Below are 72,089 nucleotides of genomic sequence, written 5' to 3'. Positions count from 1 at the left end.
AAAAGAAAATGTTGGCATTTTCCTTTTTTTATAATTATGGGAAAAGTCTGGTTAAAGCTATAGTGCATAGTTTCTGTCTCCCCCATGAGGAATTCTAAGTAATGACAAGCGCACTTGTCATTACTGTCAGCGCATCCACATGATACAAGACTTCCGTGATCACAAGCAGCTAAAATGTGACATACACCTCAGACCCACAAACATGTGCAAAGTAGCACTATGTTAACGAGACAATGTCTGTCTGTCTGTCTCTCTCTCTCTCTCTCTCTCTCTCTTTCTCGCTCTCTCTCCACACACACACACACACAGAGTCTGGTTCTGGTGGTTGATGAACACAGATGTGTGCTGATGAGCTCTCATAACGGGCCAGGTGGGTAGCACCCTGCCATGAGTCCATGACGCTAATGTCTGATTACTCCACATTGTCATTGTGATATTTGGTGATTACATTCTGATTCTGTCAGGTAAATATAGTAGTACAATGTCTTCCTTTGATGTAGAAGTAGCCTACACTGTAAGTCAGTAGTAGGGTATACATATGAAGTGGTTTGGGGTCCTTCTTTAAGTAATTTTGGGGTACAATTTGGTTTTGAAGAATTCTACAAGCAGCAACACCACAGGCCAAGCAAACGCCCGTTCCAAACAGGCACATTTTCCATGGGCACTGCACTACTACTGAGAAATCCAGAGAGAGTTGTGTGGAGCTGATAGTCTTAATTAGCTTTGTAGCAACTCACTTAGCAATGGCTTGAATATAATGGACGTTAATTATTATAAAAAAGTTACGCACTAAAGCTTTAATGAGCTGCCAGAGTCGTTATTACGGATTTATTTCTTAGGGTGTGGCATTTATTGTGGAAGTTATGAGATTACAGTACATTTAAAAAAAAAAACTAAAAAAACAGGTGTGATAGCCTGATATTGGCCAGCATCTAGTTTAAACTGTGTGTTTACATTATACATTGGTTGTACTAAAGATGCATTGCCTCACTGACATTTAGGAAATGCTCTGTGAGGTGGAGGCTTGCATCAGCATGTTTTATCTTCACCCACTAAAGCATCCTCCTTGAAGCCAGAGAGCTGGATCTCTCCACTGCTCTCATACACTCCTCCACACTACCAACTGCACTATGGAACACTGTTCGCTGTATCACTATTAAATGCACTTGCTTCAGATGGTGTCTGGGTAAAGTTAGGCAGCTGTTACAATGCTGCAGCCCCGGGACAGTTTAATCTTTGGATTTTTTCTTTTTGGAAGTTAAGATACAAGAGGACTTTGTGAATAATATCATATTAAAAATGACTTAAATACAGGGGAAATATTAGGGGAAAACTGAAATTTTAATTTGGAAATTTGACACACAGCAAAAGAGAGAGAGCGAGAGCTGGAGTCCCAAAGCTTTTGCTGCTTCTGTTGTTCCATATCCATGTCCTTTGCCCTCTCCTGCAGCGTGCTTGTGCAAAACCACCGTGTCTCGACTTGACTTGACTCACCCTCTGAATGAATCGTGGCCCAGCTGTTGACTAATAGTCCACATTCACCACTAAAAAAACACCATGTCACCACTCCCTGTGTCCAAAGTGTGGGTGGTGGGAGCAGGGGAGGGGCTGGCTGAGTAAATAGGATGGGGGTTGGGGGCAAAGCAGGAGTTGTAGCATTGTATTGTTTGACTGACAGTGGGACAGCGAGGGGGAACGGGTGGTCCTGGCCCAGAGACAATGCCTGAGATCGCGCTGCCTCTCTGCTAAGCCCCCTTTGTGCGGCAGGGTGGGAAACCCGTTACAAATAGCCTTCACCATCATGATGCATGCCTTTATCAGGACTTGGGAATCTGTTCGGTGAAAACATAGCATGGTCTGAGATGTCACATTGCCAGAAGTACTAACAGGATGTTTTATGAGATTATCTCAGGATGGTGTTGAAGTGTCCAGCAGTGTCTCAGGGCAAACTGGGGTTTGTGCTGCAGATGTGAAATACACAATCCCTTTCTACAAAACAAGAACATTCTATAATCTACTGTACAGACATTTGCAAGTATCAAACAATAAATCTGCCAATGGGGTCAGCTGCTACAAAAAAACTATTTGACACTAGTGGGAAAAATACTTGATATAAGCAAAGAAACTTCAGTAAGTCAAGAGTAAAGTGCTTGACATAAGATTCTACTCCAAATATTTGCAGTGGTGTATTTGTTTTTAATTTTAGATTGTGTCATAGGTGTAATTTACAGGGGTGATGAGGAGGAATACAACCCCCCCCCCCCCAATAATCAAAACTGGCCAGTGCAACCCACTCCAAAAAACCTACTATGTTTTCCTTACATAAATAAAGACATTTGCACCATAATTTGATGCAGAAAAGGCACAAATTTTTGCAGAAAAATTGCCTGAGGGCTACACCATGCCATAGAGGGTTAGAACATTTTTGTCAAATTTACAGTTTATAATGAAATGTGTATGTATGATCTGCGAACTGTTCATATTATTACACAAGAGAACAAATACAACATACCAAAAGACCAAATTATTAACCACACAGTGTAGAAAATCAAACATATTCGGCCTATCCTATTCAACTGGTCAGTTTAAGAATTATAGCGGTATTATGCAGGCTACAATAAGCATATGTTTGTTCCAGATTTACAGATTGAAATGAAATGTGCAACTGTGCAATGCTAAATGTTGAAATTTTTACATATTATACCATGGTCTGGGTGAATACTCAATTCTGATTGGCTGCAGGGTGTCCATAAAGTGGACACCTACTAAAGGAGTTCTGGTGAAACTGACTGTTTACCGTTCAAAATTAATAAATAAATGTGCTGGCTACATCAGCTGTGAGTAACCATAGCAACAGGCAGTCAAAGTAGCCGTTTACAATTTATTGTAACAAAATTACATCTAGTTAGGGTAACGTCATACTACTACAACAATAAGCAACTTCATTATTTATTTTAACCTTTTGGAGAATTTGACAACTTTGATGACTGGGATGCTGCTGAAGAAAGAGGAATTGTAAAGAAAACGGAGAATCGGCACAAGGAGATAACACCAGGAGAACTGAATCAAATAGAAGACAAAAAAGATGAGATCAATAAAAAAAATAAAAAAAATACAAAATGGGCAGTAACTACACTCAGAGACTTTATTGTTAAAAAAGAAATGGACTCCAGCTTTGAGAAATACAGTGCCGATGCTGAATGAGACCCTGCGGGAGTTTTATGCCGCTGTCCAGTCAACCAAGGCAGGGGGAGAGTACAGCGTTTCAAGCCTAAGGAGTCTGAGAGCCGGTATCAACCGTCATTTAACGGAATTCAATATAATAACTCAATGCGGTTTTTCAAAGCAATAATTAAACTTTACCGAAAAAGGGGGAAAGATACAGCATCCACCATTCCTGTATTTCTGAGTCTGATCTTGAAATGATGAGAAATTTAGCTGAACTGTCTCCCGATACGCCCCTCGGCCTGGTCAGAAAAGTCTGGTTTGACATCCAGCTGTGTTTGGCTCGGCGTGGCAGGCAGGGCAACCGGGAGCTCTGCATGCAATCTTTCATCCTCCGGAGAGATGAGGAGTTGGAGGTGTTGAGTCTGTCAGCCTGGCTTATAATCCGCACACCAAAAACCACAAAGACCTGATTGATGCAGACAAGGAAAACCTTAGAGGTTTTATGTTTGCCAGGCCCGAGGATCCGCTGTGTCCGGTCAAAAGTTTCCGACGTGTGGTACAGCCGGGAGCAGATGGTGACATGCTGAAAAAGATCAGTGAAGAGGTAATTACACTGTATTATTAGGCCTACTGTTATTATAATTATAATTATTATCATCATCAGTTTACCTTTCAGGTGGGTCTTTTGAAGGTCTACACTAACCACAGCCTCCGAAGCACCGCTGTAGGTCGACTCTCCTAAGCCGGCCTGGAGAGCGGTCAAATAATGTCGGTGACAGGCCATCGATGCGAGAGCAGTCTGCAGGCTTACTGGGCTCTGTCAGTCCAGGAGAGACGAGACTGGCCAACGTACTGTCTGCATCAAGTGCCCATCACGGCCGGTCCCCAGCTATCGTGATCCTTCTTCAAAGGTCCCTATGTCGGACTTGCCAACTATGTCAAATGTCACTATAAATGGAAACGTTGAATTGAATTTTAAATAATAAAGCTAGTATGTAGGCTGTGGCTCAGGCTAAATAAATGCCCCTCTGTTCGACAGCCATGTTCCTTGTTGTGCAATGTATGCAATGTACCCCTGCTGGCGAAGTAAGCTCGCGTCCTTTCTTGGTCGGAAGGGACATCTGACCCTCCCCCTAAGCCCTAACACTCGATCAAGACGAGGATTCGGACAGCACTAGCTCTCACGTGAACGCGCACAACGAGGGATAAGACAAAGGGTAAGGGATAAAGGGAGGATTCGGATTCAGCCTTAATGTTGCTGGCATTGGCAAAAGCTTTATGGCAATCTAACACAATAATTAATAAGGGTTTACTTACTTTGGATCAGCGATCATGTCTCCTCCAGTTTGCAGTTTAGCTAGCTTGCTACTTAGCTAAGGCTTCGACCAACAGTAGCCTAATATTGGTCGTGAAAATCTTTATGTTGTTTTGGGGACAATGACAGTGCTGGATAGCTAGCTTGTGTTGTTGTTAAACATACTGTCAAATTATGTTGACTAATTGCCAACTGTACACAATGTTGACTTTAGATCTTGCTAGCATAGCGATAGCTTTCTGGCTCATGGCTGAGCTGAAGGGTTCTACGATTTGAGTGGACTATTATAATAATAGTCCACTCAAATCGTAGAACCCTTCAGCTCAGCCAATCGAAGCCTTAGCTAAGTAGCAAGCTAGCTAAACTGCAAACTGGAGGAGACATGATTAATAAATTAATAATAATATTATATGAATATCACCGGTTGCTAAGGGTGGCAAGTCGTATCTAAGGTCCTTCCTATTTCCTGGAGCAGGGAATAATGTTTGCTTTGCATAAGAATCTTATGGGATGGGAATGATTGTTCCCAGGTATTAGTCAAACCCTCAGGCATTGCCAGGGAAACAGAGTTATTGTTTGGAAAAACTTTAGAGTTTGATTGTAAAACGAATTAAAATATAAACTTTTATAAAATATGTTTAAAAATGTGTTATTTGGCAAGTGCCCTTCGAGGTGTCCATTGTCAGGTATTAATGAACTTCTGCGGTTCACGCCTCGCCGTCGTCCATTAATACCTGACAATGGACACCTCGTCGGGCATTAACCCTTACAGAGCACAGACGAGAGACGACACAGAAATATCATTCCCATTTTTTGAAACAGATTAATATCGTTAAATGTTTTACAACATGCCTCCACTCTCATTTACTTAACATCCTTTGACTTTTGTATAGTGAGTCTGTTTCTATTCAAACGGTCAGTGTAGAGTCGTTTGTCGTAAAGACTCCAATAAACAAACTGTTCATCAATTGTTTTTTGCGTTAACTTCGCCTAACCGGACTACAATGTGAAACTCAATCTGGGCTTTGGGAGGGACACACCTCCTGAAGTTGAGGTTGTTTATTCAGAAGATTAGGATTGTATTCAGTGAGGAGCTGCGAGGAGGGGGGAAACACGTTAGAGTATCTGCTTACATTGGGCCCAATTAACAATACAATGGTGCAGGGATTTGCAAAGAATCAAGTCGGCCTATTTGTCAGCATACATTTGTTAATTATTTGTGTAAATTAGGTCCCAAACAATAATTATCACCTGCAATTAGGTCAGGGGGAAGAAGAGAAGGAACTCATTAATTGTGTTTAAAATGCTGACAACACCAATTAGCCGCTAGATTTGTCCCTGCAGCCACCCAAGGAGCGCTCTCCCTGGAGATGAAACTCACCACGCTCTTCCCCCCGATATGCATAGTGCCCAGTCATACTGGTTCAGCTAGTCAGCCATTCAGCTCCAGCACACAGAAACACACAGAGCTGTAATGTAATCTGGCATGAGGTCATGAAATTAGTGGGCAAATCGTTCTTGGCGTGGAAAACGATACAGAGGGACTAGCACTGATAGGGAGCCTGTGAGAAAACAGAATATGCAGATGATGTGAGAGTGCACATGAAGTAGCATTTGGAAGGTCAGTGTGTGTTCTTGAGTAGCCAAATGTCCTGCTGCTGTGTCCTTGGCAGCAAACCTTTTAGCTGCTTAGTCAGTGAATGTCCTCAGATAAGACCGAAAACACACATACAAGGATTCCAACAGCAGGTGCAGATTAAAATCCAAACATGAGGAATGAAGAGCAGTCCGCTCAAAGCAGCACCTGTGTTAGGTGTTGAAACACTTGCACACCTTGGCAGCAGATAAGATTCAATGTACACATGTAATTTAATTTAATTTAATTTAATTTATAGTGTCTAATCTCAGGACACTTTACAGATAGACTAGGTCTAGAACACACTCTATAATTTACAGAGACCCAACAATTCCTCCCAACAGCGAGCATTTTGGTGCGACTGTGGCGAGGAAAAATTTCCCTTTAACAGGCGGGAACCTCAGACAGACGCTGGCTCTTGGTGGACGACCTTTTGCCTCGACCTGTTGAGGGAGAGAGGAGTGTGTAGAGTCTCCCTGATTTATCATGCTCCCAATGGGAGTGGCAGTAACATGCTCACAGTGTAACAGAATGTAAAGCAGGGTGGCTCGAGAGATTTCAGCCCAAGTTGCCTTTAAAGTGAGACAACATTACTTTTGAAAGAATAAATACCGCTCTTTCTTTTCACAAATTGAAAGTTGAATTTATGAGCAATAAAATCCACGATGCTCAATTCAATACACTCCGGAGTATTACCACCCTAACTTTTGGTGGAGAATCTTAGCAAACTTTATTTATATATCTGTGTAACTGACATTTAAAAAAACAATTTGCTAGCATCCAGTTGCATATTTATACAGTTAGCATACACACCTAGCAACATTAGCATTAAATTAAATAAGTAAGTTAGGCTACTAAATTAATAAATTACTGAATCATTCAGACCGGACTTTGACCAGACTTTATCCTGCCAGCTGCCAGGTACAAAGTCTGGGTAATGTTGGACTGTGCCTATTAGTGAATAGAGCTTCTCATTGTCCAGACAATTCAAAGCAAGCATGTGGGCGTGTTGATGACGTTTCCTACATGTGGCTGGCGCAAAACCGGAAGAATGAAAACATCCCAAGAGTCCCATCCCAAAAAGAAGTAGAGAGATTTACACAAAGATGCCAAGGAAAATGTCTAACCAGAAAGACACAGAGATTCTGCAACTTCTGTCGTAAGGGCCGTCATCGAATATGTCAGACAAATTCAAGGACTCAGTTGTTTATGACCAAATTACGAATGCCTCCTGCATGCTCTACACAGGCACCAGCCTTCAAATTAACCAAATGTATTAAACGTTAAAGTATTTCCAGTAGGTGAAAACACGTCTGGCACGGACAATCTCCTGTTATGAGCTACATGTGTGAAAGGGAAACTTTGGCAATATTCGCCCATGAATCGTCAGACATTGTCTGCAGTTCACATGAGAAGCTTGTGTCATATACTCACTCTCTTTTAGCTCTGTTTTTGTCTCCACCAACTCCTGAGGGAAAGATCTGCCCCACTATGTTCCCCAGCTTGTCTCTGACGGTGTCTGTCTGCCGTTGGGTGCATGGCAGGTACTGTACAGTGGATTCATCCAAGCAATTTCACAGGATACAGCTGCCTGCTGCTACAGTTACTTCTCGCTGCCATCATGTGAAGTTATGCAGCTTTCACCTTTTTCTTTTTTGCTTGGCTGCCATTGGAATGCCTTGCTAAAGGACACTATAACAGTCACTTCTGAAGGAGGAGACGGTGTTTCCTGTTGACTTTCCACACCTAGATTTGCCAAGCCAGTCTGCAAGTTCGAACTTGTGACTTTAACCTGTAACCTTTATCTTGATGGATGTCAGAGTTGTTATTAATTGCTTTGCTTCCAGAGCACGGATGGCTTGATGTTCAGAATTCAATAGCCTCTCCAGTATGTCAGCAGACTGTATGTTCACATTATTCCATCTCATACTGCTCTTCACTTCTGGAGAAACTCACTGGTGGTTTACTGAAACACACTGATGGGTGGAAGCAAAGGACCTCAGATGAATCATAACTTTAATAACAGTAGGTAATTTTCTTAAATTACATCATTATGTATGAGTCAGTTTTCTTATTGTTTTTGAATGACACACCTTTTTGATGAGGTTTTGGCCACTATATATTTCATATAACACTGGCCGTCATTTAAAGTGCTCATATTATGCTTTTTGGCTTTTTCCCTTTCCTTTATTGTGTTATATATCTTTTTTGTGCACGTTATAAGTTTCCAAAGTGAAAAAGCCCAAAGTCCCCCCCTAAGTGCCTTACCATCTCCAACTGAAAACACTGTTCACCAACTGCTCCAAACAGCTCTATTGTAGTCCAGCCTTTACTTCAGAGACAAACGTGGTCACTTTGTAACACACGTTATAATGCTTGCCTAGCTGCTAGCGTGGCACGCCCTCAAACCAAGCTAGTTGAAAACCTGAAAATGAGCACAATATGAGCTCTTTAAATGTTGTCGTATGTTAACTAAATTATGCATTTTCCCAGTTTTACCAGAGACATCATCTGCGAACCACTAAATAAAGGCTTACTGTGGTGGTGATAATTCCAGGTAGTCCATAAAGAAGATGAGTTGCAAAATTTAGTTTGCATATGCTGAATGTAAAACAGATTAGTTTTTGTATGTATGACCTTCATTTTTTTTTTTTGCAGTCAAGGAAGCAGCGAGCACCAGCTTCCTCTCCTGCTGAGCGCTAAGTGGATCCATAGCTCCTCACAGCCAAAACTCAGATGTTTGAAGGGTTTTTTTCCCAGCTTGACAGATAAAAATGTTCCCTTACAAAGCACTAACAAAACGAGAGGCAAAAAAGGCATGAATTTGTGGCCATGTACTGTATATACTTTGATCATAGCGGTTAGCTGAATGTTAAAAACAATGAACTGGAGATTATTCCACACTTGGATCAATATCCAACAAGCTCCAACAATGCAACGGAGAGTCCAGTCTCTCTGTCACAAAAGAGTAAAAAGAGAGAGAGAGTGTGTGTGTGTGTGTGTGTGTGTGTGTGTGTGTGTGTGTGTGTGTGTGTGTGTGTGTGTGTGTGTGTGTGTGTGTGTGTGTGTGTGCGTGCGTGCGTGTGTGTGTGTGTGTGTGTGTGTGTATTTGTGTCCACACAATTATACATGTATAATACCAACAGGCATATCAGTTATTGAGCTACACTAAAACACCCCAAAAATAATTAATACAATGGGCTAAATTGGATATCACTCTATTTTACAGATGCAGCTAATTCAACAAATTAACAAATGAGCCAAAACACGGCACAATCCTGTGAACCGAGTTCATTTTCATTAAATGATAACACATTCCAGCCAATTCAGGTTGTTTTTTATTATTTGCGTATTCATAAATTCCGGGCACGGGCACATGAACCTCAACCTTTGTTAATATGAATATATTGTGAGGCATTTGCATAATCCACTTCATAATCCACTGCAGCACTCGGCGGTAACAAAGATAAGGAGGGGTAGCCACTGTTTCTCCTGGGAACGCTACACAGATAAACGGAGAAAAAGAGACCCACTTTCTGCTCCTATTATGAGATAATAAAAAGAGGAAGGCTTTGCAAAGTTTTCACTTTTCAATGCATTTCCCTTCTAGAGACAGATGGTGGTGGAATATCATTATTAGTATGTTTTTTTTTTCTTCATTTCACAGACACTGAAATCTACTGAATTTCCTCCGAGACGAGGTGCATGGGTTATTTATGTATCCACCACAGTCGCAGCATGCTGATTTTATTAGCCCGCTGCTGCTTCACAGAGACACTGAAATATGTTTTCTTGCAGAAAATGTTTTTTCACACAAAAACTGAAAAAAAAAACTCCAGTGTGCAGCGGGAGGAATCACAGGGCGACAAATGAGCAAACGGAACGCAAACTCCCAGCTAGTCCTGAACGTCACTAATGAGAACCCTTCTAGCTTCAATATGGATGGAAATGTGTGTGTGTGCCTGCACCTGTGTGTGTGTGTGTGTGTGTGTGTGTGTGTGTGTGTGTGTGTGTGTGTGTGTGTGTGTGTGTGTGTGTGTGTGTGTGTGTGTGTGTGGGTGTGTGTGTGTGTGTGTGTGTGTGTGTGTCGTTGACTGAGACAGTGAAAAGCTCTCTTATGTACCCCAATCTTTCCAAATTGGCCTCTGGGATGACGCCACCACACAAGTACATCCATCCCTGCTGTGCTGCATGCATTCCTGGTGTGTGTGTGTGTGTGTGTGTGTGTGTGTGTATATGTGTGTGTGTGTGTGTGTGTGTGTGTGTGTGTGTGTGTGTGTGTGTGTGTGTGTGTGTGTGTGTGTGTGTGTGTGTGTGTGTGTGTGTGTGTGTGTGTGTGTGTGTGTGTGTGCGTGCGTTTGCGTGTGTGTGTGTGTGTTGACACAATGGCAATACTTCCTTTTTGGCCTAATAGGCAGGGAGCCCCAGCCATTGTAGCCTGATTAGGGCTCCCATTCAAGCTCTCTGGGATTTCTAATTGCAAGGCCTTGTGCAGCGAACTCCCCCTCACTTCCCACCCCGCTACACTCCCCTCACGACTACTGTAAGACTTAATGAGACACAATTACTGCCCCCTAGGAGTCCTACAGCGAGCCAATCACAAAGAGAGACAAAGACCCCCAGTGAATGGCCACTCAGCGGAAAAAGAGACAGAAAGAGGGAGGGGAGAATCACAAACCCTCATTGTCCAGTAAAAGCACAGAGAGAAGCCTTTTTTTGGAGGGGTGGGGGGGAATATAAATGTTTTTATTTAATGCCGACTCATAATTAGGCCCCTGAGAGGGAAAGGGAGAGCCAAAGGAGTGGAGAGGGCGGGGAGTTCAATAGGGAAAAATGCCTAGAAAAGACAAACACACAAAAAGACGAAGAAGGACATGCTGGACGTGCAGTGAAGGAGGACAGGGGAGGAGGTGCAAGGAGGGAGGGAAAAGGAGAAAAATAGATACAGAGGTGAAAAAACACAGAAGCAGAAAAAGAGAACAAAACCAAGTGGAAAAACTTGACACGACTTTCTTCTTTTTTAATTCTTTTTTTTTTTAGGTTTCTAAGCCTATTTGGTGTGGGAAATGGCCTGACATTGAATGATGTATGCCAGGCAGAGTGAAAATCTGAGGCATTCGCTGTGTTTCACAGGTTTGGCACTTCACGTTTGGCTCAAGGGGTGAAATATTCCTCGATTTGAGGAGCCTTTCTGCCAAAACTGTGTGGGAAGCCATATAACAGGGACTAAAAGAGTTTGGATTTAGAAAGAGCGGCAATAAAAGACTAGAAAAGATGTGATTTGCAGACAGCTCTTGACTGCATGGGAACATTTAACGTGTTATTGCTGTAGAATAATACAGATATTGTTTCGAGCAGTCATGTCTGGGGATTTTGAAGCGTTCTCATGGAAAGGGGGGTTCATGGCGAAAGCTGAGCCTCTGTATGATGTTCACAGACAACAGATATCACTGGCCGGATAAAAGACGACACGTCAATCAGTTCTCTTGAGAACTGTTGCGTTCTGGGAGGAATTCAGCGTGGCTTACAATACTCACCCAGCAGGAGAGACGGCAGGTGTGACCCGACAAAAAAATAAAGCTAATAGGCTTTTAAGTTTCTAAATTTATTTTCTCAAGATGCACGAGTGGACAGAAAGCACTGCATAACATTCTCAAAGTGTCTGGAGAAAGATAACTGGACAATCGTTGTCTTTTAGCAAGAATTTAATCTATGAAGATCTCAGTCACATTTCTTGCTCTTGGCTAAACAACTAGACAACAATGTCAGCGTGTGTTTGACCTGCACACACACACACACACACACACACACACACACACACACACACACACACACACACACACACACACACACACATACACACACACACACACACACTAAATTCCGACCTTTAGTGGTGGCCTAAAGGTTAGAGACGCGAGCTTGTGACTGGGAGGTTGTTGGTTCAATCCCCAGACCAACAGGGAAAGTGAAAGAACAGTGCTTGTCCCTCCCTCATTACCACCACTGAGGTGCTCTTGAGCAAGGCCCTTAACCCCAACCACTCCAGTGGAGCTGCTCAGTGGCCAGCAGATCAGACTGTGGTTGTACCGGGCAGCTTCCAGGTATGAATGTAGAACTGAATGAATGTGATCACTGCCTCTCAGTCAACCTTCCCTGAATAAATAAGAGAATTAAGAAAAAGACTTTTAGTAAGTGAGGAGCAGAAATGATTTCACTGGTAATGATTATTAGTGGATGTTTTAGGGGCAGTGAAATTCAGTGTAAAAAAAGCAGCAATTTCATTACATTAACTCCCTGCAGCAAGCAGCACATTCCAGTTATCATACTTACCTCTTTCAGACATGCCCCCCTTTATGGCATTTTGGGCGGCTGTGGCTCAGGTGGTGGAGCGGTCGTCTACCAATCGGTTAGGTTGTTGGTTCCATCCCTGGCCCTGCAGTCTACATGCATGTCTTGGGTAACCCATTCTCACTTCCAACTCGTAAAATACAGACGCTTGGTCAGTGTCTCTCAGCGTCAGATACGACCCATAAATCACCTTCAGCGTCTGTATGGAACACACCGGGCAGAGCAGCAGCTCGACCACGGCGCTGTAAGATGACGTGTTATTAAGAGAGACAACGGTAGAGTGTATGGAAGAACGAAAATCTGCAGTCTGCTGTAAGGAGGTTGGTTGGGGGGGGGGGTGGATGGGTCAAACAACACAGGGCTTTCACCCAGGAGACCGGGGTTCATGTCCTGTTCTTGTCCCGCGTGTCACTGAAACGTATATTTTGTAACCCCACCCACCATCTTTTTCCTAAAAATAACTGTCCTGTTCTTGCCACATGTCAGTTAAACGTACGTCCTGCCCAGAGCATCAAAAAGTGACGCCAAGAGTCCCGACCAAGAGCGTCTCAATATGACGCTAAAGGAGAATATTTGTGTTGACAACAAACGTCAAAGGCACCTGACCAAGCGTCGCTTTTTGATGCGATGCGAGTGAGAACGTGTCGTCTTGGGCAAGACACTGAACTCCAAATTGCTTAAATCGCTTTTAGGTTAAAGTTACAACGGCAGTCTCACACCTGGTAATATTTCCGCATCACTTTCAACACACCAAAGGTCTGGATTAAATGCTGTCAGACTGAAATCATTGTAATAAACTAATAAAAGTTTTAAGGATTCTCATATCAGATCAGTCCATAAAAAATATTTGATATATAACTGTCTTTCCTTTTGTTGTAATAAATGGTTCAATCTATGATGAGATTCTTCCTGACTGAACTGATATGCTGATGTTACCCCTATGTTACAGTATTGGTCTGAAAAAGGAACTTTTAGATTTGTCATGTTTTCATGTGCAAAGGCATCAATACCAAAGTAGCAACCTGAGTCATACCTGATCCCCCTTATTGTTATTTGGGCAGTATATCACATCCTCAGTCCGAGCCAGCTAAAGACACTACAGAGCAGCCAATCTCAGCCGTGCAGCCACCTTCGGAAGTTCACGCCGCCTCTGATGGAGCTTTAGAGGGAAGGACGGCTCATTTCATACATATTTCCAGGATTCCTCTTTCCTAATTTATTAGACTGGAGGAGCTTGCATGTGAGGAAAATAATTAAGTAAAGGGAAGCGAAAGATTTAAGACAAATTAGACACAGTTCTCTCCAGAAAGGTTTGTTGAATTAAAACTCCAACCTGCAACATGCTCGCTCTCGCTTTCACATACACACACACACACACACACACACACACACACACACACACACACACACACACACACACACACACACACACACACACAGCCTTGGCCCTATGTTCCTTTCAGTGTGTGCAGCCTCTCAGCTCCTGACTGAACCCCCTTTGTTCAGCAGTGACCCTCTTAAGCGCAGGTTGAAGCCTGCAGCCATTCCACTTTGGATTTGGACCCTATCGCGTGTCACACGGCTAAGTCGACCAGGACTGGGCCTCTTCACTCAGACACACGGCAACAAGTATCCATTCACATTACAATGAAGGCTGCAGCAGGGTTTAAGATAAAATGACTAGAACACCAAAATTATAAGCAACCACAGAGGCGTCCTGCATCTCTTCAGTTAAAGATCCACTAAAAATCATCTGTTTGCTTGTTTCTTGTTACATTTTAACCAGTGTTTCTGTACTGTTACAATGACTTTACAGTCCTCTGTTCCTCAGTAATGCTAGAATAATAGTGTGACTTATGAATGCATTCTTGCAAATGAAGAAACTGGAAGTAAAGTAATCGATTCTCAGACATAAATGCATCATGAAACATTAGCACAGCTGCTAGTTCTTTGCTCACTAGTTGTTATCCGATAACAGAATAACCAATTGGCTACTAAAGCTAGTTAAGTGACTACCTGCAAGTACAAGTAATTGACCATAGTTTTATTATATACAATGTGGTGCTAAATAGTTCAGAAGTGTTCCGTAAAGAACCAAAGAGGGATTCTCGGAACAGACAAGTCTATTATTTATTAAATGTTATTGTTGCTGTAATATGCTATAACTGTAACATAGCTCAGTGCTAAATAACTATTTATTCACTTTACTGATTATGGCTTTCTTAGTAACTGTTTGAAAAGCATCACTGCTGAATTTAAAGGGACTTTATAGGGTGAGTTACTGTTTTTTATTAAACTGCCTACATTTTTTTTTTTTTATTTAACCTTTATTTAACCAGGAAGAAACTCGTTGAGATTAAAAAGCTCTTTTTCAAGAGTGTCCTGGCCAAGGCATACTATACATATGATCAAAGGTAATACCGCAAGGTAGGGGGCAGAGCATATTGCAGGACAGAGGCAAAGCTCAGCACACATATACATCACCATAGCTACTGGCTTTGGTTGAGCCTTCAAAAGTCAGCGGCAACGAGTTCAAAGGTGAAAATATTTAAACTTTGAGTGGGGCGCTCTGCGGCAATTCCGAACAGTGCGCCACGTCAAGGGTAGCGCTTCCTCCGAGTTGTCTCCACCGCTCTCCCCATAGGAAAACCATGGCACTGCCAGCGCGGATCACGTGTAGGCGGCTTTAAGCAGTTTTTCGGTACAGGTACAGACAGGCTCGAGAATTAACTTTTTACTATGCAGGGGTGTACGTGGTGAATCTAATCAGTTTCACCACATAAGATAAGATAATCATTTTCTAAATAGCCTCTTCTCCCTGATAGCCAGTCCTGTGTCTCGCTCCAGGGACAGGGTCAGCGAAGATTATAATGTACCTCCAGTATTCTATTCCCAGTGTTCTATTTATTATTCCCATTTAATTGCCCTCTATTCTTTTTCTGTTTTGAGTGATATACATTATGTAAGTACTAAAAGCTGCAGAAAACCGGAGTCAAATCTTAAATGCAAAAGCACACTTGGCCAATAAAACGGATTCTGATTCTGAAGATAAGATTAGCTTTTATTGTCTACCATAGAAGAAATTTGTCTTGGGCATTCCAGAAAAAAACAGGTGGCGTAGCAGCATACAGCCTCTCCATATACACACAATATATCCCTGTTCATGTACAATCAAACTCTCTTGCTGTTTAGTGGTTTGATTGATAGAGAGTTTCAAATGTTCAACTTAGAGTTTGGTAACCTGTGCGTTCTTCCCCGAAGGCATCGGCTCATATTCTTTGTGAAGGATGTGGTTTGGGTCACAGGTGATTTTAAGGCCCTTCTTCCTCACTTGCTCCTCAAATATCTCCTGGAGCGAAGATGGGGGCAGCATGCCAAGTATTTCTCCAGCCCTTTGGATCATGTTTTGGAGTTGTGATTTAAGTTTAACAGACAGACTACCAAACCATGTTGTGATGCAATAACACACAATAGATCTAATGGCTGCCCTGTAATAACATAATGCTTTTATTCATTCCATGGACCCTCCAAACCCTCCAAATCAACACAGTACTTTCAAAATAATCAAATAAATCATGTTATCTCAACAACAACAAAAAAGTTTTCTCCACGACTAATGTGTCAGAAATATGCAGAGCAGGCGCTCAGGTGTCAAGATGACGCCACATGATGCAACACCATTCTTGATTTAAGTTCATTTGCACTGAAAACAAGTGAACTCAGCTCACTTGATTGGCAGATTTTTTTAAAGACTGAGTATCAAAGACCTGTTGAGATTAGTTCATTTTTGGAGCTGCCTTTAACGTCTGCCGTCTTATAACTGTCAGCCTGTTGCTGCCGGAACAACGCCGTCTGACACGTACAAAGTGGAATGCGTCTTTGTCAGTTTCAAGTGGCTCTCTGTTGGTTTCATCAGCTTAATCAGGTCCAACTGTGACTTAGATTGACAGGCCACATGTCAAACGTGGATGTTTCACAAAGCCGCGCATATTTCCTGGAGTTGCCTTTCAACCTCCCCTTATTTATCCAGGAAAAGTTTACTAATCCCTTATGCTTTTTTTCATTGCCCTGATTTGATTCATTGAGCTCCTTATATTCATATCTGGGAATAGTTCAGTACCACTACAAAGGTACCAAAAGCAAGTCTAGAAGTAACAAAGCATTTTTACCTAGATTATTGTAATGGTAGTTTTACCTTGCATTTTTAACACTTCTTAATTGCATCCATACATGTATTGCAGGCTCTGCATTACCATTGCAGTTATTGCATTACTTGACTTTTTCTAAGTGCTTCATTGTGTTTACGTTATTTATCTATTAAATTTAAAGGGCACTAATCTAATTTTACAAATCAGGATTCTCAGTCTTAAACATACTGCAGAATCCAGACAAGTGTAAATGTACATCAGGTAACTCCAATCAAATTGTGAACCACTTTCTGCAAGAAACATATAATTCAAACATTAAAACAAAACTTTCAGAAAGATAGGGTAATGATAATAATTTACAACAAAGTAAAAATGTGGAAAGTAGTGTGAAAATAGTAAACCTGAGCAGAGTGAAAATGCTAGAGGTTGCTGCTTCTCCATTCAAGTATTCTGATTCAAACCATGGAGCTTCCAACACCAGCCGACATGTTAAACCCTCCAACTTGAGTTCATACAGCTGCAGACCGTCCTCACCAACAAAACGACCGTATAGGTTGTGCAAGCAGCTCATAGCGACTCATATTTACATTAGTTGTTAGGTGGCGAACTCTCACAGCTGTCGTAATTATCACGAGAGCAAACGAGGAAGTGAGGTGACAAAGTCTAATGGTGTGTGTCCATCGTCAGCGTCATTTCCATGTTTCCCATTCATTTCTATGGATGCAGCCGTGCAATGGGACTTTGGAGAAGCGGGGGCGTCAAGTCGCCCACCCCTCATTTGCATAAAGTTAATCTAGGCAACTTGAGCGGCCAGCTCGACGCCTCTCAAAAGCTGACGAACATCTTTTGAACTGACCGTTGTCAATCTGAAATGAAGACAGATTCAGCAACTGCACAGCCTATTTCTCTATTAAAATGTTTTCAGAAACACGTTTCGGTAAAATAAGAGATTGTATTCTAAACGAGCCGCCATTACGGTTGGTTTAGAAATCCAGGAACAGACAAACCTACGTGACGCGTTCGTCCAATCAGATGCAGTCATGGCGGTTGTAGGAGGGTGGAGCCTGTTTTCTCTGCTTGTCAGTGGTCAGTGAAAAGAATCTGACAACTGCGGGTGGCAAACCCACTAGCGTGCAATGCTGGGAAGTGGGGCAATAATTTCTGTAAAAACAATGCGTATATGGACATGTACCATAAGAGCACCATATTCCAGAAGCGGCAGGTTGTGGATGGGTTGAACAAACACAGGACTTTCACTCAGGAGACCGGGGATCGTATCCCATCTAAAAACCAAAAGTCAGCTGTCTGTTTTGGGAGTCATTGGAAATCACCCTATTCTGTCATTTAGGTATGAGGGCTTGTTGGCAGCTGGAAAAATACAGTCTGTACAGTAAATAGTTCAAAATAGTTCAAAATAAAAGCCCAATTCAAGTTTTATATTTGTGAAGTTACGCCTCTAACGCTGATCGTCATCTGATTAATACAAACGTACTTTGGAGGTATATTTCCTGCTGTTTCCATGCAGTGTGGGATTGTTAAAGTATTAAACATTCATGTAACTCCTATAAATTATATCTCCATCTTTGTTGCTGAGTGAGCACTCACTTTCTGCACCGCACTTCCCACAGATTACCTGTCAATCAAACCCTGTTGGTGTTGATGTGTCTTTTTTTCATTTTTTCTTCTGGTTATTGAAGTTTGAGTTGTGCACTTTCTCTGTTCTCCTCCTAACCACTCTTTTCTCATAGTGAACAGCATAGGTGTAACTATTAACCAAATGGATTACTCTTTCCTAGTCAAGTGTCCCAGGAAGTCAGGTCATTGAACCATCATGCACTGTCAGAAAAACACAGAATACTACTGGTATCACCTTCTTGTCTACTACAGTTAGCCCAGTGCAGTGTAGTAAACACCATAAGAAAACATTAACAAAGATAATAATAACTGATAAAAGGTGGCTAATCATTATCCAGAAGAACACTACTGTCAAGTAGGTTTGGCAGGGTTAGCCTAGACCGAAGTTTTTTGTCACATTTTCTGACGTTTTTAGCCCTATTCGCACGGGATTAGTTTCATCTGGGGACCTCGTGTAATTTAAAAATTACCCCCCCACATCTGAGATTCGTGTGGCGCATTCGCACATGATAAGCGAAGCCCGCTTTACTCGAATGTACTGACTTATCTTTATCACGAGAGTTGGGTACCCAGAGGTGCGAGAAGGGCAGCTGCGGAGGATGGCCAGGGCGAGGCCGCTGAACCACACTTGGGAAGGGGTTCCGTATCTTTTTGGGCCAGGCCCAATAGAGGTTACCAGAAGCGCATACATTATCCCCGTCGCCGCGGCACCCACACAGCATCACAGTCTGCCCTCGGACGAAGCCACAGGGAGCGCGTCTGCTCGGGGGTGGGGATCTCCAGTCGGACTGTGACCCAGACTAGGTTGAAAGGCGGCGCCTGCAGCCCCCTGCGATCCTATATTCGTCTTCACGAGAGGGATAAAAAGGTGCACAGGAAACTTAAACCTTGAAAAGATGATATACGACCCCACCAAATCACAGACATGTTGATTCGCACAGGACTAATATCACAGGACCTTGGTGTTCGGCGAAATACTGTAGGTCACTTGCGGCGGAATTTTTACTTTACAAATTACAGACAAGGCCGATTCACACAGACAACCTCCGTAATTATTACAAATGACTAGTGGTCACCAGGTAATACTAATTCCATGTGAATAGGGCTTGTGTCACTTTTTCCAGCATTTTTGTTGCTTTTTTATTTTCTTTTTTTTTTTGCTGTTTTCAACGATGGCTAAGGAACCTTTTGCTAACCTTTTTAGGGCTTTATGTTGACCAAACTGTAAATGAGAAGGCTTTATGAGTCATGCAATAATACAAAAATATTTGACTTTTTCTATTAAATAAAAGCATGTCAATAAACAATACATGTCTGGCCCTTGACGGGATTCTCATTTTCCAGTGTGGTCCTTAGTGAAATTGAGTTTGACACTCCTGGCCTAGACAAATGATTATATTTCATAAGATAAGATATACTTTATTGTGTCTGAAAGGAAATTTGTTTTGGACTCTGTCCTTTCCGCAGCTTTACAAAGACAACACGAAATACAGAAAAAATAAGCATCTCTCAACACACACTCATGCCATGCCTGGATTATCCATAAGGGCACTTGGGCCAGTGCCCAGGGGCACCAACCATTCACAACCAGTGGGGGGGCACCACATGGCGCAAGCTTTAACAATATTTTCTGTAAATTGTTATATTATTCACTTGAAATTGTTGAAAGACCATTCATTACTCATTTATGAACACTAATTTCACAATAGAAATAATAATAAATTATAAATAAATCAATATTACATGAACACTATCACTCCCCTCCCCAATCTGTCAGAGTTGAGTTGGTTCACAAGTATGCGCAACTGTATCATTTGGGGTATGGGGGGGGTGTGGGGGTTAACAATAATCTAAAGTGGCCAGTTTAACCCCCTACCCAAAATTTTATCATAATGATGAATGTAAAATATTGACTGTTATAAAAAATGATAAGTGGTTGGCTTTCTTGATTCAATGTAATTGGCAAGCAAAGAATTTTTTTTTCACACAAATCCCCCCACCTCTGGGTGAGATTTGGTTGCGCCCCAACCCTTCTCCATGTTTTTCAAGCACACAGCCAAGGGGGTAAGCCTCTCTCCACAACGCGTAGCTCCTATGGCGCCATTTTGATGCTAACAAGCCATCACCTCCCGTTAGCATCCCATTGACTGCCATTCATTTTGACGTCACTTTGACAGCGAATAACTTTACATCTGAAGAGTTTAAAGACTCTATTTGTCCGTTGTTTATTTCTAAAGAAACACGACAATGTATAAAAGGCTCCATTACCTTGTACCTCACGTTATGGCTCCGTAGCAGATGTTTTTATAAAAATAGGCTAACGATTGGGTCATAACCACGAGACTTACTGTCTCACAGTAGAGGAATTACCGTATAGTACAGGAGAAGCTCACAGGCAGTTTGGACTTTTAGTTTAGGTTTAATGACTAATGTTAACTAGCATGTTAGTGATCAGTAATTAGCCTGTGCCTATGTTATCTCCTTACATATACCTACACTCTCCGTCTCTGTAAGATTGGGAATGATTGAGATTTCTCTCGGCACAGCTACCAGAAGACTTCACACTTTCAGACAGGTTGCTCACGTCACATCTACGTCTTCAAGCTCAGTTGGAGGCTGCTCAGTAACGCTCAGCCAGCACCGGGAAAGAGACTTCTGATATCTTATTCATTTTCGGTCCTTAAATTGTCGTTAGCTGTGATGCTAAAGCAGTTTTAGCTTCCCCATGATGCTTTTGAAAGTTTTTGACCAATCAGAGGAGTTGCTTTCAGGGCCCGTGAGATAAAGTCAGAAAAATACATATTTGACCGATCCACAATGCTGCAATATATAGTATTGATTTTGGCTTTTTCAATTGATAGACATTTTGAATTGAGACATTTCAATATAGTGTTCACTGCTCATAAATTACATTTGAGAAATCCCCTTGATTATGTCTGATATTTTGCCAGGAGGAAAGCACGGGTAAAGGGGGTGGTGGACAGGATGGTGGGGGGCCTTTGAGGTATAGTGCCCACTAGAGTCCGGATCGGGCCGAATTTTTCTGTCCGAGCCTGGCCCGCGTCCAACAGAGCCGTGTCCGAACCCGGCCCGAGCCCGACAGGCATTAAGAAATTTATGTCCGAGCCTGACCCGAGCCCGACACAGTTAAATCTCATCTTTTTTCCTCTCATACTAATGACACATGTAGGCTCACTTATTTGTGTGAGAAGCCCGCTTTTATTAAGCAACTGTAGGAAGGCATTCGGAAATGTCAACAGATGAGCGCATCAGCGCACACGGGGCAACAAGCGCACGTTAATCAGCTGTTAACATGTTCAGTGTGTTAACCTCTCCTGATCGCTTCGTTTCCGACCGTGATCAGAAAACCAGGAGAGACTCGTTACCTCCAGGGCCCACGCTAGAACATGAATAACCACTAACTCTGCTCCGGTTGCATCTACAACACGTCTGCTTCCTCTTTCTCTATCTCTCTTCTGCCCACTTACCACACACGCTCACACACACACAAACCCACACGCACTGAGCTCTCTTAAAAGGAGCCGCAGCACCATTTTACAACAAATGCCTTATCGCGCTGATGTGACCGAGCCCGACCCGACCCGACCATAATTTCTAAATATCTGTCCGAACCCGGCCCGGCCCGTCAGGTACCGTCGGGACCCATCGGCCTTGGGTCGGGTATCCATGCCTTAGTGCCCACCACATTGTCTTAATACGGGCCTGTCTCATGCAACACAAAACATCATATACATTAGACAGGTACCTATATAGTAAGCACATTAACTCCTCCTTTCATTGGCAGTTTCTAATTGAACAACCCCGTACGTATTGCACAAAATGACACTGACATAATGCACAACCTTAATAGTCTAGTACTGCAGAACTATAATATTGCACAACCCCAATAGCCTACGTATTGCACAAATGACATAATGCACAACCTAAATAGTCTAGTACTGCAGAACTATAATATTGCACAACCCCAATAGCCTACTTATTGCACAAATGACATAATGCACAACCCAAATAGCCTACATATAGCACAACTAACATAATGCACAACCCAAATAGCCAACATATTGCACAAAATGACACACTTCCACATAACCTATGCAGTACATAATGACATATTGAACAATCCAACAGCCCATGTATTGCACCACTAGCATATTGCATAACCCCAATAACTTATTGCACAATGACAGTGCACAACCCAGCCAGCCTACATGTTGGTGTTGATGAGCTTAATGGACATAGGCACAAATGAGTGTTTATATCGCTTTAGGCTGCATTTAGGAACCCTGAATCTTCTACCAGAGGGTAAAAGCTGAAATTCTGGGTAAAGCACGTGGGTCGGATTGGAAACTATTTTTTGTGCCTGCCTGATAACTGACTGCTCATAAATTGTCTGGCGGGACAGATGGTTTTTGACCCCCATAATCTTCACAGCTGTCTGTACCTGACGGGCGATCTGTGATTTGGACTGTACTGTCAGGTTACCATACCAGGCTGTGATATTGTATTTTAGAATATTCTCTAGTATTGCATGATAGAACAACATACATTTTTGTTTGGCTCCATACACTCTAAGTCTTTGCAGAAAATGCATCCTCTGTTGAAGTCTGGAACAGAGAGTGTTCACGTGGTCCTTCCAGCTAAGTGCATTATCGATATGTACACCAAGGTACTTGTAAGATGGGATGAGTTTTGATTTAAATTGTAGTTGCAGTGGTGTCTCAAGTTTTAACTTATTGTAAACTGATTGGTCTTACGCAGGGGAACCATGAACCCCATGCAAACTCTCTGATACACACATTTTCAAAAAAAAAACTCTGACGTTATCAATTTCAAAATAAGAGTGTGTTTCATGATTTCTCCTTGTTCAGCTTCACAAGGATACAAATGTTTTGATCTGACAGCAGCGAAAAAAGGTCTGAGGATCAATCTTCACTTCGACTCAGAATGATGTCCTTTAAACAGACAGACGCAGTAGGCCTACACATGACAAAACGTTACTGTCACACGTCACTCACTGTCACTTTGGCTCCAGCAGCCTCCTCACAAAACAGTAAACGGTAAACACTTTAAAAATGTAGTGTTCGCCATCTCAAAAGTGTGACTGACACTTGATCTCACAAAGAACAAAACTAATCTTTTAAAGGACAGCCAAGTGTTTTCCTGACAAATTGCAGACACTTCAGATTGGATGTAAGAAACAATCTCCTGATTTATAGCGACGGTGTGAAATAGTTTAGGACCGATTGCACTTTGTTAATCATTATCCAGCATTTTAAATCTTTAAATCCAAGTGTGCAGATCAGCCGTTAGCTTCACCAAGAGTGTCTCTGTAGAAACGAGTGTAAACCATTTACCAGTCTGCCCAGTGTTTCCTGCAACCCAAGCAATCCAGATCATTTATTATTCCACACTGTCACCTGTTCGCCCTCGCAGCTCAATCAGAGAGATAAGACAGGCAATATTTGAATCCTGTGGAAATTGTATTAAGCTGTGTTCTTTTATGAGGTGTTGTTTTACTATCTTTATATCCTCAATGCAAAATCTTTCTGGGTCGAGTTCATATAAGAGGTTAGAATAAACAGAAGTTCATTTTAAAACTAAAAAAGACATTTATTATAAGGATTATTGGTTGTAATAATAAACCTGAGTTGTTGGCAGACAAGACATGTTAGCACTTTCTATGACTGTCAAAGTACAAATACACCCTCATAAATGTGGGTTTTATCGCAGTTGACACCCCCAGACACAAGACCTCAGTGCAGCTTCAGTCAGATGTTTTACACTTCGTCGCTTACCCTTCAAACTACATTGCAAAAATGTGTTAATGTGTTACAGTATGTTAACACCACAGCACAAACCTGCAGCTTTAGTTTCAGTAGCTAAAACTGGATTAGAATAAAGCAAGTAAAAAAACACACAGATGCTGCGAGGTATTTTATGGACGCTTGGTCATGTGCCTTTGGTTAAAAGTCTCCTTTAGCGTCCGGACTCTTGGCGTCCTTTGGGCTTTGTTGTTCATGCTAAAAATCTCCTTTAGCGTCACTTTTGATGCTCTGGGTTGGGACGTATTGACTGACGTGGCACAAGAAGTTAGGTTTAGGGAAAGATGGTGGGTGGGGTTACAAGATGAACGTTTCAGTGACATGCGGGAAAAGAAAGGGACATGTTTCACACTAGAGCTGTAATTGGGCCTTAAAAGTTCGGCCTGACAAGGCCCAAGCCCGACAAGTACATTTTAATTGACGGGTTTTTAAAAGCCCAAACCGTTTACAGCCCGACATTATTCAAATGTGAGCACACACACACACACAGCTCTTCTGCCTTTTGTCAATAATGAGTCATTTATTCATGACTAACGGAGGCTATCGGCCACTTGGAAGTTGGAACAAAGAAATAAAAGAAGTCCTCCAGAGGCCAGCCTCCGTTTCTCCTCCTCAGCATCCATTTTCACGCTAATCGAAACGCATCACCTGGCCGCTCATTTACAGCGCAACCCGGAGTGCAAGACCGAGCCCGCCCCGAGCCCAGCCCGAGCCCGAGCCCGTGTAAAATGATAGAAATTATAATCAAATCCGACCCGTCGGGTCGGGTTAGGGCAAAGATCTTCAGCTCTATTTCACACTACCTGCTCCCGTTGTCGCTCTTAATACTACGTCATCTTACATGCGCTCCATACAGACTGTATGAACTGTGTAAACAATTTACAGCTAAAATCTCACAGTATTTGACTGTTTTAATGTTATTCAGGATCATACTGTAAATGGCAATGCATTCTGAGTGAAATTAATAATATTACAGCACTATCTGCAAATGTTACAGATTACAGGTTTTTACTGTTAATACTGTATGTCTATTTACAGTAAAATAACATAAACTTTAAAAATGGTACACTTACTGTAAATAAACAGTAGTTTATTGGCGGGTTTATATTTACGGTCAATTTACGGTGAAAAGTTTTACAGTGCAATGGTAAGATAAATAGTGAGTCATTTTTGGAATCTTTATTTATCATTTAGATATGATAACTTGTTGCAGTTATCTTGCGCAGTGTTATCTTTATATCATTATAAAGGATGACAAAATGCTTCTTAATTAATGAGGGAACACAATTAATAATTTAAGGGTATGAATGAATCATTTGCAGTGATGCCACGTAACGTGTTACTTGTAACGCGTTACAAGTCTAATCTACTCTAATCTAATCTACTCACTTGGCTCTACTCTAATCTGAGCACTTTTTTCAGTAACGAGTAATCTAACGCGTTACTATTTCCAAACCAGTAATCAGATTAAAGTTACTTATCCAAGTCACTGTGCATTACTATTTTTGTCATTTTCCTTAGTAAAAATATATATTTTTGCTTTCTTCTTGCGTCTCGGGGAGTGAAGTCACGTATGCGACAAGTCACGTTTTCAGCATGAGGACAGGTCACGTGTACCACGCAGCGACACAAACGTAAACAACAATGGAGGGAGGAGAGAGATGCGCGCTTTCTAGCTGGAAATACAGTCACTATTTTGAGTTTGTGTCAGCTAAAGACGGCAATATTTAGGTCCGTTGTACACTCTGTGCTGGTGGCGACAAAGTGCTATCTAGCTACGAAAACACTACGTCAAATTTGAAGAAACATTTGGAGTCGCAGCACTGCAGTCAAACTTACAGAGCAAGTCCCAGCAGGTGGTGGGAAGCAGAGAGAAGGAGGCCCCCCACCACCCAAACAACAAAAGCTGGACATCGGTGCAAAACCAGTAAGTGGGGGAGAGTTGAAGAAGTTGGTCGGGCAGTAGGCCTGTGTTGTAGAGGAAATGCTGGCCATAAACATGTTTGACTCGCTCTCTTTCGTGCCATAATAAACCAGATCCTACTACTGGCAACGCCGAGCTGCCTCACAGTAAACCGGATGTCATGTTTATGTTGAGGCTGTGGGGGGGTTGTCGGCAGTTGCTGAATGTAACTAATAAAGTAACTTGTAATCTAACTTTGTTACTTTTAAAATCAAGTAATCTGTAAAGTAACTAAATTACTTTTATAATCAAGTAATCTGTAAAGTAACTAAGTTACTTTTTCAAAGTAACTGTGGCAACACTGATCATTTGTGTGCACAGATGAAATGGTTTGCCTCCGATAGCTTGCGTGGCTCTGTAGGAGTTCACTCATTCACACTTATTTCCTTTCTCTCTCTCTCTATCATCCTCACCCCATCGTCTGTATCTCTTCCACCCCCTCAGTTGTTCAATCGTCCTCCCTCCTCTACCTTCCCTTGTCCCTCTGGCTCTCCCCCTCCTCCCTCTTGCCTTTTTCTCCCCCCCCCTCCTTCATTTGGCTGAAGCTAAATGTCTTGTGTGAGATAACATCGCAGTAGGAAATTCCGCCTGTGTTGCCAGACTGCTCAGTTTTCTCCCCAGGGCTAGCAACAATGTGTGTCCTTCATAAGTGCCTCTGCAGCGCTCAGGATCTCCACTCATCCCCAGTGAGCCCGGTCAAAGACGGGATTACTACAGAGCCACTAACAGTCCACCCTACAATCCTACATTAGGACCCCCAATAATGAGAGACGATTAGCATAAATTGTCATTCTATGCTTATAGAACTGTGTCTCAACCATTAGTTGCATACTTCAGACGTATTTTTACAACTTAAAAGTTGTAATTATGCTCTTTTAAAAGGAATACTTCCTGAAGTCTCTGGTTGCCTGTCGGCCTCACAACGACAACAACACTTCAGGAGGTCCCAGCACCTATAGGCCAAGAAATGTTCCAGCACATAACACTGTGTAAAACTACAACTTGTTTTTTACACTACAGATTTGGATTAAACAAATGAGATATAATGTGGTCAATGAAAGAGCTTTAGAGGTGCAAGTGGGGGGGATTTTTGTTACGTTTCCAGTCTTTGTGCCATGCTAAGCTAACTAGCTGCTGGATGTTGCTTTATATTTACTATACAGACATGAGAGTGATTTTTAAAAGTTATGTCTCAGAAACATGTTAAAATAAGGAACATGGTGCACCTGGATAGCTCATGTGGTGGATTGCGCGCCCATGTGCAGAGGCTCAGTCCTTGGCGCAGCAGCCGCAGGTTTGGTTCCGACCTGCTGCGTGTCATTTGCGCCCCCTTTCTTTCCCCTTTCATGACTTAGCTGCCCTGTCACAAATAAAGGCCTAATATGCCAAAAAAATTATCTTTCAAAATGATGACCATGAGACAGAGTTTTATTTAAAGCATGTGTCAACAATCCAATAGCTTAAGTAGGCATTTTTAAGAACTACACAGTTGAAGTCCCAAACCTTTTGCTTGGTCAGTTGTACTGAGCACCTGAGGACTCCTGGAGCAGGATGCACAGCTCGTGGTTCAGAAATACTACTCTCGATAATGCGTCACAAAAGCAGACCTTTCTTGTCAAGCTTCTGCGTGGAAGAAAAGTGAAGAAATAAAGAGTCAGAGAAAAGAAGTAGGAAAGAGTTTTTCAAACACTTGTCTGCAGAAGTGAAATCCCCAGAGACAGATCTATGCTCTATACTTGAAAAATGAAAGTCCACAGCATTTCACAGAAGCTGCAGATGCTCAAAGGCATGGTGGGGCAGAGGCTAAAGCTGGCGCTCAGTGAGTCAAAGAGATTTATCTCTTACGGCTACGCTCCATGCCTTACCATTGGAACATACAGTGCAATGGTCAGTGTACCTTCTACAGTGTCTGTCATCCATGAAGGGCCTAGAAAGCTCGGAGCCTTCATCATTTTAACGGCCTGTGTCAAATAGTATTTATCTATTTCCTGCAATGTAAACACTGATTTAAATCTTTAAGAATTTAAGTCTTTACATAGCCCTAACCATGGAGTGCCACAACACACCGCGTTACCAAGGTAACAAAACAGTTACCTTCAGCTTTGCCGAGATTAGTGGGTTGTTGTCTGGGCAGGACGTGATGTTAGCACGCCGTATGGTATTTAAAGCTTTATGTATTTAGGGTTGTGTCTCTAAATTTGGAGCGTCTGCGCCATAAGCGCTCAAGGCTCTTTGACAGAAAGGAAAGGAGTGAATAACTGGGTCAACGTCTGTGACCTTTGGAGCCGGGTTCAGAGGCCGAAAGTTTGTTCTTCTAACTGCGAAAACAAATGGCCGCCAAAAAGGCAGACGAAAAACAGACCAACACATCAAGCTTCCCCATCCACTTGGAACACAGACATTGGCAGGGCGCTAGAAATTATGGACAACTAGCAATAAATCCCTCCTGATAATGTCTTTTAATACAGAATTATCAATCTCAACAACCAAAAGACTCAATATTTTCAAAATCCATTGTTTTTCTTTAAAGGAGAACTCTGGGCAATTTTTATGTTAATCTTGATCGCTATAAATTAACTTAACTACAATTTTCCGCTGCGAAAGGCACGAACGGCTTTCTCGGGGACATCCACCAGCCCAGCGGGCGCTCATTGGATTGTTGTCCGCCGCGGCAAGCGAGTAGGGCGGGGAGGAAGCAGAAGCAGGGACGCCAGCCGAGCCTGCTAGCCCGGCTAAGGAAACTAACACACGGATCGCCACTGCCAATACTTCTACTCACCAACGCCAGATGGATCACACACAAAATGGATATATATGCTACATATACACACAGAACTGCTGCGTGTGGATTATCTCAGAAGCCTGCCTGGCTGAACACACTCCCTCCCGGACGGCAGCAACCAGCTAGCACGGCGAGCTAGCAACCGGCAGGAGGTAGGAGTTGAAAACGCATCTTGTTGTCACATAAGAGTCCTGTTTATGTAGCACAAACATTTTAATTGCATTTTGTGTCTGTTAAGAGGCACAAAGGCACTATTTATGTTATGCCCCCAAAACTAGCGTTTTAGCTAACTGGGAGCTCTGGGCATTAGCTGCAGCAGCTCCAGTCTGCTAAGACCGATTCTGTTCGTTTTCTTTACTATTGACAGTACTCACATATTTCTAGCGATCAAGATTAACGTGAAAATTGTTGAGTTCTCCTTTAAATAATGGGTAAAAATGCTAAATTTCTGTCCAAATCATACCATTCAATGAATTTTAATCAATTAATGTTTCATTAAAACAAGGTACATTTTTGTAAGTTCAGTGTTGAAACAGATCCTGGAATGGGCAGAGTTAGAATCCGGTTAAAACTACCACCCTCATCTGCAGACTAAATGCCATTAGTCAGCCATAGATTGACATGTTTATGTGCGTCTGAACATCCACAGCCATCTATCCTCGGGTTGGTTAGCCTTTGACAGCACTATCTAGCAAATGAGGGCTCTTGTAGCTGCAATCCTTGTTCAACTGCTAAACTAAAGCACCTGTCGTCAGGCTTATTTGAGGTGAGATAAGGTTAATTAGGCTCCGGTGCGTGCTTTATCATCCCTGAGTGACATACCTGGAGTTTGTACAGGGGCTGCACTTCCAGGGCTTCAGGAATGCCATTCAGGAGATGTAGTGCTCTTTAAGAGATAACTGAGCTGTCGTAAAAACACGCATCGCCTTCACCTTGTGATATAATCATTTACTGTGAGCCAGTAGCATCAGTTGAAATACAGATTGTAGTAGATGTGGTAGAAGTACAGTGGTTGTAGTGCTACATATTATAAATGTATAGAAGTACTATTTTTGTGGTGCATGTTGAGTTGATGCAAGAAAACAAAAGTTAAGAAAATATTGAACAGTATGGGCTTACTACTTGTAGCAGCACAGTTAGCATTCAAAGTATCAATAGTTCTAGCAGTATATGTACTACAATAAAAGTACTGCAGGGATAAGGTTTATGAGCGTAAGTGGTAGTTGATATATAGTTGTTAAGTGTTATAAATACAACCAGTAATGGCAGGAGGAGTTACATTTTAGTAAAAAGTGGAACATTACAAAGTCCTCTAATAAAGTACAATCTAAAGGAACGGTTTGAGTATTTTCCTTTTTTGGAGACTTTCTACTTTTGCACCTCTACATTTCTGAGTGAAATGTTCTCTTTTCCATTATTGCTCTGATACTTGCAGGAACCATACTTTGCAGAGCCAGACTTTCTCCTCACAATGCATTTTAGTTGTGTAAAGGGAGTTCTGCCTGATTGTGTAGAGGATGTAATCCTTCAACCGGTAAACTTAAATGCAGGACCTTTACATGAGGGTTTTTTTTACTGACTTGCTGCAGTACTTTTCAGTTCAAAGGATGTATTGTTCCAACTTCATTTGTAAAAGCTAACACACACCTAAACCATCGACAATGAATATAGTACACGTCATATCAACCCATCAGGATATATAGATCAGTATACTAAATTGTGTAAACGCCACTAAAGCTTTGTAAATTAGATTGGATATGTTCTTGTTTGACTTACCTGTCTGTCACTTATTTAATCCCTCCCTCTCTGTTCCCCTTCCTCACACCCACCTTTTCCTCTTTACACCACCCGATCTCCTCCTCCTTACTCACTCCCACATCAACCCACGTTCACCCCAACAACTCACTCCTGTCTGGGGAAGGCTGGGGCACTCGCAGTTTAGTGTGTGTGTGTGTGTGTGTGTGTGTGTGTGTGTGTGTGTGTGTGTGTGTGTGTGTGTGTGTGTGTGTGTGTGTGTGTGCTGAAGGATTTGGGTTGACAATGGGCGTGGGTGGGTCGACAGGGTGAGTGGAGGCTGCTGCCAGACTTCTCCGTCTGGGTCGAGGTTGACTCATCACCTCCGTGTGGAATGTGTCGATCCTCCAGGTACACACACATGCATGTACACTGCCTTCAGAAAAGCAGCCAACACCCTTCGCTTGGTCCATATTGTGAAGGTGGAATGGGAGAAATTAGTAGCAGTCTTTGTAAAAAAAAACATCTGTATAATCTGAGACTATATAAAAACAAATCATGCATAAGCCTTTAAATGGTTACTTAGCATACATTTGCATGCACTGGTATTCTGCACACACACACACACACACACACACACACATAATGGGTTGAGGTTATTTTAAGATAAATCGAACAATAAACATGGCCGACAATGCCACCTAGGGCCACCTAGGTCCGTAAAATGTTAACTAAGATCAAATTGGAATAAAAGCCAGGTCAGGAGAGCAGTTAAAAACAGTGATGTTTAAAATGAGGCAAACTCAAATTGATAAAAAGGAATAACAATGTGTATTCTTAAACACAGGATAACTAAAACAAAACAAAATACACTCATTACAAAACACTAATTATAATAGCAGACATAGGAATGCAGATAGCTACAACAAATCTATGACGATGAAAAGAAACGGTGCAGCAACCAGTGGGAGAATGTCAAAGCTAGGAAGAAAGTTCCTGAGTCTGTCAGCTTCCTCTGTTGTAAGCCTCAATCTCCTCTTCTCCGGGTCTCCCGCTTTCTACCGCTAGCGGCCGGGTCGTGGCCAGGAACGTCTCCGCTGTCTCTGCTACTGCCTTGTGTATTGCACTCTCAGCTTCGGGCTACTGCTACTGTTGGCTCTGCATCTCCGTGTTCTGTTTTCTCTCTTTGCTAGCTCAGCTGCCGTCTGCTCGTGTCCCCGTCTCACACACACACACACACACACTGAGTGACTGCTGGCCTGATGGGGGACTAGTCCGTTGCTGGGATTGGAGAGCGGTCAGGGCTGGGGGCCCCACCACGCAGAGTCACCTGTGCTTGACGATTATTGACACAAATGTCACGCTATAATGTTACATTATAAATTAATACAGTGAGGTTATGTATTAATACAGTGACAGAGTATGAACTACTGTCCCCCTGGGCACAGATGCATAAGGGTCCTTTTTTTTGAATGTGATAGATGTGATTTCCTGTATTCTGGTGCAGTTTTGGGATGGTCAGCTTGAGAAGGGCAATACCTAAATTTGTTCAGATTCATAGCCTTTTGCTTTTTGACTTAATAAAGTAGTGACTTCACACAACTACTTGGGCTTCAGGGCCAAACAACACGTTCAATCCCACAGGACTTCATGTTCTCTATTTATCCTGATAGGGATGCATATTTAGATTTTTTGTCCTGACTGATAGCCCGCCCGAGGTTAACCGCTTATTAACCGTTAACAATCAGCCGACTAAGTCCAAGTCCACCCTTCTGGGAGAGTTAGCAACCACATCAATTAGTTTAGCTGCGTGGTTGTCAGCTGTGGGTTTGCCGGACATACACTGTGTTAGTAGGAAGTAGGGCTGGGCGATATGCCCTCAAAAAAAAATTAAATCGATTCTTTACCCCTACTTAAAATCAATCTGCAGATGACAAATAAATGAGAAGATCACACACACACACACACACACACACACACACACACACACACACACGGGACATGTATACGATTATGATTATTCATGCCAATTTTATGCAAATTCATTTGAGTGTTTTCCCTACCATTGTATTGGCGCCCTCCGTAAAAGAATGACAAAATGATATTATGCTATTCAACAAATTATATAATTATGCTATCAACAACAACTAAACGGATGCGTGAGATAAAGCTGTTTTCACACATACAGGTCATTTACTTCTCGTTCCTCAGTAAAAGTTCAATTCATTTTGACTTTAGTTGTTTAGTAGTTTGACTTGCTCCTGTTTTCACCTGTTGCTGAGTAACGTACATTAACATGCCATGGTCTCATGAGTGTAGCATACCTGTAGCAAGCTCCTTTTCGTAGGTAACTAACGGTAAAAAAAAAACATTGAAGAGGAGCTCCGTGCTGCTAATGGCGATTGCTAGTTGTTTAAGCCGCTACAGACCTCCGTCTCAGCTCGGTCGTATCAGCGGCTTAATGGCGCGTTCTAGTAGATGTGTTGAGCTGCAACCGAGTTCCTCAACACCGGGTCTCAACAGCTGACGGTGCTCCATGGTGCTCCGTCCAATACTCGCTCCGTCAGGTCAGCGCTAGTTCGTGGTTCAGTTATTTGTGTATCTCCATGGCAAACGCGCGGCGGGAGGGCTGGGCCCATTCTGAACTACGGGAGCCCAGATGATGACAGTCCGGCGAATCTTAAGGATAAAAACAACATGCCTCGGGCCGGCGCTGAGTCTGGCATACCGGGCATTTTCCCGGTGGGCCGACACACTTTTGGGCCGAATCGCCGATATGAATAGGACTTTTTTTTTTTTTTTTTGGACACGCTGGCCCATAAAGAACTCACAGCGGCCCATTGGTTAATTTTCTTTATTGGCATTGGCCTGACCCAATCAAATCCCCTTCCCCACTCCGGGGATTTACAAATCCCACTATGGCCACGTCTCCCGGCCCTGAGACATAAGCTGTAATAGTTATGCGGGAAGTTTAAAATGGACAAACGACCACCAAAGTGCAAGGGAAGTGCAGAGAAATTACAGAAGAAGAAAAAAATTAAGAATCTACAGACGGATTCCTCAAAATGTGCCAAAATGTCTGATATGTTTGGGGCTGTAGTAGCTGCTTCAACATCAGCATTACCTGAAGGCGAGGAGGAGGAGAGGTGGCTGGCTATAGAAGCAGAAACAACATCATGACAGGGAAGAAGCCGAGTGACCATGACAGGGCCATGGGAGCTAGTGAGGAAAAGATGGAAGAGAGAGTAGAGGACGATGTGGTAAGGACTAGGCAAATTTACAGGGACTCTCAGGAAGGGAGGGAGGGAGGCTGTGCTGTGTGTGTGTGTGTGTGTGTGTGTGTGTGTGTGTGTGTGTGTGTGTGTGTGTGTGTGTGTGTGTGTGTGTGTGTGTGTGTGCTTATATGCGCCTCACGTCATAAAGATAAGCAGTTTGGCTGTAACATTAAAGTTAGTGGCTGTCAGGTAACCTAACTGTTTAAGCTTACATTGAAAATGCTAGCAGTTAGCCTGTTGGGTAGTTGAAAAATCTGTTTTTAAAGTTGCTAAGCCAATATTAAGCAAAATAGTAATAACAATAATGGCAATACAATATCAATAATAAAAAAATAACTAAAATACCATAACTCTAAGAATGAATTAATTATTTAAGTGTAAGATCAACAGATAAGTCTTGAGACCCCTCTTGAAGGATCCAAAAAGATCACATGAACGCTGAACACTAGGCAACTCATATCATAGAATGCACGCATATTTTAAGAGGACTGTCTGCAGGGAATGTGTCTGACCAATCACGGTGGATGTAGACCGCCTGGGCCAAAAAATGCCAGGGCCAATTTTTTGTCCAAGTCCAGCCCTGGGAGCAGTTGCCGACCCTCAATCTCCAGGGGGTGTTTTTGAACTGGGCCTTACTCTCTACCCTTTTTCCCCTTGAAACTCTGTCACTGCACGCCCAGATGAACGCTCGGGAAGGTAGGCTCACACGTTAGACCTCCCCTATCACCATGCACTCCTCTGTTCTTCAGTTCTCTAGTCTTCCTGCTCCTTCTCACTTTTCAGCCACATGCTCCTTTTAAATTGTCCTCTCCAGGTGAGTCCCATCAGTGCTGATTGGCACTGGGGGTGGGGCAAGGTCAGGATACACAACAACCACTTCAAAATAAAAGCATGCAACAGCAACAATAAAACCCATGAAAAAGACTTAAAATAAATAAAAGCACTGCAAAAAATTTAAAACATGCAAACACAAAATGTCCTCCCTTGACCTGTTCACACACACACACACACACACAAACACACTGTCTGATTAAATGTGGGAGAAGCTGTTACTTAAGGGGCTAACATGGGTAAATATTAGCATGGGGAGAGAAAATGTGAGAGAGGGAGGGAGAAAGAGGGAGAGAGAGAGAGCGAGAGAGAGAACATTACTGTTTACCCTCTGTGCAGATGTGTGTATTTGTTTGTGGGATGTCTTTATGAACGTGTGTCTTCCTGAGTGTGTGTGTGTGTGTGTGTGTGTGTGTGTGTGTGTGTGTGTGTGTGTGTGTGTGTGTGTGTGTGTGTGGGAGGGGGGGGACTGAGTGTTTATTAACCTGCCTGCACAAATGTGTATGTTATTCTGGTTTTTACCAGATGAGTAAAACGAGGCCACTTAAACCCCCCAGGAAATAAGTTGAGCCTTCAGACTCACACGCTGCGTACATGTTATTTTAAGCCCAAATTACACATTGCACATCATCTGATATCCGTCCGTAATGGCTTTTCCAGCTTCACTGCTGCAAGTATTCTGAGGTAGAAGGACGGCAGTGAAAAGAGGCCAACAGGTTTACCAGCGGAATAAAGAAAAACGCAAAGACAAGGCCAGCTCCACTAAGACGAGGGAAACCTGCCAAATCCCCAATTCCGTGAGGAGAGGACAAGGCCCAGCACTACAGAGATGCTATGCTACTTATCTCGTGTTCAAACATTTACAATCACTGCCTCAGTACTTCAGGGAAGTTGATCTTCCCAAATGTTCAAGACTCCATTTGATGAAGTGGATGTTTTGAAGGCATCCTGTGTACATTTTAAGATAGAGGTGATCACATAAAGGTTGCAGTTTCTTTAAGGCACAGCTCTAATTCAGAATTGTGTAAAAAGATAAATACCTTCATTTCAGCTCTTCTGGTTTATTATTTAATTCAAACCATCTGTAGAGAATACAGAATAGAGAATACAAGCTAGCATTTGCAGCTAGCATTGCACATGAACAAAATCACTTCATACGAAGAGGGCTCATTATTTTTTAATATTCAAAACAAAACATTTGCAAATGTATTGGTCTTAGTTTGAATGATAAGGTGGGAAACAATGTGATGAAAATATTTTAACAAAAAAACACAAGCTTAAGAGTTTTTTTGTTTTTCAGCAAGACACACAGGTAGCAACTAGCTGGTGAACACAGGGGAGCATTTAGCAGCTAAAGAGACAGATATTTCCCTCAGAAGTTGGTGGAGACCAAAGACAGAACTAAAAGAGAGAGAATTTGGGCCACAAATGCAGGTCCAAATGAAAAATCTGGTTGCCCTGTAACTGCTGGATGTGTGCGCTTTATAATTTGCCTCTCATTCACCCATTTACACACACTCACACGGATAGCAGCGGAGCTCCATCTGGAGCACCTCAGGGTTCAGTGTGTTACTGAAGGACATTTTGACATGCGGACAGGAGGAGCCAGGGATCCAAGCGCTCAACCTCCTCAGCCACAGCTGCCATTAGCACCTGTTTGCTAACACGTTTGCAATTTAGTTATATATCAATGTGTTTCTGTTGCCTATATCTGGGCAGAAACCTGGGTTTTAAAAAATTTTGGAAAAGCTACAAGCTCCATAAATAAGTAGTTAGAAGCTGAGCTGACAGAAAAGTCATATGTACAAAGAGTAGCTAATGTACTTTCTGTGACAGATTGATAAATGATACACTTACAGCTGAAATCTGTTATTTTTCTCTCCAAGAGAATACTTTCTTTAAGATACTGTACTTAAGTACATTTACAGTACAGTACTTGAGTAAATGAACTTAGTTACATTTCACCACTGTTGTTTACTTACATGCCGCCCAATCAAGAACAGAGTAAATGTGTTTTAAGCAACCTGTGACACACATGGCATAGCCGTTAGACGTAGAAAGGTGCAGTGTGTTCGCCACAGCTCACTCCAGAAGGCCAAACACTAATGGAACACTAATGGCCTTCAACATGGCTACATTTCCCACCTCACTGTTTGTAGCTTCAGAGCAGCCTCGGTGACAAGCTCCCTCTGAGGTGAGAGTGGCTCGTAAAACACAGCCAACCGCTCCGAGTTCAGCGAGCTCTGAGGCTGTCGTCACAGCTCCTAATGAATCCTCAGGTCTGTGCCGGACCAGAGCCGCATGAATGAGCGCGTTAACCACGGGGAAGACGTCATTGCCCGAGAAGAAAGAGCGTAATTATAAACATGCCAGTGCTATTCCCAGGGACAGCACTTTAAGAACAGGCCTCCTGTCGCTCCAGGGTCTCAATGATGCCAGCCGAACAAGTGGCAATTTAGAAAGGCTTGCAGTAACACCCTCTGTGCCGGGCTGGCACCCTCCTAATTTAAACTACAGTATGGAGGGATTATGGAGGGTGCAGGAGACAAACGGAGACTAATGGTCAGACTTTGGTAGCTGGCTTCAGCCCCTGAGAAAGAAAAAACATCAATATTCTAATCTATTGACTTGCCATTTCCTTCCCTTTTCATGAGTTCCCAATAACTGTCAGCATTTTTGTGTGTTAAATCAATCATTCTATCTGGGTTTGTGAGTTAATCAGTTTATTAGTTAAGAGATACAAATGGCTGTTTAAAGACCACCAAGGGCACAACTTTGGGCTCAACAATGGGGGGGTTGAGATCTCCACCTATCTAGTGAAAACGTTTGTTTCAACATTAGGGGGTACAAGTTATAAGCAGGGTGTTTGCGTCCTCCCCCCTGATTATTTTGAGCAACGTTTCATTTCCGGAATTCTGGTGAATTTTTCTGCAACATTGTGTGCCTTTTCTGCATCCAAATGTCTTTATTTATGTAAATATTATTGTTTGCCACAGCATTTAAACTCTAAATTTTTTTACCCCAAATTATTGGGGGGGGGGGGGTTGAAACCCCCCCATCCCCCCGTAAATCACGCCAATGAAGACAACAATGAATGTCTTATTTTCCTAGTTTTGTTCTCTACACCTCTACAGGTCAAAGTCAGACATGGCAAGAAGCACAAGCAGTTCAGACCGTCCTATTATGTAGAGCACTTTATTTTGAGTCTGACTGTCTGACCGCTCAAATGTATTGTCCTGTAAGACTTATTTTTAGCAATGTTGCTGTGTTTCTAAATCCCAGTAACTAACCCAATGAGTACGATGTCATTATTAGTGACAGAAATGATGGCCTAAACTACAACAGCATGACCGTAAGTGCACAAAACTGGAATTTCCCTTTACGTTGAGTAAATTTTTTTGTGTGTTCCACGGGGTTATGATCTGTTAAATGGATCGTGATATTGAAGCAAACCATATGCTCGTTTAGTGATATTAAAAACAGGTGTGCATGATTAGCTCCAAGCAGTGAGTGACTGGGCACGGTCAAGTTCTGGAAGGAAGGGTAAAACTGTTCTGCAGCAGATGGCATTCTATTAAAGTTGGTGCACTAAATTCAGGCATCAGTAATAACTAGGTATCTAAAGTAACTGTTATGTTTGTTATTGTATATTCTTTGAATGTTTGCACCTGTATAAATCACCCCCTGCACACCTGAGCAGATGGTAGGTTCCAGTCCAGGTGAGGTTGAGAGGGTGAAATGCCGCTGTGAAGCTTTGGGCTGTGTTCACTTTGAGTTCTTTCTGTTGACTGTAAAAGAATGCACCACCTGTGTTGCGTGGGCTGCCTGTGTCATTCATTTCATTAGCAACACCCCGAGATATCTGATATTTGGTTATGTTTTAGGTCTTTACTGCTGAGCTTGTGCCTCCACCTAAACACAATAAAGGTGAAAGGATATGTGGTGTAATTGCTGCTTGAACAACTTATGTGGCCGTTTTTCAGGGGACCTTTTGGAAATTCTATAATGGGAAACTCATGGGGTGGCAGTAGCTCAGTCCGTAGGGAGTTGGGTTGGGAACCGGACGGACCGAAGTACGGTGGTGGACTGGTAGCTGGAGAGATGCCAGTTCACCTCCTGGGCACTGCCAAGGTGCTCTTGAGCAAGGCACTGAACCCCCCCCCCCCCACACACACACACACACACACACTCCAACTGCTCGGGGCGCCTGTTGAGCAGTTGCAGCCCACTCACTCTGACATCTCTCCATCAGTGCATGTATAGGACCTGAGCATGTATGTGTATTTCAGGACTGTGTGTAGTGTGTAATAACAACAGAGTGTAAATTGTAATTTCCCCACTGGGGATTAATAAAAAGTATAAATTGTTAAATTATTATTATTATTATTATTATTAAACTTGGCGGTGTTGTCCTTTTTCAGCCTGATCTACAAAGTAGAGCTGAAGGCAGACATTTACCTTACTGGATGTTGATACTTGACTCAGAAGTCACACCCTAAGGGACAACAATATACAGTGCCTTGCGAAAGTATTCGGCCCCCTTGAACTTTTCGACCTTTTGTCACATTTCAGGCCTCAAACATAAAGATATAAAACTGTAATTTTTTGTGAAGAATCAACAACAAGTGGGACACAATCATGAAGTGGAACGAAATTTATTGGATATTTCAAACCTTTTAAACAAATAAAAAACTGAAATATTGGGCGTGCAAAATTATTCAGCCCCCTTAAGTTAATACTTTGTAGCGCCACCTTTTGCTGCGATTACAGCTGTAAGTTCGGCGGGGTATGTCTCTATCAGTTTTGCACATCGAGAGACTGAAATTTTTGCCCATTCCTCCTTGCAAAACAGCTCGAGCTCAGTGAGGTTGGATGGAGAGCGTTTGTGAACAGCAGTTTTCAGTTCTTTCCACAGATTCTAGATTGGATTCAGGTCTGGACTTTGACTTGGCCATTCTAACACCTGGATATGTTTATTTGTGAACCATTCCATTGTAGATTTTGCTTTATGTTTTGGATCATTGTCTTGTTGGAAGACAAATCTCCGTCCCAGTCTCAGGTCTTTTGCAGACTCCATCAGGTTTTCTTCCAGAATGGTCCTGTATTTGGCTCCATCCATCTTCCCATCAATTTTAACCATCTTCCCTGTCCCTGCTGAAGAAAAGCAGGCCCAAACCATGATGCTGCCACCACCATGTTTGACAGTGGGGATGGTGTGTTCAGGGTGATGAGCTGTGTTGCTTTTACGCCAAACATAACGGTTTTGCATTGTTGCCAAAAAGTTCGATTTTGGTTTCATCTGACCACAGCACCTTCTTCCACTGTTTGGTGTGTCTCCCAGGTGGCTTTTGCCAAACTTTAAACGACACTTTTTATGGATATCTTTAAGAAATGGCTTTCTTCTGGCCACTCTTCCATAAAGGCCAGATTTGTGCGGTATACGACTGATTGTTGTCCTATGGACAGAGTCTCCCACCTCAGCTGTAGATCTCTGCAGTTCATCCAGAGTGATCATGGGCCTCTTGGCTGCATCTCTGATCAGTCTTCTCATTGTATGAGCTAAAAGTTTAGAGGGACGGCCCGGGCCTCGTAGAATTTGTAGTGGTCTGATACTCCTTCCATTTCAATATTATCGCTTGCACAGTGCTCCTTGGGTTGTTTAAAGCTTGGGAAATCTTTTTGTATCCAAATCCGGCTTTAAACTTCTCCACAACAGTATCTCGGACCTGCCTGGTGTGTTCCTTGTTCTTCATGATCTCTGCGCTTTACACGGACCTCTGAGACTATCACAGAGCAGGTGCATTTATACGGAGACTTGATTACACACAGCTGGATTCTATTTATCATCATTAGTCATTTAGGTCAACATTGGATCATTCAGAGATCCTCACTGAACTTCTGGAGAGAGTTTGCTGCACTGAAAGTAAAGGGGGGCTGAATAATTTTTCCGCCGCACTTTTTCAGTTTTTTATTTGTTAAAAAAGTTTGAAATAGCCAATGAATTTCGTTCCACTTCATAATTGGGACCCACTTGTTGTTGATTCTTCACAAAAAATTACAGTTTTATATCTTTATGTTTGAGGCCTGAAATGTGGCAAAAGGTCGAAACGTTCAAGGGGGCCGAATACTTTCGCAAGGCACTGTACATTTGAAATGCTACTAAATAATTAAAGGAATACAAAAAACATTTCTGTAATACAAAATCTATTTTGTATTACAGAAAAAAAACATTAGTGTCAGACTTCATAATATAACCTTCCGCTTGTCATGCTTTTTCACTGGACTTCAGCCAATAAATGTTTTTTTTTTCCCCACTATGGTTATATATTAAAATAACCCAGAGAGATTAGCTCTTCCCTCAACAAATATTTTCCTAACTGAATGTTAGTGTTAGTTCTGGGGGATCTTCAGAACATATAAGCCTATTTTATATTTTAGACCTCTTAGCTCTTATCTAGCAGCTTAGAGAGAGAGTGTGTGTGTGTGTGTGTGTGTGTGTGTGTGTGTGTGTGTGTGTGTGTGTGTGTGTGTGTGTGTGTGTGTGTGTGTGTGTGTGTGTGTGTGTTGGTTAACAGACCTGTCATGATCTTGCCCAGCAGTAGACTGATTGGATGGGAGGGTTTAGTGTCACTGTTTGCTCCTGTTAATGAGCGGAAGGAAGGTGAGCCAATACGATACACACACTGTCAACAGAGGGACATTGTCAGGAGTGTGTGTGTGTGTGTGTGTGTGTGTGTGTGTGTGTGTGTGTGTGTGTGTGTGTGTGTGTGTGTGTGTGTGTGTGTGTGTGTGTGCCTGCTGTCAAGGGTGACTGCTTTAAGCCTCACATCCCACCTCAGGCTGATTAGTAGTCGGTCTTTAAGTAAACACACAGCTAACTGCGGAGGAATCTAACCTGTGGAAGGAAGGAAGGGAGGAATCCCCCATCCATCACTGACCTGGAGCGGTGAAATGGACACGACATGACCGGGAACTTAAACTTCCCCTGGAAAATTGAAGACTTCCATTTCATAATAACACTAAAAAGTTAAAAAACAAACTGCTGACAAAGTAAACACGCAGTGTTTGCTGCTCAACAAATATTGTATTTAATGGAAATTATCTGTTTGAAAAACACGTGAGAAAAACTCATCACTCAGTGTTGTAAGAGATATGATGAGACAAAACTCTTGTTTTTCTATAAAAGATGTTTGTTCTATGCAAAAAGCTTTTAGATTGTGGGTTATTTATACAGTAATAGTTACTGAGTGTGACTTTTTGAGCTCTTATTTTAAGGGAAATGTACGTGCGTGTGTGTTTGTGGGTGTACATTGTCTGGTCGAGCACTCAACAGATAACATTAAAAAACATCAACGTAAAAAAAACATCTGTACGGTCACCCAACAAATATCTGACACACACACACACACACACACGACCACACACGACCACACACACCAAATCCAAACATGTAATATTTATGATTGGCATGATTGCAGTCCCACAATGATACAAAAGATAGTGAAATATCATAAGACGAAATGATTCCAAAGTCTGGATCATATATACTATGGAATCACTGCATATTTTTCCTCAAACTGGTGCATATTTTTCTGAAACTCTTCATATAGTTATTTATACACTGATTATTTATCCGGCCAGTGAGAACTCAGTGACAGCGATGTTCCCTCGGAGATCAATGGTGGAATCTTAAAGACTGCGTCCAAACCTAAAGAAAGTAAACATCTTTAGAAGTCAGGGGCCCTCCACGTCCTTTCTTGAAGTCATACATCAGATCTAATTACCCTCAGGCCCCTTCTCCGATACACACATAAAGTTTTAAATCAAGTATATTACCCTTGGGACCCAGACGACACTTTCTTTAAATATGTATTTAATTTCCAGCTTCAGACAAATATTCAGGAGGAGTTGTGGGGTTCAATGGAACTAGGTCAGGTTGGTTAGCAGCAACTGGCACTGGGAAAATCAAGACTTGTTTCGTTGTGTTACGAGAAGGTGATTGTACCTAAGCAAGATGTTCTGTTGTGTAAGGAATACATTTGGCACGTTTGAAATATATCTGCTCTTGAGGGCTTACTTTCTTTCTCTGGCTTGCATCTTTCTTTCTTTCTTTTGAACTGGTACAAAATTGGGCAACAATGAAACAGGATCTCAAGCAGTATCTACTTCCTTCCTTTCACTTCCAGCAGGTGATCTGTCATTATGGAAAGATAAGAGGATGGTGGCATTTCTAGCAGCCAGCAAACAACACTTCATAATTCATAATTGTATGTAGATGTTATACCAGAATAGGTTTACATGGTTTAATTTTCAAAAAACACCATATTTTTGTTGTACTGCACATTGCTGCAGCTCCTCTTTTCACCCTGTGTGTTGAGCTCTCTGTTTTAGCTACAGAGTGAGACATCTCACTTCTGTTCCATCTTTGTTGGGAGTCGCAGAAGCAGAGTATGAGGGCGTGCCCTGACAGTACCTAGGTAAGGACTACTAGCCAGTCAGAAGCAGAGTATGAGGGTGTGCCCTGACAGTACCTAGGTAAGGACTACTAGCCAGTCAGAAGCAGAGTATGAGGGCGTGCCCTGACAGTACCTAGGTAAGGACTACTAGCCAGTCAGAAGCAGAGTATGAGGGTGTGCCCTGACAGTACCTAGGTAAGGACTACTAGCCAGTCAGAAGCAGAGTATGAGGGTGTGCCCTGACAGTACCTAGGTAAGGACTACTAGCCAGTCAGAAGCAGAGTAGGGCGGGCCGTGACAAGCAAGCTAGTGTGATCTAAAACCAACCCGCTCCAGCCGGTAACCATGGCTTTAGCTCAACCGTACATGTTGGAACCCGAGTCTTAAACACAGGCAGAACAACCCCAACCAGCTCCACAAGCTGAACTAGAGCAAGACGTTTGTTGAGTGCTAAGTTATTTAAATGTTAACAAATTAGTCTTTCATACGTAACGTTTTAATTCTGCTCTGTCTCCTGGACATGGTGATACGAATATCTGAACTCTTGGGGCCTCCGCTCTAACTAGCTTGGTTTGATGGCGTGCCATGCTAGCAGCAAGGCGAGCATTATAACGTTTGTCTCTGAAGTAAAGGCTGGACTACAGTAGAGCTGTTTGGAGCAGTTACTGACCGCCAGATAGTTTGGGGGTTTTCGCTTATTTTTAGCGATTCCTTGGAGCGTTCACCAACTTCAGATTGTGGTGAACAGTGTTTTCTGTTGGAGATGGTAAGTCCCTTTGGGGGGGACTTTGGGCTTTTTCACTTTGTAAGCCTATTACATGCTCAAAAAATATATATAACACAATACAGGAAAGGGAAATAGCCAAAAAGTACAATATGAGCACTTTAAGCGCAACACACACCTGCACCTGCAGCATCATATCATTTAATGCCATACATGTTAGAGGAAGTCATTCAAATCACTGCTTTTTGGGTGGCCATACCCATGCTGTTGTACAGGACAGTGTCATATCCTGATGAGTTGACATGTATCAACCGCAATGGCACGCATCACGAAACATTGAGCAGATTGGACGTTGGCTAACCAGTGTCTACACAGTGTCCGGTTTAAGATGAAGAAAACCCATGCATTTGCCATCTGTGCTCCTATGACTGACCTTTACTTACTCTCTTACTTACTGCTCTGATTGGCTGGCAGCTCTAGAGGCTGGATATATTTCGCACAATCAACACAATGTTAATCAACTCAAATTTAGCACATCATCTTATGATCGAGTTTTGAGAGTATCACAAGGCCAAACTTCCCATTAGGAGGTTACAAAGACAAACATTTCAGAGTTTCACAGCACGCCTCAGTAATTCTCTGAGAACCCCCCCTCCTCCTCCTCCTCCTCCCTCGCCTTTTTCTTCACCGTCATGAACTTTGAGAGGCCTGGGAGAATCCAGGGGAAAGAGAGAGGCAAGAAGAGAGGTTAGATAAAGGAGTGGTGGGGTGGGCAGCCCGGAGAATGCAGAAATTGACTTCTAAACAGATGCAGTAATTCCATTTCCACCCCTTTAAATTTGGTATGCAGGGGGCCAGCGCGTAACCCAAAACCCACTATCGCCGTTGCACACAGAAGGCGGGAGGCGTAGTCAACAGTTGGTGGCTGGGGCCGCCGAGTCTATCTGCCTTGTTAATCAATACGGGTTTCACTCTGAAAGACAGCGATCGGTGTAACCGATGCTCAGTCTGCTATTCTGTTGGCCCCGGTGGGAGGAGGAGGCACCTGTTTGCTACAGCTTACACCTGCGGTTCACAGCTCGGCTGGAGATGGCTGGCCCAGCGTGAGGCATCTGGATCAGCCCCAAAAAGTCCCTGCACGAGCATGGGAATGTCTGAGCAGTCTCACTCCAACATGAGAGAATGTTCCACCTGTTCTGACAAAACGATGTCTGGTAATGAAAGTAAAACTAAAGGCGGAAAATTGGTGATGTGAGCTTTAAAGCTGCATCTGGCACGGCTTTTATGTAAAAGAGCAAACAAAGTCACAAATGAGTATCTCGACTTCACTGAGAAAAATGCTCTAAAAAACTGCTGGAAAGACTCTGTCCAAATTATATTCTGGTAACATACTGGATGTATGTACAACATGTTCTCAGGAAGTCATAACTCAAACTTTACAATACCTCCATCAGTACCAGCTGCATTGACAGATGTTGGCATTGGTGACATTATAGAGCAGAAATTATAGTTATATTATATTATATTATAGAAGGTTAAATCCAGTTCTACGACTGAGCCAGAAAGAAGTTCCAGAACCCCTCCATGGAGACGTTTACACACTCAGCTTGAAGTCTTGGTTGGTGGTTTCAGTGGGGTTATGTGGACTAGCTATGCCCTGCCAAGCCCTGAACTGCTACAACTGTTATTTCTAGTCATATTTCCATTATCTTTATAGTTACTATAATTGCCAAGACTGCAATAATTACCTGCAATAATTACCAATTATTATACCTGTGGTGGCAGTAGCTCACTCCATAGGGAGTTGGGCTGGTAACCGGAGGGTTGCTGGTTCAAGTCCCCGTATGGACCTAAGTACAGAGTGTGAACTGGTAGCAAGAGATGAACCCCTCCAACCGCTGGGGTGCCTGTTCAGCAGTCATAGTCTGACATCTCTCGATTAGTGCACGTATAGGACCTGAGCGTGTGTGTATGTATTTCTGGCCTGTGTGTATTGTAACAACAGAGTGTGCGTTGTAATATGTAATATCCCCACTTAAAGCTATAGTATGTAGTTTCTGTCTCTCCCATGAGGAAAACTGTGCGTCCACATGATACAAGCCTTCTGTGATCACACACGCCCCTCCTCCACACAGTTGCTAGTAGCCAAGGAGGACATGGAGGATTTAAAAAACATATTGTCTTTTCACATTATCTTCACTTCATCTTCTGCGTGGTAAAGTCACCGGACGCCACAATCTTCTGAACATAGTCCTACTGAGAAATCCAGAGAGAGTTGTGTGGAGCTGATAGTCTTAATTAGCTTTGTAGCAACTCATTTGGCAATGGCTTGAATGTAATATCAAGAAGTTATGCAATAAAGCTTTAAGAGTAAGCACAAACATAACCTGAAGTGTACTAAAAGGAGCAGAGGAACGAGCGGTACATTAAAGGATTTTTGTGTGGATTATTTCTTATCCGAACTGTGGGTTGTATGTTGCACAGACCATACAGTCCCATTAGGGCAGTGATTTGGGGCTTTCTAAATTAAACTAACTTGCATTGACTGGACAAGACAGCCTCACCACACATGTTTATGTGTTTGAGCCTAAATACATTGCAGGTGAACATTACTGTGATGACATGCGACACTTTTTGTGGCATTTGCTTGCAGTATCTGCATATTTCTACATTAAGGAGATTGGTATAATTGTATTTTTCAAAGTACACCCCACCTAGCTGGGACCCCAAACTGAGCTAGAACAAGCCTCCTTCAGCAAATATTGGAGTTTGGGGCTACTTAGTTCTTAGAAACACGATGCCTGTCTGCCAAACGGGTCTCAGCTCCATTTGAGGCTGATGAATCCAATAAGAAGTGTGAATGACTTTAATTAGTGCTATCACAATGCTGTATCTGCCCATGTTGGCTTATTTTCTTTAGGCTGAGCTCTAAAAGTTTACACACACACACACACACACACTCACACTGTCCTGTTTGTTGGGCTCGGTGGTCGCAGTAATAGCCGACCCAGCATGCTCTGAGTGAAACATTGGCACCAGCGTTAAGACAAACAGCCCCTCCTCCCTTTAGAACAAGACGACCCCCCGCTGTGGGCTAACAAGACCACATTAACCTCCCTTACCACACACACACACAGACAGACAGACACACACACACACACACACAGTCGTCCTCTATTTCTTCTGTGTGCAAACAGACATACAGACATATTCATACTGTCACACATAAGCATGTAGACACTTTTTTTTGTCATTCTTTCACACATGCATCTAACTCCGAGGCCACGTGCACATTGATACACATTGTCAGATTCAGAGGAGACTGGAAGTCCTTCACTGCATCTGGAGGATGAATGACGGACAGTATCAGACTAGTGCTCCCTTGTGGCTTTCACAACCATTTGCCGATGAATTATTGATACATTGGCTTTTCATTGGTAAACTCTGCAGGAAATGAAACCGTCAGGGTTACAGCCAAAATACTTATCAGAATCAGAATTAGAAAAGGGTTTATTGCCCCAGTAAGTTCCACATATGTGGAATTTGCCTTGGTGATTGTTTCACATAAACAAACAAATATATGAATTCATATGAATTAAACAATAAATACAGAAAAAAAATTATACAAAATAGCTGTTTAGCACAAGATAAAGGAGGCTGAATTATCCTAAAGAACTGAGTGACTGACTTTTTTTCCTCACTACACTTGGTAAAAATCACTATGATAGAACTGTCTCTGGAGAAAATGAATAAATAAAATAACCAAATAAGAATATGGACTTAAAACTCTAACAATGATTGTTTAAGTATTTTACTGCATCTTTGTCAATTGAAACTTTGACTAATTTGAACTCTGTAGAGGGACATTACTTTAAAGATCATTTAAAGAAAACAAACCATCAGAAGACTGGATGCCTTTTCAAATGAAACATCTTTTATACTTATACAAACACAATGAAGTACTCATGATTATGTTTTCATAGTAAAACTACAGACACAAGGAAAAAACAGACTCAAGCTGCAGTATTTTGCATTAAAAAAGAAGAAATGTAATCAAAGCTTATATCCACATGACTTGCAGTGACTATGACCTGCAGAGGTCCAACAGACGTTGTTGGTGTTGCGTGATTTTAACCTGTGACAGGACTGACCTATAAATACTCCAGTGTTAAAAACATGTCAAGTTCATGTTACATTTTTGGGCAAATGAAAATTAAGTCTAAGTAATGAAAATATGAATAACAGTAATATATTCTATTAGCGATGTGGACAGAGAAAGAGTTAATATGAGAAGAGATGTGGTGATAGATAAATAGTTGGGTAAAGTATGACCTCCAGTCGTTAGTCAGGCACTGAGATGATAAAAAACATACTTTCAGGAGAGAATTTATTTTATTTTCCCCAATACTCATATAATTTGAATTGTGATGCATTGTGTATCCTACTAGCCTAATAGGTGGTAGGATTGACTTTATGGTAGTTTACTCCCCCACTCTCTGCAACCATCCCTAATTACATTTCTTCCTAATGTCTCCATTGTATTATAACTCCCCTCTCCTTGTTTGCCTTGTTTGTAAAGGGCAGTGTGTGTGTGTGTGTGTGTGTGTGTGTGTGTGTGTGTGTGTGTGTGTGTGTGTGTGTGTGTGTGTGTGTGGGGGGTAAAACAGAGACAAAGTGATTATAACCCTTCCTCCAGGGTGAACATTTTAAACAAACACCTATAGAAGGAACCCATGATTGACTTATTCTCCCTCCCCGCCCATGCTTGGGGGAGTGTCCTCGCTCCTCCCGTATAAAACCCAACGCACCCACAGGCGCTGGAGCATGTGAAGAGAGAGACACGGTGCAGCACCGACACAAAGGGAGAGAGGAGACTCATAGTGTCTCAGACTGTGTGAAAGTAAAGCGCTCGTGTTGGGATATTACAGACACTACAGAGCATCACAAACTATCTGCGCTCTAGCATGAGACCAGCAGCATCCCTGGATTAGTTGCATTTGCAGCCTACTTGCAGAGCGCAAGTTCGCTGCCACTTTGTCGGGGACGATTCGCGCACAGAAAACAACGATGGAGAGGAGCAGCATCCCGGGATGGTGCGTGCTGTTAGCCCTCGTCCTGCACGGAACGAGCTGCATGGCGGCCAAGGAGCTCCAGTGCCAAGAGATCTCCGTGCCTCTGTGTAAAGGAATCGGCTACAATTACACATACATGCCCAACCAGTTCAACCACGACACGCAGGACGAAGCTGGCCTGGAGGTGCACCAGTTTTGGCCGCTGGTTGAGATAAAGTGCTCCCCGGACTTGCGCTTCTTCCTCTGCAGCATGTACACACCGATCTGCCTGGAGGACTACAAGAAGCCCCTACCGCCGTGTAGGAGCGTGTGTGAGCGGGCCAAAGCTGGCTGCGCTCCGCTCATGAGGCAGTACGGGTTCCCGTGGCCAGACCGGATGAGGTGCGACCTGCTGCCCGATCAGGGGAACCAGGACACGCTGTGCATGGACTACAACCGCAGCCAGACCACCACTGCTTCTCCCGTGGTGGCGAAGCCGACCAACCGACCACTGAAGCCCTACAGCCCCAGGAAGAAGAGCGGCTACGGCCGCGGCGTCCCCGGGAAACACAAGCCAGCGGCGTCCCCGTGCGAGCCGGGATGCTTCTGCCGTGCGCCAATGGTGCCAGTGACCAGCGACAGCCACCCGCTGCACAACCGCGTCAAGACGGGACAGATCCTGAACTGCGCCATGCCGTGCCACAGCCCCTACTTCACCCATGAAGAGAGGACCTTTACCGCCTTCTGGATTGGCCTGTGGTCCGTCCTGTGTTTCATCTCCACTTTCGCAACCGTGGCGACTTTTTTAATCGACATGGAGAGGTTTAAGTACCCAGAGCGGCCCATCATATTCCTCTCCGCCTGCTACATGTTTGTGTCCATTGGATACATTGTCAGGCTGATCGCCGGACACGAGGAAGTGGCCTGCAGCAGGGAACACGGCGCTGAACACATCCACTATGAGACCACGGGTCCTGCGCTCTGCACCATCGTTTTCCTGCTCATTTACTTCTTCGGCATGGCCAGCTCGATCTGGTGGGTGATACTGTCTCTCACTTGGTTTCTCGCCGCCGGCATGAAGTGGGGGAACGAGGCCATCGCCAGTTACGCACAGTACTTTCATTTGGCCGCCTGGCTCATCCCCAGCATGAAATCCATCGCAGTTTTGGCTCTGAGCTCAGTGGATGGAGACTCCGTGGCTGGGATTTGCTATGTAGGCAACCAGAATTTGGATAACCTGCGAGGTTTTGTGTTGGCACCTCTGGTTATCTACCTGTTCATCGGCACCATGTTTCTGCTGGCCGGCTTCGTCTCGCTGTTTAGGATCAGGAGTGTAATCAAACAAGGGGGCACCAAGACTGACAAACTGGAGAGGCTGATGATCCGGATAGGAGTTTTCACAGTTTTATACACCGTCCCAGCCACGGTCATAGTGGCGTGTTACTTTTACGAGCAGCATAACAGACAGACTTGGGAAATTGCGCACAATTGTACGTGCATGACGGACGCGAACAGGCAAAGGCCGGACTATGCTGTGTTCATGTTGAAGTACTTTATGTGCCTTCTGGTAGGCATCACTTCGGGAGCCTGGATCTGGTCCGGGAAAACCTTGGACTCCTGGAGGACTTTTTGCACGCGGTGCTGCTGGGGGAGCAAAGCCTCCGCGGGATCCATGTACAGTGATGTGAGCACGGGACTGACCTGGAGGTCCGGCACGGCCAGCTCCGTCTCCTGCCCCAAACAGATGCCACTGTCCCGGGTTTGAACAGTATGCTCATCCGCACAAATGCATCTTATGTCATTTGACACTAAAGAGTTAAAAACCCAGCGACCAGCTCTTCTGGGGGACAAAGTGACGCAAAGACTTATTTTTAAATGTTTCATTTGGTAAATTATTCAAAGTGAGAGACACCAAACGGCCAGTTTAGATGTAACTTTGACGAGCACTCGGCTAATGTGAATATATTTTTTTTAATTTGTGGTCATTCATGCTCCATTCTGCTTCTAAAAGTTGTAAGATCAGTTTGGGCTTGTACTTATGGAAAGTGCTCCTTCCTTGCCTTATCCAAATGACGTCCATGGGTTTGAATAGAGGGTGTTGGGTAGGGGAGGGGTGACTAATTGTGTTGGGATTGTCCATCAGCGTGTTGTAATTAGCACATTAATGAGCGCCTAATGGCTTCTCTTTACATAATGAGACTGTCAGCAGCAGAACAATTGTACCTGGCACGAAGAATGCAGAGTGTTATCTGGGCGTAATTGAATGCGCACAGCTGACAAGATCCCCCTTGTCGATAGGTTACATGGTATAGCTGAGGCTCTTTTTTACTGTAAAGAACCGCTGTGTCTTAAACATAAGAGTCACACAAAACTGCTCTGCTGGAAACGAGGCCGTCGCTGGGCTGCTTTTTGTCTGCAAGATGGATTTACACGTACATTAATCAATGCCTTAATACTGTCTCATACGGGTTGCATTAGCGCGTAAAGTGTATTTATATAATTATTGGTGTACATATATTGTACATTTGTATATGTAAATTTACGAGATTGTAAATATGTATAATTTCCACTTTGATAGAAAATTTTATTTTGAGAATAAAACAAACTTTTATTGAATTTTTTCCCTCGTGCGTCCTGGTCATTCTCCCCAAAACTTTGTTGTGAGGTTGGACACTGTGAACTATTAAATATTATATATATTAAATATGTTGCTATGCATGCTTTAAACAAAATGTTGTGCCTGGTGTGGCGGAGCGCGCACAAGCTTATCAATTCTCGAAATATGTGCGCGTAATGGCGGAGTTATGCCAGTTATATTTATATTGAACTAAAAGTTGTAACTTGTCTTTGAGGCCACATGGGATGGGAAAGCTTTATGAAACCTTTCCACGGTGTTTCAGCTCCACATGCTGAAGCAGGGAACAACATCTGCGTGGGGCACTACAGGTGGTCTTCTCCCCCCCCCCCCACGGCTTTTTTAGTCTTAACGTCGGTCCTCTGTTTAACACCTGGTCCAGGCTAAATGTGTCATGTTTAACCTTATCCGATTTTACAAGTTTAGAAGTCAATTAACCTCACCTACTCTTTGAGTCTTCATTTCTTTTCCGAGCAGGTGGATCAGAGTGGAGGAAGATGATGTATCTTTGTTTACAGTGTTTATCAGCTCGTTACAACCATTTCTTAAGACACGTGTGTTAGTGAAACAAAGGGGGGAAAGGCCTCCAGACGCTCAGTGATGTTCACTAAAACAATTGAAACAATTTGGACAAATTCATGTGGGCACAGTGGGAGATGTTCAGCAACCATTTCAACATGTTAAAGTAAGTATCTGCTTCAGCATATACATTGCAATTAAGGTTTACTGTGAACGTTTGAGTGGGCTGTTCAGGTTGCCATATATGGATTCTTTACAATTTAGCAGCGGTGGAATGTAACTAAGTACATTTACTCCAGTACTGTACTTCAGTCCAAATGTTGAGGTACTTGTACTTTACTTGAGTCTTTTCTTTTCATGCCACTTTCTACTTCTACTCCGCTACATTTCAGAGAGAAATATTGGACTTTTTACTCCACTACATTCATCTGTTACAGCTTTAGTTACTAGTTACTTTACACATTAAGATTTCTGCACACAGAACACATGTAGTTTATCAAATCTGATGTTTGATTCTAAAGTAAACTAGCCGAAAATATAACGGTTACAAGTCACGCTGAGATGAGGAGACCATTAAACACACAACTGGTTGGATCCTTTACTCTTTCTACAATGGGAGGGGAGTTCTTTACTTTAATACTTTAACTACATTTTCCTGATGATACTGACATACTTTTACTTAAATATAATTTTCAATGCAGGACTTGTACTTGTAACAGAGTATTTTTACTGTATGGTATTAGGAGGCTACTTAAGTAAATTATGTTAATACATTCCCACCAGTGTAATGTAGCCATGCCCCAGGCTTATAATGAAGGCGTCAGTGAGCAGGGAGACATTTTTACTGCAGGCTGACATCCTGTCTGTCGTGCGTAATCTTTGGTGCGTAATGGCTGTCAGGGACGTGTAGATGAGGCTTATCTGTGCCTCTAACGTAAGACAATAATGCATTGAAATGTGTTAAGACTATGAATAGTATTCCATCATCTTAAATGACATGACCGATGCACATAACATAACACGATGTGCTCCAAACTCTGGAGAAGATTCAGCATTCCTATAGGGTGAAGAGAGACGGATACAGTTGTATCATGCTGCCACCTTGTGGTTAACCCTTGTGTTGTCCCCCCGTAGACCATGCAACTTTTAGTTCATCTGGGTCAAAACATCAAATTTAAACTTTTTTTCCGACACTTTTGTTGCTTTTTTCCCCCAAGTTTTTTGGTCACTTGCGATTTTTTTCTGCGTTTTTTTTGTTGACGTTTTTTTCTTGTTCTCTCCACCCCACACACGTTTTGGATGCTTTTCCCGACATTTTTGTCACTTTTTTTTCAAAGTTCTTGTATCAATTTCTTTCTTCAAATGCTACAAAATTGAATAAAACAACCAAATTCAACGAAAGTAGTGAACTGATTATTTATTTAACTTGTGAAGAGCGTTGTAGGGAACCATCTACGTAAATATTTTTTGGACAATTTGTTTGAAAGAAACCCAAATTTCTGCTATAGAAACTTTTTGAAAATGGGTCAAATTTGACCCGAGGACAACAGGAGGGTTATGAGATTAAATACACACAGCCACCAGTAAATCACATAAAACATAGAATAGAATATATAGAATATATCTTTATTGTCATTGTTTCATTGAAGCCCCGTTAAGCAGCTCTCAATAGGGCCGTTTAAATCATCCTAACAGAAATATGACACTGAAATAGTGAAATATAGTAAAATATAAAACAACAAACAAATTTAAAATAGCTACATTTAAGTAGTAAAATTTACAAAATATAAAAATCAAGATAAATCATCAATACACATTTTGACCAAGAAGAGTGAGATAATGTCATAAATGTGTTCATAACCTTTCACATTCTTTATTTAAAACTACACCTCCCCTTAAGCTGCTTTGAATTTATTTATTTTTTAAATCACTCTTCAACACTGTCTCTGCTCGACACTTTTAGTTGGAGCTTTATATAAAATATTCAAATCCAAGACTCCATGTTCCATGTTTGTAGGGCTGCACAGATGCATCACATAAAAAAAAATATATATATATATATCTTGTGCATAAAATAAAAAGAAATTCTGCCTGAAATATTTGGAATGTTTACAGAAATTGAGGGTTACAACAATTCTGTATAACATGGCGTTTGTAAAGAAGATAGAGCCATCTGGTGGGTATTTCAGAGTTAAAGAGGTTAAAGAGTTGATGCAATTGTCCAAGTTATCTACCATTAACTTAGCCAGATAGCTAGATAGATAGCTAGATAGATAGATAGATAGATAGATAGATAGATATATAGATAGATAGATAGATAGATAGATAGATAGATAGATAGATAGATAGATAGATAGATAGATAGATAGATAGATCTGTCTGGCTTCAACATTCATATAAGTGGAAATCTGACTTTGACACTAAATGACAAAGTCAAAAAAAATTGATTTTTATTCGGTGGAATACAATATACTGAAGTAAACAAATCAGTTACTTCCCACAGAGGTCTAATTGTCTAAATTTGTCTCCCCAAATAATTGCATTACACAAATTAGACAGCAGGTCCTGTTTGCTCTGTCCAATGAGAACAAATTGCTCTGCCACTGCTCGTTAACCATGACACAAGTTTGCTTCCTCTTCCAGTGTGTGTGTGTGTGTGTGTGTGTGTGTGTGTTCCCTCAAGCCCAAAAGCAACAAATCAAGAGAGGAACTGGGTTGAGAGGTCATGCCTGATCCACCTCCTTCTAACATAAACAAGGCGCTGACTGCAGGAAGAGCCCATCATGGAGAGATCCCATTGGTTAAAAATTCAGAGAACCCTACCTCTTCTTCATTGGTTGGGATGTTTATGAATGCCATCTTTGTCTAATGATCTAATTAGCTGTCTGGCTCTGATTGATTTGGAATAAATCATGTTAAGATGTCTGAGATGGCCTACATAGGCTGTTAAAGGTCACAAGGGTACTGTTGCAGCCTATCATTTCAGAATGTTGGGCAGGAAACATTTTGCTTTCAATAACAGCTAATGTCATGTCTTGGCTGATTTACAATGCAGTCTAAAACAAGCATTGCTTCTAGGCCTAAGTGACGTGCTTTGTGATGGACAGATGATCTCACTGCTTTCTGCTCCAAAGCATGCTGGGATTAACCACCATAAATTTAAAGAAAATTAACAACAAAAATAAATAATTACAATCAGAGAATGTAGTTAGAGGTGTGCTATTTTCTTTAAGTGCAATAACGTCTTTGGCCATTTGGGGTCAGTGGAAACTGTAAGTTAACATAAAGACTCTGTCTATTTATGGCGCTTTTCCATTACATGGTACCTACTCGCCTCGCCTCGACTCTACTCGCCTTTTTTGGTTTTCCATTACGAAAAAAAGTACCTGGTACCTGCTAACAGGTCCTTTTTTTAGTACCTCCTCAGTCGAGGTTCCAAGCGAGCTGAGGCGAGCCGAGAAGAAACCCTGCAGGCTACAGATTGGTCGGGAAGCATCGTCACTGCATTGCTAGCGACAGACGGCATTTTTAAATAGTTTATCCAGCGGTGTTTTTTTGCTGCCGGAGGCCCCACGCAGAGCTTTCTCCGTAGCATACAAGTGGCCTGATGGTTATACTTGTGCGCTGGTGTGTGTCGAGTCACCGTGTGTGTAGCTGGTGAGCGAGGGAGAAGTGAGAGAGTGACGGCGATTAGCTCTGCAGCGAGTAGTGACTCTAGAGTCCTAGTGAGAGAAACAAAGTGTCTCCCCTGTTCTTTCTGACCACGGTGGGAAATCTGGAGCAGGAGAAGTTAACTATCTCTTTGATATCATGTTGTTTACGGAGACGGAGAACCAGGAAATGAGTCGGGGGGGGAAATGTAATGCTACCAAGTCACGCCCACGGCAGTCGCTATGACGACCAGCCACACTGAGGCGGTACTAAAATCTGCAATGGAAAAGGGACGCACAGTGCGCCGAGTTGAGTCGAGGTGAGTAGAGTCGAGGCGAGTCAAGCAGGTACCATGTAATGGAAAAACGCCATTACACATCCAGCAGACACAATGTGCATTAGCATTCATCTGCCACCTGGCCAATAAAAGTCCAGTATTGACTGTCTTTTAGCTCTTTTAGTCTTAACTAGCCTCGCATCGCCAGACCTTCCTCCACAGCGCAATGAAGGATGGTCTGGCTAGTCCACACAGCATTCCGGGATGGGAGAAAAACATGTTCTGGTTTATTGGCATTTCTTTAAACCAATCACAATCATCTTGGGCGGTGCTATGTGCCAGACGAAGCCACGGTGCCTCTGCTAAATAGTCTCAGGAAGGAACTTGTTTTGGTGGAACGTGTACGTTCGAAAGTAGTTTTAGTCATGCACCAGAAAACTCCGATTGGACAGATAGTCTAGCTAGCTGTCTGGATTTACCCTGCAGAGATCTGAGGAGCAGTTAACCATAGTCCTCACAAATCCACCGGAGGTTAGAACGCCAACACAGAGACAGAGGAAGGTGATGGACATCCGGCGGAATTTCCGGCGGCACCTGAACTATCTTGTAAATAAAACGTCGTCAATATAGACAAGTCTCAACTAACTCTTGAGTAGTCCTGCTAAGATGACTATGTCCAGCTATTTGCTAACTGTGTCTGTCTGCTGTTTGCTGCTGAGCACGCAGTGTACAGTATAGTAGGTTTATCGGCCAAAATCGAAACAGATGAGAGCTGTCAGAGTGAACCTACACAGGCAAGTTGTGGGCTATAAAACCGAACAAAGGATTAAAAGATTAATTATCAGTTCTAAATCTCTGTAGAGCAGAGGGGAACAGCAGAGTCTGGTGCTACTTCTCTGTGGGTTCCTCACTACGAGCAAACCCTTTTGCATCAAATATTGATTATAGCAGCTTTAATATTATAGGCTGAACATTAACTTACCACACATAAAGCATAGCGCAAGAGAAGAGAGAGTTGAAAAGTGAAAAGATTACCAAAGTCCTTATATATATTTAAACAGTAAAAGACTCATCTTACATGTGTAAAAAGTCATGCAGTGTGATGGGTGTTTGTCATTTCTGGCATTCTCTGCAGGGGAAAGAAAAGTAGCCCAAAAACCATCTTCTCAATCTTAAATTCTATGACATTAGAAATCATGTAGTATAACTATTAGTTGTAACTTTATTGTTTGAGACATATCTGAGCAGGCTGAATGGATTCTCTAGTGAATGTTTCCAGACTTGAAGACACACTTCACTAAGTTTAGGCCTACACATGAAGATCAGGTTACTTGTCACAACTGCTCAGGGTGTGAAACAGTTGTGTATTGTACTGTGTGGCTCTAAAATGTGAGAAATGACCCAGATCTGGCAAGATTGTCTCAGATTGAGCTTTACATTTCTAACATAAAGACTGTGTTATGAACTGGGTGCATGAAGTTTGAAATGCTTGGGCGTTTTCCAGGCAGGTGAAAAAATGCTATTTAGTTGCAATATGGGATCCAGTATTTTTGGAGCTTCACTTATACTAGGGACTAGAAAGTGAGGATATCCCCAGCTCTCTGCTTCAGTTCAGTTTTGATCATTTTATTTAATCTGTCTCTCCTGAATCCTCCAGCTTTGTGAAAATGCAATAATAAGTCACGGACGTGCCCCTTTGATTTAATCACACAGACACAGAAACAGAGCTCATGAGTTTTAATCTGCTCTGTGAGGGTTCATAAGTGTACCGAGGTTGTAAATTTAATTCAATTGGTGTTTGAAAATGGCACACACAAGACCTTCAGCTTTCTCTGAGGAACAGGCAAGGCAAGGCAGATTTCAATTCTTTCAGTTTCAAATCATGTTTCAATGGTGGCTGGTATTTGCGAAAGTATAAGGGACAAACATAAGGGAATGTTTTGTTTCAGGACAGTCTCCTGTTGGAGGTCGGTGGGCCTGCCACACTTTAGCCTACTTCCTAGAGAGCGAGAGATATGCTGAACTAGAGTTTAGCATCTGAGGTTAGGCGCCTGCAATGTCTAAGTTTACCTTAAAGGTTCAGCTAAACGTAACGCCTCTAGCATAAGTTTAAAAACACCTTCAGGAAGACAGGAACTTCTAACCCTAACCCTAATTCTCTCCTAAATTTAGTGTTTGTTAAATTCTTCTGTGTAAAGCTGCAGACACACAGAAAAGCCAGTTGGACTGATCAGTGTCCCAGAGTTGGTCAAAAAAGTGCCTCGGAACACTCCAAAGCGCCGAGACTTAAATGTCTCCATAACAGCAGGCGGCGCTAATCTGTATTGTCGCCCACGCGGGTCTGTTTTCTCCAAAAATTCAAAGCCAGACTGTCATGGCGGCTCGTTCAGAATACGATCTCATATTGTACTAAAATAGTTCACCGAAACGTTTTTCTGAAAACATTTGAAGAGAGAAATAGGCCGTGCAGTTGCTACCAATCAGTCTGGGTCATTATTTTTTTTTTTTTTTTTTAAAAATTTAAAAACAAATACCTCTTCCCCCTTTTTGGCTTTGCCCTCTACCAATCAGATGGGTCATTTGAGTCCGACTGCCAGCAGTGCCCGCCCCGCCGATTATGCATGTCAAATCAGCCCAAATGAAGGCCGACGGCACCTTGGACGGACGACGGCACGGAACACACCGAACAGACTCGAGTCACCGACCTCGCCAGACTGTCAGACGGCCGATTATCGGCTCGGTGTGTCCGGGCCTTAAGTCATCAAAATCTCCCAAACATTCTCCATGCATGTGAAATGAGTTGTGCTGCTCCTGAGAGCAGCATATCCTTTGTCAGCCTCCTTAATGAACTAATCTGTGGACAAGAAGTGAAAGCAAAGACAAAGCCTTCAGCACTCCTGCTCACAAAGCAAACCCTCTTGGATCACTTGTTTTCTTTTTCCATCCTACAATCCCTCCTCATCAACATCAAAGGAAGACAGAATAGATTTTGTTATCTGAGCCGTGGCCATCAGGGACAACCCTAGCCCTCCTCCCCCACACACACACACACACACACACACACACTACAACCTCAGAGATGAAGAGGACGCTGGGTAATCAATATTGCTGATGCCTCTGACATCTTCTCTGATGTGCTGTTGTGGTCAATGTTGAGTGTTCCCCCCTACTTCTCAATCTCCTCCGTCTGTCACCCATGAGATGGGAGTGTGTTGTCCATGCAGCTGAGGCAGACGCAGGTCGACGCAGGTTAACTTCAGTAGAGGAAGAGATCGATGGGGAGCGAAGGCTCCAGATCCTGATATTCTGCTCTGTGTTGATGTCTGAAGAACACAGCTGCACAACACAGTGCATGTATTTTGTTTCTGAATGAGATATCCACCAGTTTAAGACGTTTTCAAGTTTGACATTAAGAACTTCAAATGATAGCAAGCCATTTTCGTTGGACAATTCTTTTACCATTTTAGAACAATGGATGATGCATTTTGAATTATCTTTTTTTTTTTAGCTTGGAAATAGTGCCACTGAAAGTTTTATCTTTTGACATATTTCAAGAAAGAGGCTTTAGTCTCTAGAAATGTTTTTATTTTTCAGCCAATGATTTAAGATGCTGCAGCTTTCCATTATCAATTATTTTCCTATTATTTAAAAAAACTATGAAATGATTAAACAATTCCATCAGAATGTTTGATGTGGTATAGAAAAAATTGTTTATTTTCACTCTGCAAAGATTTCTGTGACTTGAGTCATTTCTATCCGTAGGTTCTTTGTCTACTGCAATAGTTACCACTGACCACTAGATGGCAGTACCAGCAACACATGTCCTCAGTTCAAATGATAAATGTAGGCAAAGATAACCAAGGAGGGTCCTGCATGTGCCAACATTTGAAAGTTGTCTTTAGCAAAGTTTGTTTCAACCACAAAATGCCAACTCAATTAATAAGTTAACTAACATCATTTGTATTGCCTTTGTATTTTTCATTGGATGCTATGGCTGAAAAAAAGAAAAGAAAAGGAAACTACTACTTTTGGCATGAGGCAGTTTTCGTGGTTTCAATTCAAATCTAATTTAAATGATCTTGTGTTGGGATTTTCTTCCAACATCACTGGCTGATGTTAAGGCGTTTTTTCCTTTTCATGGTCAAAAGGGGATGAGAGAAATTTTAAATATGCTTTGATTTTCCTTTTTATATTTCATATAACAAAAATAAAATCACAGAAAACAGAAAGGAAAAAAGGCCTGGTATTTTAATATTCTGAGACCAGATGTTGTCATTTCCAAGGCAACAGCGTCAGTGCAGCACAGGCTAAAATGACTGTGGATTCCTACTCTGATATGATTTTAGACATGGCGGAAAAAAAGGCCTGTCGTGTGCAGAAATCTCTGTGTGCATATCACAGGGAAGTGGGGGTACAAGAGGATTTTCTGCAAGAAATGTGAGGAGATTTTGCACTGAAAATGGCTCAAACATGATGTGACCATAGACTGTATCAGAGAATGTCTATGGAGTCATCTGAAGTTAACTTCCGCTTCGCAGCGTCTGATTCTGCAGTTGAGGGAAACTTGTACCCCAACTTCCTGAGCAGCTGATCCTCCAGGTTTTTGCACCTCTTTACATAAATATGGCTATGAAATAAATGAGGCAATACATATAAAGTTATAAATTAGTCAATATACTTCAATAGCCTAAATATATATTTTACTTTTATTTATTTCAGGGGACTTTATTTTATATGTAATGTTACATGTAACGTTTATTTCCCTGTTTGCACATTATATTTAAATTAAGTTTGGTTATCTTACAGACTCAGACTAAAAGCAACTATAGCTAGCCTCCCTGGCATAGTGCATCAAACCATATCACTCTCTGCCAAAGGAAATAAAACCTTAATACACCCATGAATAAAACTCGAGCTCGGCAGATTCGTCTGATACCCAGCTAATGTTAGCTAGTGCGGGTCACGCTAGCTTCGCACACGGACCAGAATCGGTCAGCACCGGGACCGGGTCACAACCTATGGTCATAACGGGCTGATGGCTAGCTGCTAGCTAGCTGCTACTTGAAGAAAACGGCAGCAGCTAATATTAGATCCAAGCACCGGAGGTCTGATCCCCATGATCTGACCGCCTGTGACTCTCCGCCAGATCAGCAAACTCAACGGCAGCAACAGAAAGTTTGCTGGGATCAGACCTTGGCGCTGTAACAGTAACGTTAATGGAACAGTAACGTTCCAGCCATGAACTGAAAGTCTATTATTTCCTGAGCTGGTATCGACTCTTTTCACGGCGAAGTTGTCTCTCAGCGGGGGGGGGGGTAGTACAAGCATTTTGTGAGAAAGAAAGGAGAAAGGAGTGAATCTCCCACTAATTGCAACAGAAAGTCTGACAAATGTTTATTACTCATAAAAGTCTCCTCTATAACATATAAGTTCAAGTCCAAGTTGAAGAATACTGAAACACCATTATTTATGCAAATTAGCACTTATATTTAATAAGACAATACCTCAGTTATTTGTAGAATTTTTTTATTATTTGTATGTACCTTCAGAATACTTGTAATACAAGAGATTATTGTCTTAATGTAAATAATCAACTGGGGAAGTTTAATGGAGATATATGTTAGTTCAAATATTTTCCCTAGTCACCTGTAGTGTCTCTTTAACATAGGCTGCAATGGGAAACTGGTGTTCCTGATTTCAGTATTTTTTAATACTTTCAACCAAGGATTTCTTAGGACTTTTTATGTTATAGAGGAGACTTGTATGAGACTAGATCAGTTGAAAGAGTTTCTGGAGGGGTAATGTTGCATAATTGTTAGGGATTTACATACTTTCTCTCTTGTTATTATTAAACTGTTTGCATAGAATAATATTATACTGAATACTCTAAACAAGATAACATGGAGCCATTGCGTGTCCTTGTCTAAGCACGATGTGTTCCTGGGGGCATACATGCCCTCCCAGACCAGATAGGGGAGACGTCATCGACTCTGACAAGATAACAATTGACGACATCAACTCTGTATCATGATTTATTGCATTTACACTTGATATTATAAAAAGCAGCTGTAGAGAGCTTTTCGTTAGGTCATTGTCTGTACTATTCTGTAGTGCAGAGAAGGCCTCCTTGTTGGGTTCCCAAGTAGAATTAACTTTAATATTTCTTCAGTGGTCTCTGTCTATTCTTGATAATATAATGATTCTAACAATAACGCAGGGACTAAGAGATGGAAGGAGGCAGGGAGAGGGAAATAAATAAATGTGACATTTTGAAATAAAAGTTCGCTCAAGCATCATCAGAGTAGGGTTCCAAAGCATAGACTGTTAATATTAATATTAACAGTCTATGTTCCAAAGTCATTTTAGCCTGTGCTTAAAGCAACACTGGTACACTGGCGCTGTTGCCTTGGAAATGACAACATCCGGTCTCAGAATATAATTTATATATTTAATATATATTTTCGAGTGATTTTATTTTTTGTTATATGAAATAGAAAATGAATATCAAAGCATATTTTTAAATATCTCTCATCCCTTTTTGACCATGAAAAGGAAAAAACACCTTGTATTTCAATTTTAAATTTTGTATTTTAAAACAAAAATAAAACAACCACTCGTTTTTTTGTTTTTTAATACCTGTTTATGAAATGAAAATCAAATGACCAAAAGATACACTGACCAAAGATGTCAAGCATTTGATTATAGGCCAAACTAGGTGGAAACAGTGGCCTCTGAATTAGGCGCTGTTTAATTGCAGGCAAAATAATTGAAATTGGCCCGTGTACTATGTGGTTAAAAGTATGGTGTAAGACGCTGAAAGAAGGATTATGCAGCTTTCAAGAGACAAAAACGTTAAATTCCCAAGTTCACATTACAATGGTAGGACATGAAAGTCCACGTGGACTACAATTGAACTACAAAGTGACAAGTCGACAAGCCCACAACTGGGCAACTCTGATAGCAAACTCTTCCCCCAGTTTCCCACCAGTTTTTCCCGCATGAGATGATGTTTTCACTGGGAAAAATTTACTTAAATGTACTTAAATAACCTTTAAAAAACTTTAACAACCATGGTACCAGTTTTTAAACTGAGTCAGACCCATTTATATTGTAACTTAATGTTACTTTTAACTTTCCTGTATAATAAATGAAAGAAAGACAGAAAGAAAGAAAGAAAGAAAGAAAGAAAGAAAGAAAGAAAGAAAGAAAGAAAGAAAGAATATAAATCAAAAGAATGGGAAAACTATCAATATTTGTGATCAGAAAAAAACAGAGTTGTTAGTAAGGCAATTTGTCTTGCTTTTGTGAACGTCTTCATTCTTAGAATGACATATCAAACTTTTGTTTCTTTTAAATCCCATCAACTTTGCCTGTTCATTCATTCCTTCCTGCTAATATTTAATAATTCATTCCTGCTCATGCACAGACAGTTTATATTAATAATAAAATTGGTACCATGGTTGTTAAAGTTTTTTAAAGGTTAGGGGAATGTAAAACCATTAATTGTTAGCTGGGGTGTTCCGGCTCAAACGTTCCCTAGTGCTATTTTGCAGTTTCAGAAAGCAGCTAGGCGCTAGTCTAAAGTCAGTGGCGCGTTATTCAGATGCTATTTTAGGGGCGCATGCTTGGCCATAATGTAGAGTGTGCACACCCCGCATACACTTTGCTTCTCTCATCTCATGGACCCAGCAGTTCCCATTTTTGCAAACCATACATAAATACAAGGAGATATATGACCTTGTTTTACCCAACATTTCCATGCATCATGGATGTGTTGATGACATAAATGAGGAAATATTAGAGGACTTAAGGAGATGTGATGTTGAACTGCATGTGCCGATGCCACTTAACCCAAATGCCCCAGCAGCAGCAGCACGGGAGAGGAGAGACAGAAGAGCTGTATCGTCTATAGTGAGGTAATCCCAGGCTAATGTTAGACTACATTGCAAAAATATCACCATGCATTCATAACCTCATGATTCAGTGAGAGTGAGCCCAAAACATCGGAAAGTATGTTTTTTATGACATTTCTTTATTTACATTTTGTCAAAAAGAAAAATCAATAGCAAATGTCGGTCTCCTCGGCTGTGAACCGCTCCTGGTGTGCGCCCATGGATGTATTAAGCGCGTGCGCCTAGCAAATCCACCATTATAGTAGCAATTGCTCGTTACACCCAAACCACACCTATGAGTAATGTAGCTACTTCAGACCAACCCATTTTAGATTTGCGTCGGGCGCAAGAGTCATTTATCCCGCCGGTAATAATAGCAACAGCGCCCGAGATCCGCCCACAAAGCTACTTGCATTTGGTGTTTGATACTTGCGTTTCAGATCGTTAAAATAGGGCCCAACATGTTACTGGTCTGAGAGTAGGTCAGAGGCTACAGTGCCGATCCAGACTGCTATACTCATCAGCAGTCAATCAAAATTCTGAGCTCCAGAGATTTCAGGCTGGGCTAAGGTATTCAAGTCCAATTTATATCACTGCTGACAAACTGTCCACCAATATATAATACAATAGTCAGTTCTGCTGTAGCTTGCAACTTCAGTTGATTAGCTTCTACGGCAGTGATAACCAGTGTTGGGGAGTAACGGAATACATGTAACGGCGTTACGTATTCAGAATACAAATTATGAGTAACTGTATTCCGTTACAGTTACAATTTAAATCGTTGGTATTTAGAATATAGTTACATTGTTGAAATCAATGGATTACATGACGATACTTCTCTGTTTCACGAGTTTATTCACTCTGACTAAATTAAGGCAACTCTATGCATTTTCCAGAAGCCCCGATATGAAATCGAAAAAAATAGCTATTTGCGTGATCAGTCACAATTGAGTCGGAACCGGCACGACAGAGCCAGGGCAGGAATAAATTTCTATCTTGGAAATTCAAACAGCATTTCACATTAAAGAACGAACAGGGAGAATGACATATAACTGTGCAGTGCAACCTGTGCTTGCCAGCAACCAACCTCCTTTCAGCGTCCAAATTACTCCACCTCCAACCTGAAGAAGCATCTTAAAGTAAGTTATTTTTTTAATTAGCCAAGGGTAGTCGTCTTTTTCAGGTAAAACTTAATGTAGTATGAGAAATGTTATGTTTGGTACAATTAATAAAAGGATATAAGAGAGAATAATAAAGAAATAATATTGTATATGAGATAGAAAATAAGATTTATTCCTACTTAGAGCACCTTTAACAGCCAAAATAAAAGCCTTAATTGCTGTTTTCAGTTCATTTTTTAAAGTTATGCGCTGTCAATAGCCTGTATAACAGACACATAACCATCTAGCTTCTATCGACAGGCTTTTTGCTGTAAACAAAATCAACCAAAGCGCGCTTAGGTGACGTCAATTAATAGGCACATTGTTCATCTGTCCATCAGAGCAGCTTAAAGGAGCTACTCTGAAAAGTTGAAAAAACGGTTTTCAGCCAACTACTCTGCAACACTGTGGAGAGGCCTTCTAGGGGCCGTCCACATGGAAACGTTTTTTTGTGCAAACGCACATGTTTTGCATCGTTTGGGCCGACCGTCCAGACGAATCCTGTAAACGCACTGCCTGAAAACGCACTTTTTTGAAACCAGGTCTCAGGGTGAAAAAATCCGAAAACGGCTTTCGGTTGGCTTCGTATGGATGGTAAATACGGATCCGTATCGATGATGTCATCGCCACACCCCTCTTTTACACCCTCTCCCACGGCCGCTGACGCAAACAACTGCGGTGAAGCTAAGCGAGCATGTCCCATTTCCATGGTCAAACCAGCTCACTTCTAAATACTGTGTCTCTGCTCCCTGACCCTTCCCTCTGGATTCTACACAAGATATATTGCTAACGTTACGTAGCCAACGTTAAACATCGCTAAAGTAGCTGACCGCTCCAGCAGCGAAGTAACGTTAACGTTAGCTGCTATGGCTATCTGTTTATAAAGTGGAAGTAGATAACTTATCAACTAGCTAGCTAATCTGTCTGCTTATCAACTCCTTGAACGGATTATAGTAACTTTTACCACGGCTTATTGTAGAAAGGCTAGCAGCAAAAAATGTTTAGATTATTAAAAGACATCATTCATGGATCATTGATGTTTGTTTGACTGCCGATGTTAGAGCTAGCGAACGTTAAGCGCGCTAACGTTAGCTCGCTGCTAGCGCGCTGCAATCATGCAAAATAAAAAGCAATCCAACAGCACATTATACAACGTAAACAAAGACACATTTTCTTGCGGCGGCCTTTATAAAATGAGCAGTGGTGAAAGTTATTATAGTCCATGGATGTATTAAGAGAAAATGATAATCTAGCTAGTCATGTTATGATGGGAAGTGGAAGTGACTATGCTCTTCTTCTCCGTTTTTTGGCGAATTTCTGTAGCAGAAACAGCGCCGCCTATAGGCCTGGCATATGAAGTAGCGTATTGAGTCATTTACAAGTGGATTCGTTTGGACGAAACTATTCTTGAAACGAATCCAGGGAAGACGGGTAAAAAAAAGATCGTTTTGGTACATGTGGACGGGGCCTTAGACATCACCAGCTATAAGAGACCATCCCCCACTGCTGAGGCTAACAATGGCCTTGCCGATGACCTGAATGTGTTCTACTGCAGGTTTGAGAGGGAAACACTCACACCCCTCCCCCACTCCAGACCAACTGCAGCCCCCACCACTCACCTGGCTGCACCCCTCTGCACACCCTCCTCCCCTCTGGCAGGCGCTATAGATCCCTGCACACAAAAACAACCAGACATAAGAACAGCTTCTTTCCCACTGCCATCACTCTACTGAACTGCTGATAAGCAGAGGTGTATAGTCCAGGTGCCAGAAAGTAAAAATCCTGCCATGTTTTTGGATCTGCCTCTACATCTAGAACAGGTGTTTTCACTAACGAGCTCATCTACCTGGTAGAGGAGCTGGTTTAGTGATGGTTGGGACAGCTGCTGGACAGGATTTCTACTTTCTGGCACCTGGACTATACACCTCTGCTGATAAGTGGGGTCAGCCCCTCTTTGGCCACTCACCCACTTCTGTACACATTACATACTTATCATTCCAATATGCATCTTGCGCAATACCGCTGCAGAATGGCTCGAATCTTTCACCACAGCTAGAGTAATAATAATAATAATAAATTGAATTTATATAGCGCTTTTCATGGACTCAAAGTCGCTTGAGTACTATGTTTATGAATCGGGGGAAAGAATAGGATTGTGACCAAGTTTCATAAATCTGCTTTAAACCATTTTATTATTATTATTATTATTATGATTATTATTATTAATATTATCATCATCATTATCAGCATTTTTATTGTTATGCTATTGTTTATTATTATTGTTGTTATTATTATTGTTTGTTTCCATTTAATGTACTTAATGATGTGCGTTTCTTTTTTATTTATTTACTTTTTATTATTATTATTATTACTACCATATATTTTAGTACATATTTTTTAAAACTTATTTACTCACTTATTTATTTTCCTCCGAGAGGATTGTTGGTTAAGGAAGGGAGGGAGGGGATTTTATGACTGTTATTGTTTGTTCATTGTGTATTGTTTATCAATAACGACCAAAAACTCAATAAATAAAGTTTTGAAAAAAGAAATATGCATCTTGCACAGTACTTTGCACTATTACTTCTTGCACTTTACATCCCACTACATGTGTACTTGACTTGACCATTCAGAGCTTTGAAAAGAAATAGTAATATTTGAAATTCTATTCTGAATTTCACGGGTAACCAGTGTAGTTGAGACAAGAACGTAGTAATAAGCACAATTGTGATTCTGATTTCCACTCTTCCCATAGATGGCTACTGGTCCGAGCATGAGGCCATTGAAAGCTGGATCTGCACCAAGAACCGGAGCACCCCCATGACCAACCTGTCCTTGCAGACCATGCTGCTCACACCCAGAGGTGTCGAGTAACGAAGTGCAAATACTTTGTTACCTTACTTAAGTAGACATTTTGGGTATCTATACTTTACTGGAGTAATTATTTTACAGCAGACTTTTTACTTCTACTCCTTACATTTTCATGCAATTATCTGTACTTTCTACTCCTTATATTTGAAATAGCCTCGTTACTCCTATTTCAGTTTGCCTTGTTTTCATTTCAGCTTGTCATCGTTCAAAAAAACACAAAATGACAAAAAGAAACAAAACAAAATGTATCCTATCCAGATAAATTGCACCATTGATTGTGGTTGGATGAGAAGTATAAACATATACCATTCCGACACCCTATTGGTTTGTACGCCCAAGTACCACAAGCTAATTGTTTCCAAAACTAGCTATCTAATTTGAAAAAGCATATTAAGACAGAGAAATGGGATTCAGCCTTACACCTGAAAGCCAGCCCAAACAGACTGTCATGGCGGCCGTTCAGAATACGATCTCATATTGTACTAAAATAGTTCACTGAAACAGGTTTCTGAAAACATTTTAAGCGAGAAATAGGCCGTGCAGTTGCTGAATCTGTCTTCATTTCAGCTCAATAAAGGTCAGTTTAAAAGATTTTCATCAGATTTTGAGAGACTCTAGTCACCTCATTCCGCTCGTCATTTACGGGTGAGTCCTGACTTCCCTGCCGCCGATGTCATGTCCGCCATGTCAGGTCGGCCAAAATGAACGCCGACAGCCCCCCAGATGGACGACGGCACGGGACACACCGAACAGATTTGAGTCACTGACCTCGCCAGACTGTCCCACGGCCGATAATTGGCCTTTAGTGTGCTTGAGTTGATTTTGTTTACAACAATCACATGTTTAGACTCTGATATCACATCTGTTATACAAGATATTGACATTTGACATTAGGGGTGTTGTTCTTCTTGTGCACTGGGCGTGCTCACCACTCAGGGGTGGCACAAATTAAAGAGACATTTGGAATATAGAACTAAATCAATTAATTGACATTCAAAAATCATTGCAAATCGCAACATCTGTCCAAAAAATCGCAATTAGATATTTTCTCCAAATCTTGCAGTCCTAGTTTTATACTGAGCCAGTAATGTGCTGTTTGGTCGCAATGTTAATTCAGCACCACTCAGCATGTACTTTTCAGGAAAAAAAGGTCTTTGACCGAAACCTTAAACTGAAACTGTGACAGAATGTATAAACATGTAGAACTGTTATGGTTATACAACTTATATCAAAGAACCACAATGAGCTTTGATAGATGTGTGTAAAGTGTACTAGCAAGCATCTAACAATATAAAAGAACTCTTAACCTTAAACATAACTTGCTTTAACCAATACCAGCTTACATCTATGGGCCATGTATTTGACATAGTGACATTTGTTAAAACATACATATCATTAACTCCATGGCTTGCATTTTGTATTAATGAAGGTTCAGAAATGTGTCATTTTCAATTTGTCTGCCGTATGAAGTGTAAATCATCTAGTGATTACTGTTGTACCAGATGCACTTTCTTGCATATTACCAAATAAAATGTGAGAAAGCAACTCTGATATTTGCCTTTGCATGTAAACAGTTCCTTTTAACTGACAGCCCGTGAGCCTTTCTAGAGCTATATGATATTAAAAAATAACATACAGACGCTCTGGTGGTTGCTACCAGGACCGATCAAATAACAACGCACCCCAAAGACCATCTTCACTACAGAGTAAGCAATCTTCTTTCCCATGTATATCAGAAACTAATGCGGACTCTTCTCTTCCTGACACTGGCCATCCACAATCTCTCACTCCTAGTCCGCTCTTCCCCCCAACTACAATAATAATCGGTGACTCATTCACCCGGCGTTTACGTTTTTTTAATGCTGTTACACACTGTCTTCCTGGAGCCGAGGTTTCAGACATGCATACCAAAGTTCTGGACCTGATACCCTCATTTCCCTCATCCATTGAATGCATCGTGGTCCATTGTGGACACAATGACACATCCTACCACGAAACTGAACGCACAAGGCGAGATTTTAACATTCTTATACACACTTTAAAGAACACTGGAAAGTCGATTTTTATTTCAGGTCCACTCCCCTCTCTAGGTCGTGGAAAAGACCTTTTTAGCAGACTATTCCAGCTTCATACCTGGCTGGAGTCTACATGCAGTAAACTTTTTATTGACAATTTCCATCTGTTTTGGAAACGTGGCTCGCTGTTTGGCAGGGATGGTATTCATCCCAGTGCATGGGGCAACCAAATGCTCCATGGGAATCTGCAGCATGCCCTGAAAATACAGACTCATGATTGACTGTCGACATTTGAGGAGGATGTGCACATGCACACTCCCACACACCACCTCTTTCCACAAACTAGCTCCATCATTCCAGTCAGAATCAGTAACTTGGTTGGACAATAATAACAATGATACAGTACTCATTGAGTCAGCTCCTCCGAATTTTCACTTCATGACTGAGAATAGACTTATTAAGAAAGGTGGTGGAGTCGCTATTTTGTTTAATGATTCATTTAAATGTACGAAATTATCTTACGGAAATTTTGCTAGTTTTGAACATGTGGCTCTTCAGCTGAGGTCTTCCCCTCAAGCTATATTTCTTAATATTTATAGGCCACCGAAATACTGTGCAGCCTTTTTTGAAGATTTTGCTGTCTGCGATCTGTATTGATTTTGATTGTGTGATTATTGCTGGCGATTTTAACATTCATGTTGACAATCCCCAGGACAGAGGAACTAAAAAATTATGTTGTATTTTTGAGAACTATGGACTAACTCAGCACGTGACACAGGCCACACACAACAAGGGACACACCTTAGACTTGATTATCTCCAAGGGTCTGAACATTTCCAATGTTGAGGTGACTGATGTTGCTTTATCTGACCATTCATGTCTTTTCTTTAATGGCATTTTCTCTGTAAAAAAAAAGGATTCAAACTAAGGTAATCAAAAAACGGTATATCACTGAGAACACCAGTGAGTCATTTGTTCAGATTTTCTCTTCCACACCTGCTCTTTCAGGGGTCTCAGTTACCGAGCTTGTAGATAATTTTAATTGTAAAATTACAAACATTATTGATGCCATTGCCCCCATTAAGGATAAAACTGTCTCTTTTAAAAATAAATCCCCATGGAGAAATGCCACATTGGTAAGAGCAGAAAAAAGGGAGTGTCGAAAAGCCGAACATAGATGGCGAAAAAGTAATCTCCAGGTCCATTATGAGTCCTATAAAGAGAGACTTCAAACTTATAACTTTGAACTAAGGAATGCAAGGGAGTCCTTCTTCACTGACATTATTGCAAGAAACAATAATAACTCACGTACTTTATTTGCTACAGTCGATAGACTAACAAACCCTCCAGTACCAGTAAAATCTGAATTTTTATCCAATAAAGCCTGTAACGATTTTGCCTCCTTCTTCACAGATAAAATTGAGAAAATTAGACAGACAGTTAATGCGTCCGTATCAAGCATAGGTCCGGTGTTGTCACAGAGACCAAGCAATATAAATTCCATTATGACACAATTTCATATGATCAACCACAATAACCTGGAGGACATCATACAACAATTAAAAACCTCCTCCTGTTGCCTTGATATTTTACCAACAAATGTTTTTAAAAATGTTTTAAACTGTTTGGCTTCAGATCTCCTACATATTATAAACACATCTCTTCTTACAGGTACTTTCCCAGAGGCCCTAAAAACTGCAGTCATCAAGCCTCTTTTAAAAAAGAATAATCTAGATACATCACTACTGAGCAATTATAGGCCAATATCAAACCTACCATTTTTAAGTAAAATCATTGAAAAAGTGGTTTTTCGACAACTTACCCAATTTTTATTTGTAAACAACAGTTTTGATGCTTTCCAATAAGGTTTCCGACCACACCATAGCACTGAGACGGCTCTTGTAAAAGTTTTTAATGACATCCAGTCTAACACAGATAGTGGCAAAACCTCAGTCTTGGTGTTACTTGATCTTAGTGCGGCATTTGACACGGTCGACCATGACATACTACTAGATCGACTGAAAAACTGGGTTGGCCTTTCAGAATCAGTTCTTAACTGGTTTGAATCATATCTAAAGAACAGAGACTACTTTGTGTCTATAGGCGATTATGTATCTGAGCGTAAAATTATGACATGTGGAGTTCCCCAAGGTTCAA

The 72,089-nt window shown here is 41.9% G+C and overlaps 1 protein-coding gene across 1 annotated transcript; it reads left to right on the top strand.

Moving 5' to 3' along the window:
• The first annotated feature begins 48,604 nt into the window (after positions 1-48,604).
• LOC120567608 (frizzled-8-like) lies at positions 48,605-51,528 on the top strand. Its single transcript, XM_039814517.1, has one exon. The coding sequence runs from the start codon at positions 48,929-48,931 to the stop codon at positions 50,675-50,677; it is 1,749 nt and encodes a 582-aa protein (XP_039670451.1). The 5' UTR covers positions 48,605-48,928; the 3' UTR covers positions 50,678-51,528.
• The last annotated feature ends 20,561 nt before the right edge of the window (positions 51,529-72,089 follow it).

This window comes from Perca fluviatilis, chromosome 11 (genome assembly GCF_010015445.1).
Source record: "Perca fluviatilis chromosome 11, GENO_Pfluv_1.0, whole genome shotgun sequence".
Lineage (NCBI taxonomy): Eukaryota > Metazoa > Chordata > Actinopteri > Perciformes > Percidae > Perca > Perca fluviatilis.
The sequence above is the reverse complement of the archived record's forward strand: the minus strand, read 5'-3'. Positions and strand labels throughout refer to the sequence as shown.

Coding starts and splice junctions, on each gene's coding strand:
- LOC120567608 (XM_039814517.1), top strand. CDS start 48,929: ATGGAGAGGAGCAGCATCCCGGGATGGTGCGTGCTGTTAGCCCTCGTC.